The sequence below is a fragment of the Triturus cristatus genome, chromosome 8, assembly GCF_964204655.1.
Source record: "Triturus cristatus chromosome 8, aTriCri1.1, whole genome shotgun sequence".
In the NCBI taxonomy this organism is placed as follows: domain Eukaryota; kingdom Metazoa; phylum Chordata; class Amphibia; order Caudata; family Salamandridae; genus Triturus; species Triturus cristatus.
In genome coordinates, this window is record NC_140591.1 from 368,854,519 (window position 1) to 368,926,607 (window position 72,089).

Consider the following 72,089-nt stretch of genomic DNA (forward strand, 5'->3'; position numbering starts at 1 on the left):
TACAATGGTGGTACGGCCCGTACCCACGTTCTGTAGGCCTGGGTATGGGCCGTACGTCCAATGTTGGGGTGACGTAGGGGTAGGCGTGGTACGACCCGTACCCACGCTCTGAAGGCCTGGGTAAGGGCCGTACCCCTACGTCACCCCAACAATGGTGGTACGGCCCGTACCCAGGCCAGAAGAGCGTGGGTACGGGCCGTACCACCATTGTTGGGGTGACGTAGGGGTAGGCGTGGTAAGACCCGTACTCACGCTCTGAAGGCCTGGGTACGGGCCATAACCCTACGGCACCCAACATTTGGGGTACGGCCCGTACCCAGGCCTGAAGAGCATGTGGGCAGGTGGGTGGGTGTCGTGCTACGATCCACATTAGTGAACAGAGACATAGGGGTGGGTGCCTATCACTTCCAGCAGTGCCCAGACATATGAGGGGTGGGTGCCTATCACTCCCAGCAGTGCCCATACATATGAGGGGTGGGTGCCTATCACTCCCAGCAGTGCCCAGACATATGAGGGGTGGGTGCCTATCACTCCCAGCAGTGCCCAGACATATAAGGGGTGGGTGCAGAGGACTCCCAGCAGTGCCCACACATATGAGGGGTGGGTGCCTATCACTCCCAGCAGTGCCCAGCCATATGAGGGATGGGTGCAGAGGACCCCCAGCAGTGCCCAGACATATGAGGGGTGGGTGCCTATCACTCCCAGCAGTGCCCAGACATATGAGGGGTGGGTGACTATCACTCCCAGCAGTGCCCAGACATATGAGGGGTTGGTTCAGAGGACTCCCAGCAGTGCCCACACATATGAGGGGTGGGGGCCTATCACTCCCAGCAGTGCCCAGACATGTGAGGGGTGGGTGCAGAGGACCCCCAGCAGTGCCCAGACATATGAGGGGTGGGTGCCTATCACTCCCAGCAGTGCCCAGACATATGAGGGGTGGGTGCAGAGGACCCCCAGCAGTGCCCAGACATATGAGGGGTGGGTGCAGAGGACTCCCAGCAGTGCCCAGACATATGAGGGGTGTGTGCCTATAACTCTCAGCAGTGCCCAGACATATGAGGGGTGGGTGCCTATCACTCCCAGCAGTGCCCAGACATATGAGGGGTGAGTGCAGAGGACTCCCAGCAGTGCCCAGACATATGAGGGGTGGGTGCCTATCACTCCCAGCAGTGCCCAGACATATGAGGGGTATGTGCCTATCACTCCCAGCAGTGCCCAGACATATGAGGGGTGTGTGCCTATCACTCCCAGCAGTGCCCAGACATATGAGGGGTGGGTGCCTATCACTCCCAGCAGTGCCCAGACATATGAGGGGTGGGTGCAGAGGACTCCCAGCAGTGCCCAGACAAATGGGGGTGGGTACAGAGGCCTCCCAGCAGTGGGCAGAGACATGGGGGTGTGTACATCATCCTCCCATTAGCAAAACTCCATGGGTGCATGAAGGCATCCACAATGTGCGACTATGTTGATAGTGCCATGACAACACATCACTGACATCAGTGTCCCACTCCCATGAGGATGGATGTCCTTCCCTCACTGCATGACACACCACATGTGGGTGTGAGGACAAATTACACATGCATACCCACCCCTGGCGGTGGCAGCACAATACACACACTGAGATCATGCAACAAGACTGTATCCTCATGTTAAACCCCACACAACTAAGAGAGCCTAAGGGAACACACACGGTCACCCACATTCCAGGACTGATAGGAAGGTACAGGTGCTGGGGCTGCCAACAAGTTGTTGCCTCCCATGGAGGGAAAAGGGTGGAGTACCCACAGATACAATGCCCACAATTGTCAGTCAGGTGCCCAAATACCCTGCAGAACAAGTAACACATGTCTGCTAGGCTGGAAGTACACACATGCATAGTGCGGAAAAGGGACCATGTCCACATTAAGCCATGGCACATACTCCATACAAAAGTACAGTGACTACCAAGGATGGCACAGACGATGCAGGCGGAGACATTGCTGAACAGGCATGGGCAAAGTTGAAGGGATCCCTCACACAGCAAGGAAATGTAGACACAGGTCAGCACAACAATTGGGAAACACCCTGCAGGGAAGAAGTCAGGTGCCACAGAGGAAGGAACACTCCTTGGGACAATGTCACCATACAGTAAGAGTTTACATGACCAAAGATTATTTGCAGAGACCTTGTGATGGCACGCAGATACCAGGGTCCTCCCCATGAGCAGCACACTACAACATTTCCCAGACACCTAACACATTATCACCACCACAACTCAGGGAGCAGCAGCACCAACAGCAATACCAGAAAAGCATTCGTGTGCAAATGAAAAACAAAATGCTTTATTCAGCATAAAAAAAGATTGGATTTTAAATGTACACTATAGACAAGGCCCATCGGCCAGTCCATATGCGAATTCCGGGGGGGGGACACATTGGGACGCGTCTCCCCTAGCTTGCCTGCACAGTTCAGAGTTCCTTTCCATCCACAGGGGGGGGGCATCATGTGGGGGGGAAGGACCAGGCACTGCAGGGACAGGAGGGCCAAGGGTAGGTGTTGTGGGTGCAGGGACGGACGACTCCACCACAGGGGGTGGGGCAGCGCCAAAGGTGGTGGTTAGGATGGCGCTGCATGCGGTTGCAAGGTCTCCCGGCGACTCCCCTGCACCCGAAGGAACCACAGGCCCCAAGGAGGGGGGGGGTCGGAGGGATGGGTTGCAGCACTACTGGGGGAGAGTGTGGACAGGCGGGGGGACTCAACTCCCCTGCCTGGGGACTGCCTCGACCGCTTGCGGGGTGGTGTCACACTGGGGCTGAGGGACAGACTGGCCATGAAGGACTCTTTGTCCGACTGTTGGGCAGGGGAGCTAAGGGGAGTGGTTTTGGAGGAAGTGGGTCGTGAGGACTGCGGACTCCCACTGTGGCTGCGTGGCTGCCGTTTGCCTGTGTCTGGTGGGGTGCATGCATGGGGATGCCTGGGTGTGCTTGGGACATGCATGGGAGTGGGAAGAGTGGATGGTGCAGGGGTGGGGGGGACGGAGCGCTGCAGGAGACCCACTGCTGCCATCAGTGACGAGTCCATGGACCTCAGCAACATCCGTTGGTCAGACATCGCTGCTGACATGCCCTCCATGTACGACACCATCTGTGTCAGCAGTCTGGCGTGGCCATGGAGGACATTAAGCAGCGATGTCTGACCAACCTGCAACTGCCGCAGGATGTCCACAGACTCAGCATTGACGGCAGCAGGGGAGACAGGGGCTGGGGGTGCGGTGCCTGGCACGAAGGAGACATGTGGTTGCCTAGCACGGACAGAAGGGACCTGAGCAAGTGGGAGGGCGGTGATGGGAATGGAGGGGGCGGCGAGAGATGTACTGCTGCTTTCAGCTGTGGGAGCAGCCTCCACCCCCTCTGGGAGCTCAGCCTCGGACCCGTCAGCGTCATAGTCGGTGTTGGGACTGGACAGGTCCTCCGCCTGACTCCCCTCGCCCTCCGTGTCACTTGTTGCGCCAGACTCCCCAGCACTGGTGGCACCGGTGCTGGATCCCTCCTCCACGTCTGTGCCGGTGTCTCCCTCGGTGTCCCCCGACGATGCTGTGGGCAAGGTGAAGAGAGAAGGGAAATAATCAGACACCTGTATACATATGACACATGAGTCCAAACTACATAGGTCACAGTGCATAGCATGAAAAGCATCATGAGTAACATCTACAATACTACGCACATATGTAGGCCTTGCACTACACAGTTGGTTGACCCACATGCCACTTTGAAACAATGGAGAGCATGACACAACAGCAAAAAAGTTGATATCGAATTATACAGAGAAGCTAGTGTCTGTGGACAGTCGAGCACAGCATCTGGACCACACACCGTTGCCAAAAATGGATGAGCAGGAACCATGTCTTTTAACTTTTGACACATGCTGCAAAGCACAAACATTAAACCATGCACAACATGACTGGGTCAATACTTGTTGAGTGTCTGTTCCGACTATCATCACACACAGGCCAGACCTGGCAAGGAGACATAAGCTTTGGACATGTAGGCCTTGCCCACACAAACCCCCCCCTACCTGAGACAATGTGATTGAGACAGAGGAAGGACTTACACCTCTTAATCAGAGATCACAAAAATGGGCTCCATTAAATCCTAATTGCACTCTAACTACCCCTCGTGGGGCTGACCACACATATTATTGACAAACAACCATCATCAGATAGTTGTACACAGACACACAGGCACTGGCCAGTGTGAGGATGCACAAGCCACATTGGGTCACCCTGTACAGTGTACACATGTAGCACACTTTACGTAAATACAAATGAGGCCAGGGTACAATGCCACAGAGGCCAGCCTATGCTTAAGACACTGAGAATGTCCACAGTGTTGAATGACACACATGATTCCTAGGAAAAGGTGTCTCAGGGGACTGTAGTGGCCGCACTGCTCCATGGTCCTGGATAGATCTGACTGCAACAGGAGCAACCGTCCCCGCACTCTGCATATCTCCCCCTCATGCACATCATGTCTGAGGCCACAACATCGGTCATGCATGCTGCAAGGCAGTTCATTTTAAGCCTCACACTCCTATGTTGAGACTCTGCATCAGTGCCAACAATCATGGACCCCCAAATGACTGAACTGGACAGGGCACAGGCAAGGTCCCAACACATGTCACAGACCACCCCCACACATGATGCTGCAAGCATTGGGCACTTGGATTAACTGCCAGCCTAGATGACCTTGTGCAAGAGTGACTACACACAGACCAGGGAACACATGTCAAGGAAGGGAAGGGAGGAAGAACAGGACTGGTTGACTTTGGGGAACAGGATATGCACTGCACATATAAACCCTGGCAGTGTATCCAGGCGACTGAGCACTTCCAAAAGCTGGTGACACACAACAAACACACATGTACCTACCCCCTTCCTGCTGCTGCTTCTCCTGTAACTGCCTATCCATGTCAGGGAAGACCACCGCCAGGACACGCTTCATTTGGTGGGTCAGGCGCCGGCGCCCGCGGTTCTTGCCTTCTGGTGAGTCCCCCAGCAGGACCCGGGCGATCCTCCTGGTCCAGCACCGGATATCCTGCCAGCGTTTCCTCACCTGGACCAGGCGCCAACTGCGACCCTCCAACGACCTCACGGCCCTGACGGCCCGCTTCCAAATCTCCCCCTTGGCGTAGGCGGCTACCTGTGAGGATGACAAAGTGAGACAACATCAATACACCTGCTCCATGTCACAGAGACACACATTAGAACAATTGGGCTTGTTTGAACAGGGCATAGTATGCAGCCAACTCATTGCACCTTTGTCATAGGGACATTATCCTCTGGAGAAGGCCAAATGCACTACGTGGCATTTAAAGTACACAGGTGGCATGAGGGGTGCGACAGAATCAATGATCATGGCTCACACTGTGCATCACAAGCAACACCAGGATTATGAACAGCACCTCAAAGCAGTCACATGCCCCAGGCCACTGACGCAACCTCAGCGGAGTACACAGACACACACAGGCACAGGACAATCACCTGCAATTGGCAACTGCGGGTACAAACATCACTCTGCACATGTGCCACTTGACTGGGGGGAGTCACAGGTGTGGGGCTAGCTCAGCACATCAGACACACAGCACGGCTCCCTGCTCACATCAGATGGGTAGGGCATATGCATCCTCCATGCAGCTGGGGTGCAACACTCCACATAGACACTCACCCACATGACAGGGGACTTACACACACAACAATGTCCAGGGGCCGTACACATCATTTGGACACTATCACCACAGGTACACTCAACTCACACACATCTGTGGCTCCAGTCACCTGTCACACTGGGGGGACCACAGAATCACATCAGGACTATAGAAACAACATTCCCAAGAGGATTAGCCAGGCTGAATGTGGCATGCACCATGCAGTGATTGTCACAGTAAGCACAATGCAAGTGAGGAGTGCAGATATGAACCACATTAGGCTCTGCATGGGAGACATAAGGCATTCCCCCCCCCGGGGCCCACCATGAACAACAGTGCATGTCTGTCACACCTGGACAAAATGCCAGAAGTGACAGACACAAATAAGGGGCACAGTCACAGCTTGTGAAGTCAGCACTCACCTGCTCCCCTGGTCTCCCATACAGGCAGGGGTACTGTGGGAGGATGACGTCCAGCAACGCCTCATTCTCCTCTTGGGTGAAAGGCTGGGCCCTCTCCACAGACCTGGACATGGTGCCAGAGGAATCACAAGCAGCAGCAGTGGTGTGGAATGAAAGGTTGTGCAGGCAAGTGCTCTCTCATGGGTCCTGGCTGCCTTATATCCCCCTTGCTGGGCTGTTTCATTTACAGGAGTACAGAGTGATTGGTCAATGTCATTTGCATCCTACGTTTCCTCCAATCCCTTTAAACCTACCCCAGTGAGGGCCTTTGCATGGTTCAAAATTTGAGCATGATGTCAAGTCAACAACCACTTTGCAACATAGTATATTGTCCCCAACCGACTTTTACTGGCCACCTGATGAAAAATTTTGAACTGGAAACTCGGTCTCCATGACAACCAGCATGCATTTAGGCCCTTATACTTGTCCCTCATGTGTCCCCTATGTAATTTCACTATCCACACACAGGTACGGTGCGTTCCACACGTACCCCTAGGGCACCACTACTCCAGTGATACTGTCCATACACGCGTGTGTAGGGCCCGTATCACTTTGGTAGTGTTGCCGTAGGCGTACGCCATTGTGATATGGGCCGTACACGCGTGTGTAGGGCCCATATCTCTATGGCGTACGCCTACGCCAACACTACCCTAGTGCTACGGGCCGTACACGCGCGGGTACGGCCCGTAGCACTATGGTAGTGTTGCTGTAGGCGTACGCCATAGAGATACGGGCCGTACATACGCGGGTACAAGCCGTATCTCTATGGCGTACGCCTACGCCAACACTACCCTAGTGCTACGGGCCCTACTCACGCGGGTACGGCCCGTAGCACTAGGGTAGTGTTGCCGTAGGCATACACCATAGAGATACGGGCCGTACATACGTGGGTACGAGCCGTATCTCTATGGTGTACGCCTACGCCAACACTACCATGGGGATAGGACCATTGTGTACACGTACGTGTGTACGGTCCTTGCACACACGCGTACTCCTACCCAAACCCCATATTGTGATACGACTGTACGCACGCCCTCAGACTGTGTGTACGGTGCGTTTCACAGCTTACACTGGTGATAGGAGGCGCACAGGAAAGGAATGGAGGTGTATGACTCGCACAAGGATGGACATCAAGTCATTGTCAGTGCAGTGCATCATGTGTAGGGCCTAGGTGTGTCAGGCAGTGAGCTGGCACATGTCTCCTCATGTTTTAACCCAATAGTTGTGTGATGACCTGTGTACACATGTCATGTGTGATGGGGCACCATGTGGCGCACTTCCCCTTCACACCTTTTACATGTGTTCATGTATTTCAAACTTGTCAAGCACTGTATCACTGGCATGGCACAGTACCCAACACCCGCAAATGTCCCCTGATGCCAGGTACACGGATGATGACACCTGTCATCTCACTACCAGCGTGCCACTATGTGACTATGTCATGTGTGTCATGTGTTCCCATGATCTTGCTGTTGGTGTTCCATCAACGGCATCTGCTGTAGCTGCATCCAACATGTGTCTGTGTGTAGATGCCCATGTCACACTATTACGCACACCAGGACACATGTGGAATAACACGTGACGTGTGTCTGTATGCATCTAACAGGGACTTGCGAGCTTAGAACATATCTGCGTAGTCTCAATGTCAGTGTGATCATATTTGACATGTACCCCTTCATGGCCAGGTGTGTGGTCTGTCCTTTTTCCATGACATGTGACCTGTGCATCTAGCTTGCCGGCAGCTGTCTGTATGAGATGACATCCTTCAAATGCACATATGTGGATGCATGTCACTCCTGTAATGTGTCTGGCTGTTCACTCACACTGGCCCACAGCTACTTTCATGGCATGTCATGTAGACCTTGACAATCCATGTTTGTAGCTGGCTCTTGGTAGGAGTATCACCTGGCTGGCATACGTGTGCATGATGTATTGCACAGACCAGACTCTGTATGTGGCATATGTGTATTAGCTGTTGAACATGTGCTCAGTTCATTGACATTGGTGTAGTCTTCATTATTCCTTCCAATTGTCTGCAGGGCACTGCCTCTCCCCCGACCAATGCCAGACTTGGCTGCCATGAGGGAACGTGACTGCATACGCCGCTACAGATTCCCCCAACGGTTAATTGTGGACCTGACAAACAGGCTGGCACCTCCAACCGCGACACAGTTATCCGACTGCGCTGACCCCCAAGATGAAGGTGATGTCAGCCCTACATTTCTTTGCCACCGGTACGTTTCAATTGACCACAGCTGATGTGAGTGGCATGTCTCAGACCGTGTTCTGCCGTGTCCTGCATGATGTTTTAGAAGCCATTTTGGAGCACCTGGATGAATTCATCCATTTTCCAACTCGTGAGCAGTTGACAGGTATCAAGGGTGAGTTCTATGCCCTGGGAGGGATGCCCCATGTAATTGGGTCCATTGATGGGACACATGTGGCTTTGGTACCACCACAGGCACAGGAGGTAGCCTTCCGTAACCGTAAACATTACCACTCCATTAATGCCCTTGTGGTATGTCTTGCTAACATGGTGATTTCCCATATCTGTGCACGTTTTCCAGGGTCAGCACACGATGCCTACATCATGAGGTGTAGCAGGGTGCCAGAAATGATGCTGCAGCTGCACAACGAACGAGCATGTCTTGTTGGTGAGTAGACTCTGTTTGTCCATTATTCAGCGGTATCTTAGTATGTGACGGCATCTCCTGACCCACTTCTTTACATGATGTTTCCATGTAGGGGACTCTGGCTATCCCAACATGCCATGGCTGGTGACGCCTCTCCGCAACCCGAGAACAGCTACAGATCACCGTTACAACAACGCCCATGGCCAGACCAGGCGAGTGATTGAAAGGACGTTTGGCCTCCTGAAGAGCCGATTCCGGTGCCTCCACAAGACCGGCGGGTCCCTCCCATATGCACTGGTGAAGGTCTGCAAAATCTTTCTCGTGTGCTGCATGCTGCACAACATGGCAGTGGAGAAAGCTGTTCCACTCATCCTGGATCCCGATGAGCAGGAACATCCACCCGTGGAGGATGACGGCCTTGGTCACAAGGCAAGTGAGGAGGAGGAGGAGGAGGAGGAGGAGGACATCCGGAGTCAGCTCATACGCAACTTCTTCCCACAATGGTGAGTCCCTTGGTCTGAGTGTGCATGCTTTGAGCCTTGTGTGGCATGTGTTGCAATGTGTGTGTCCAGCTGACTGTATGCTAAGTGACTTTGAGGTGTGTGCTGATGTGTCACTCGAGTGCTGATGTCATTCCACACATTTTAGCTGACACACTCAATTGACAACTAGCATGGTGTCAACCTTATTCATGTAGAGTACATGACCATGCATGCGGATGACTATGTTTTTCCTGACTTCTTGTGTGTCTCTCATCCCCAGGTAGTTGCGCATGCTGTCTGCTCGTGGCATCGTTGTGCTTCTGCTATTCCTCATGAGTAATGCAACGTGTGCTGAATCAGCGTTACATGCACGGACATAGTGAAAATTCTCCTTTGGGTAAGGATTGCAGCAAGGCTTTTTGGGTGTGGTAGTTGTTTGTAATGTGTGGGCACTGCTCCTGTGCAGGTTATGTTACTATGCATACATGTCGACTCACCATGGGGCACATGACATGTGGCATGACTCACATGAATTGATAATCACACTTCGTGACAGTCATCTGTTATGGGATTGTGGTTTGTGATGAAGGCATCAATGTGTGTACAACTTCCCTCTGAAACATACGGGAGGCTATGGATGGACATATTGCGGGACATCCCCATATGATGCTCAATGGGGAATTGCAGCCTGTCCGTGTGCAGCAGGGGATGTTTGGCTCAACCCCTTCACTTGTGTGCCAGTACAATGGATTTACAGCATCTGTGGTGCAAATGAAGTGCCCGGTGTAGGTCCCACATGTTAATCCAATAGACCTGTGAGTCTGTTAATGTTGATGCTTTTGCATAGGTGTGAGCCTGAGTATTAAAGGTGTTCCTCAGCCTCCAAGGTGCCTCATCTCTGTCAATGCAGGTCTCTTGCCACTGTGCATGCGGCATCTCTGGCATGGTTGTCAAGGATTGTGCATATGAGTCTATGTGTAGATTAGCAGCCTGCATGCTGTTCTTCGTGTATTTGATTCTCTATTGTGCATGATGTCTGAGGAAATATGAATTTTGTGATCAGTTATGTCCCCTATCGTAGACCCCAACGGCTCCATGTGCATGCTATAAGTACATGTATGTTCCCTCCAGTTCCAGTTTTGAAGACGCAAATACATGTGCGTCCACCGTCAACATGTCCTCTTTCAGATCCGCCATGAATGGGTCAGATATTCCATTCCTAAGTATGAAAGGCCACCGACTTTATGTGGTTCACTTTCCACATTTTACAGATTCAGGCGAGTAGGCCCTGAATTCTGCCATCAAGCCTTTTCCTGCCTTCTGCCTCTGAAAGCTCCAGTCCGAGCCTGCATCTGTATCCATGAACTTTGTCCTACTCCCTGCGCGGCTAACGGTGCCTGATCCAGCCTGTTGCCTGCCAAAAACTGTATTTCACCTTCAAGATTATCTGCTCCGCTCCTCATCCGATGCATTCCTGTCTAGTAGTTTAGGTAAACATTCTTCCAGCTACCGTGCTAAGGGCCAGGCTTCGCTGTCCTCGTGCAAGTAATTCATAGCCCCTGTTACCATGGAAGATTCCTGCCCCCTCGCATCTCATGTAGACACTTAGACGCTTGTACACGCACTAACAGTCAGTATAGAATAGAGAGAGCTTTCCTTTTGGATAATACAGTTCTTTAAACACAAGATATTAGATATGATTTGGGATTAGGTTGACATGACCCCCCAGACTTCTGTCTCCACATGTAGAGCTAAATGTCAAGTCCCCTTCACCCTCTAGTTGCACGTCAATCACACGTCATGCGGCTGCGCGCGCATCTCTGCCAAATATTTCTGCTGACATTGTAGGATTCTCTTATGGATCCACCCACTTGTGACATCATGTATAATGACGTTTTATAAGTTACGCCTATATGTCCGCCTTTTTTAGTTACGTAGGCCTATTTTATCTGTATTATCAGCTATTACGCCTCTTGCATCTGTCTTAATGTAATGCTTTTCATATAAATACCATTACCTGTCAATAATGTATGCCCTTCCTTCCTGAACTTTCGTGGTGATGGAATTTGAAGCCTGCAATTCGAATTGTATTTCCTTTGTAAAGGAATAAAGCCTTTTAGAACCTCTAATACCACGGATTCTGTCTCTTATATTTACTGAGTTATTCTTACTAGATTTTACCGCATAAAAAATAGTACCGGTAATGAAATATTTACCACAGGAAGTGGCGCCCGAACAGGGACACTTACTCATCTCACGCGCCGGAGGTGCGTTGCAGGCCCGGTCTCCTGCCACAGCTGAACGGACAAAAACGCGTACCTGCAGGATTTCCTGTATCTCCCTCCGGCCAAGCGGGGGTGACTGAGGCTGCGATCAACACCCAGACGAGGCGGTGAGAAGTGCGAAGTATCCCGACCAAAGCCTAGCTGAGAGAGCAAGATCCGAGGTATACAGAGGCCCACCAGGTTCCGAAGTTCCGAGTCCAGTCGAGTCGAGTCCAGTCCGGTCCAGTTTCAGTTCAGTTCCGAGGCCTTCCGTTCCGCGCTACCCGGTGAGTACCATTGTCGGGGAGGCATTTAACGTGCACATAGTCTGTGCCGGTCAAGACGGGTTTGGGTACACAGATCCGGTCTGCACTGTTTCAGCAGTGTATCTGTACTGTTTAGCAGTATATCTAGTATGTCTTGCATATAATTAAATATTATTTAGTGTCAGTATTATGTCAGTAACTAGTTTCCTATTAGTTATCATTATTCGTTAAATGTTAAATGTTAAATGTTTTAAAAACGTTCTACATATTGTGGTGTGAATGACTGTTCATTATTGTGTTTACTGTATTAAGTGTGTTTAAGATTAAGTAACCAGATCTAAAAATGCCGCTCTTTTCGAAATTAAGACAGATCAAAACTAGAAAAGGAGTACTCGAAGAAGCTGTTCCCATTCCACCTAGGGACACTCCAGGATACTTTATGTATCATAAGCATGGCCTAGATGCCGTATTATTTCTTGATTTATGGGTGGACTACACCAAGGATTTGCCAGAAAGTCAGAGATGGCCCGCAGCGGGGACCTGGGATGCAGATTGCATCATGAGAGTAGAAGAAGAATTATGGAAAAAGAAAGCCAGACAGTCACAGAAAGATGCCATTGAATTATGGCGTAAAGAATCATATAGACGTACAGAAAAAGCGCTCAGACAGGAAGAGAAAGGTAGGGAGAATTCAAATAAAACCCGAGAAAACCTATTAATTGAGGAAGGTACCCGAGTAAAATCAGAACAAGTAGATAGACAAAGAAACACTCTTATGAATGGTATGTATCCTCTTCTGGCCGAAGGGTTACCTAAGGCTACCCCGGAAATACCAAAAGACTTGACTCCTCCATTACTCCCGATAAAAGTACATCCCAAAATACATCCCAAAACAGCAAAGGACGTTTTCCTTTCCTCCTATTTAGATGACGTAGCTCCCGAGTATGCTAATACCATACCACACACACCGCTTGCCGATGGTGTTCAACACCAAGAGCATCCGTCTGTATCCCCGCAACAACAAACTCCTACACAAGTTCCCACAGGTCCGTCCGTTTCTACTGTTTTTCCGGCATCTACAATTTCTATCTTACGTCCAACGAATCCTTTCTTGCCCAGCACCTCAGATGGTGCTACAGGAGGTACGACAGACATGTTTGCCACCCCACCGCGAAATAAACAGACCCTTAGAGATTTAGCACTCCAACGTACACCCCAACTAGTGACATCCGACATGTTTAAAGAACATCTTGTGGATTGTAGATACGATCCAGTGCCAGGTAAACAGGACAGATTGCTAATATCATCACTACGTATACGACTATGCTACATTATATCTAATGACAATACCAGGAATGGTTGAACACCTAGACAATATATATCACTTTGTCCAAACAGGGCGAGGTCCAGAGAGTATTAACGAAGCTATGGAATACCAGAAAGTGGATGTACAAAGACAACTACTACGTTTTTTCATAAATTGTGTGATTAGGAACCAAGACAGACCTGGGGCAGATCATGATACCATGCAAAAACTTGCCAAATGGGGTCAGAACATATCAGAAGAAAAACATGATAAACAGGCGTGTATAATCGCCATGTATCGAAAGATCCGCAAGGAAGTAGAACGAATACATAAAGAAAGACGAGAAGCAGACAGAATTGAATCAGAGGAAGAGGAGGAGCAAGAATCAGAACAAATAGAAACGATAGCTTACGTAGGTAGAGGAAGACCCCATAATAATACTAGAGGCTTTAATGATCTGATATGTCCGATACGTCCAGAATGTAATAGACATTTTCCAACCCCTATATTGAATACAAGGTCCCCTGAACACCTATTCCAAGCCGCTGATAAATTACTCCGAGATCGAAGGGGGTACCATATGCTCGATTCTATGGATGAACAAGAATTAGCCAGGTCAGCAGTACAATGGGCTGACAGTCCCAGCAAATACAGTGATGATGCACTAGCGCACACGTTTCTGAATCTTGCCCCATACGAACAACGTTTAGCTAGTATATACATGATTCAACACCTCCTTATATTATATAAAGGCCAACACTCCGATCCAGGACCCCTACCTGACATATTGACAGAACTACTCACGAATAACTGGAGAGGTTCAAGTACTGATTTAATTAAAGAAATTCTAGAATTTCGAAACCAGTATATAACTTTCGTGTGCCCAGAACACGTTCCGGTTCCCATTATGGGAAGAAAAATGTATCACATAGATAGACAGAACCCGTTACGCGAAGTACACCCAATCAGGGGTGAAGGTAATAATTTTACACGCGTGTTTGTGTACACGCCTATAACTAAAATTGAATTATTAGAAATGAAGAAAGTAGTACCCAGCCATGACAAGGATCCAGCAGGTTTCCACCGTGAGATAAAAGACATGTTACTCATGGGAGAGTATACCTACCCCGACATTATGAAAATATTGAAAGTATTAATGCCTGCCGGTGTTTACGAGAAACTCAAAGAAAAGGAATGGGAGGTGGGAGACCAAAAGATAGACTGGACAGCATTAGAAAACGAAGAAAAGGCCCGAGCTGCAGGAGCAGGGCTTGGGGAAAAGACTACAGCACTACCAGGATTACTAGTGCAGGTACTGCCACGTTTATTAACTACGAAAAAGGAGGACTGGGGTGCAATCTCGGCCTGTAAACAAAAGCAAGATGAAGACACTAGTGATTTCTATTCCCGATTTGAAAAATGTTTTGGTATAAATAGTGGCATAAAAGCAAGTAGCGAGTCATATCCACATCTGTTTGTGACAAAATTAGTTGAAAATTCCCTACCGCAAGTTAAGAATAGAGTATTGAAATTTGAGAGTACCTGGCAAGGTAATACCCCGTCACAGATGTTACAGATGTTACAATATCACCACAATAGAATTAGAGAAGAACAAGAACATGAACAAAGACGTATGAAAGATACAAAAATGAAAATGCTTGTTGCTCAGTCAGTTCCCGCTGATGGTCATCAAAAGGGTGATTCAACAGGTCCGGTTAAAGGGACATGTAACTATTGTAAACAACAAGGTCATTATATACACGACTGTCCAGTCCTGAAACATAATATTGCCACAGGTAGAACACAGGAAAGACCACGTCCGCCTAGACAGGATCAGAATCAACAACAAATTCCTCAGCATGTACAACCTAGGTCAGCTCCGCAACAACTAGCTCCGCAACAGGCAGCTCCACAACAGACCGTAGCACCACCACAAGCGCAGCCTATTGCTGCCACACAAGCAACAACGCAACAGATGTATCAGTATGCACAAGCAGATTATCCCGATTATCAGCGATACACATGAAATAGCCTAGAGAGGGAAGTTGGCTTACCCCTTATTGAGGTTCCTGTAGATCAAGAGGGACCTTATGTACATAGTGAACTATTAGGGGAAGACAGAAAGTTTTTACTTGATACAGGGGCAAGCAGAACAACTATACGACGCAGTGAAGTTCCAGGGGCACCCCTCTCAGGCTCACAGAATATTTCCCTTGGATTCTCAGGAAAACCTATAATTAATGACGTAACACAACCTCTTCCACTCACGGTTGGTCCATTGACACGTACTACAGATTTATTGCTTACTAAATCATGTCCAGAAAACTTGTTAGGTATAAAAACATTGAAAGCTCTAGGAGCTATAATATGTTGTTCTCCGGAAGGAGTACGATTATTTTTACGTGATTTTAAAGGTCACTACGTGTCCAGAGACATGGATCACCGGTTGCAGAATTTACCTACACATTTATGGGCACAAGGCCCCACTGATGTTGGTTGCATGAACATTACACCATATCGAGTCACACTGAAAACAGGAGTAGTACTACCACGAATGCGACAATACAAGTTACCACCAGATGCTGTTGTGGCTTTGCTGCAAATCATTGACGAGCTCATTGCACAAGGAGTGGTTGTAGAAACCGACTCCAATGTATGCAATTCCCCAATAATTCCGATTCTTAAAAGAACGGATCCAAAAGCACCACCAGTATATCGATTGGTTATTGATCTGCGCGAACTAAATAAATGTATTGTACCACAATACCCCGTGGTCCCAGATATCTCTTCATTACTAACAGCTATTGACTCAGAAGCAACGTTCTTCACTGTAATTGATCTCAAGAATGCTTTCTTTAGCGTCCCAATAGATCCAGAAAGTCAATATCTGTTCGGATTCAGTTTAAATGGACGAAGTTTTAAATTCACACGCGCACCTCAAGGATTTACAGAAAGCCCCAGCATCTATAGCCAAGCACTGAAACGAGAACTTGACAGTATCCACATGCCAGTTAACACTGCCTTGCTTCAATATGTCGATGATCTGCTGATCACCGCCCGAAGCGAACCTGAATGTGAAACAGCGTCACTGACGGTTTTAAAATTTCTGGCCGACAAGGGGCACAAGGTGTCCCCTTCTAAGCTGCAATTCTGTGTCCAGCGAGTTGTTTACCTTGGGCACTCGCTGTCCAAGGAGGGAAGACAGCTTACACCCGACCGCATCCAGTTAATCGCTAACATGTCACCACCCAAGACACAAAAGGAGGTGCGGGCTTTTATAGGTCTCACTTCATACTGTAGGCAGTGGATCCCTCAATATGCATTTCTAGCAAAACCACTCATCCAGTTGACAACACAGGAGGCAGCCATATCGAATGTCCTCCCTTGGACTCAAGAACATACATATGCCTTTGAAAGCTTAAAGAAAGCTTTATGTCAAGCACCTGTTTTAGCAACACCATGTTACAGTAAACAGTTTACACTCTTTGTTACAGAACGCGACGGTACTGCCTTATCAGTACTCACTCAGGAACAAGCAGGATCACACAAACCATGTGCTTATTTCTCTAGTACATTAGACCCAGTAGCTCAGGCTCTTCCTGCGTGCCTGAAATCAGTGGCAGCAACAGCTTTAGCAATCAGACAAAGCGATGCCATAGTATTAGGACATCAATTGACAGTACAAGTACCACACGCAGTAGAGGTTCTTTTGAACCGCACACAAACACAACACTTGACTATAGCGAGACTCACTGGTTACGAATTGACATTGTTTCAACCACACATAGAAATCAGACGTTGTAATACGTTAAATCCTGCCACACTGTTACCAGTAGGCGGAACAGATCCATTGGCACATGATTGTGTTGAAGTCATTACTATCACGACGAAACCCAGACAAGACTTGACAGATATCCCTTTATCAGATCCAGACCTGACATTGTATGTAGATGGTTCATGTATGAGAACAAGTACAGGAGAGTTAGTGGCCGCTTACGCAGTCACAACAGACACTGAAGTCATTGAAACAAATTGTATTAACACTTTGTCAGCTCAAGCAGCAGAGCTCATCGCTCTGACACAAGCCTGTACTCAAGCAAAAGATAAGAAAGTCAACATATACACAGATTCATGTTATGCATTCGGAGTCGTCCATGACTTCGGCGTGCTGTGGCGAGAGAGAGGTTATCTAACTTCTCATGGTGCCCACATCCAACACGGACCCCTCATTCAAGCCCTATTAGATGCGATTCATTTACCTACTGCCATATCGATTATGAAATGCAAAGCCCATACAAAAGTTACCGATATCATTTCTCAGGGTAACGACCTAGCTGACAGAACAGCTAAACAGACTGCTCAGAACCAGACTCATACAACTGACGCGACAAAGACAATAGTTCCGACACCAACACATTGCATGACAGTTAAGGATCCCGCCCTTGATATAATTGACATACAGACACATGCTACACCAGAAGAAATAAAGAAATGGACTGAATTAGGAGGGATCCAAACGGATCAAGGATGGATGACGAAGGAAAAATCTATATGGTTTCTTCCCGATTCCATGGTTCAAGTCATCATTAACACAATACATAGTCCAGCGCACCTAGGAGAAAAAGCTATGCTAGACAGCATTCAACACATTTGGTTCAACAAACATTTACGAGCCGCAGCTAAACAAAAAGTTCGTACCTGTATGATATGTTGTCAGTTTAATCCAGGTAAAAGCATCCCCGTAGAGCAGGGTGGATTTCAACCTCCCGATCATGCTTTTGAAGTCCTCCAGATGGATTATATCCAGATGGAACGATGTCGAGGATTCAAATATGTTCTCGTAGTTGTCTGTGCTCTTTCCCGTTGGACAGAAGCCTACCCGGTTTCAGATTACACTGCCCCGACTACTGCCAAACAGTTAGTTCGAGAATTCTTCCCACGGTACGGTTTACCACGTGTTGTCTACTCAGATAACGGCCAGCCATTCTCATCCGAACTAATGAAACATGTTTCCCTTTTGTTAGGCTACCAATGGAAATTCCACTGTGTCCGACATACCGAGGCAGCAGGTCTCGTGGAACGCCATAATCAAACTCTGAAAATTAGATTGTCCAAAATATGTAGAGAAAAAGGTGTCGATTGGATAGTAGCCTTACCAGTTGCACTCTTTTATATGAGAATGGTAGCACATTCTCGAACAGGGCTATCCCCGTACGAGGTGATCTTCGGTAGACCACCAAATATGTGGGGGACGCCTATACCTCGCAAAATCACTGATGTTGACTGTAATATGCTGACAGATTACCTGGCTTCCTTGATGTCTGCACTACAATCTTGTCGTTCACAGGTAGCTGCAGCTTTTCCCGATAACACTGAGGTGAAGCCCCATGACGTGGTTCCAGGTGATATGGTCCTAGTGCGGAATTTCGACCGGAAGACCCAACTGGAGCCTAGGTGGAAATCGCCAAAACTTGTTCTACTAGCAACAAGGACAGCCGTGAAGATCGAGGGACGTAAAGGGTGGTTGCACTCGAGTCATATCAAGAAATTTTATGGACTACCGTCCAGTGTGAATACTCAGCCCTGTATTCCCTCACAGACAGACTCAAAGCTCCCCTTGGTTGAACAGTCAAAAACGGAACTTTATAAACTGAAATTAAGGTCTAGCAAGTCAGACAATTTGATTGTTTAAGTCCTCTCCAAGGTGAATCGGTTGAATTTGTCTCTGACATGTATCCTCTAGACCGGAATAGAGAAAGAAATCAACAGATGCAGCTTAAAAAGCATGCGTATTGTAAATCACTTCGTAGTCACTGCACAGTAACATTATTAATTTTGTTTTTTCTAAGTTTTCTGATCATTATAACTAGTATATTACTCCGTATGTATTACCCTATTTCTAAACGTGCTTACAATGTTACTGCTGAACATTCTTTTAGCGAATTACCTCCGCATGAATTGTCCTATAGATTTGCGCTGCGCAACAACACTTTTATTAGTATGTTACATCATTCCCACCAGACCAGCAATGCTACCAATTGTTGGATATGTGGCCGACTCCCTCCCTATCAGAACTATAAGGGAGTTTTACCCCTCTTTCCATATCCGTTCACACACAATGGCTCCTGTGGAGCATGGTTTAGTTTGATCAATTTCCTAGATTCAAATTCCGTAGTTTATCAAGACAACTGGGTATGGGGAAACCTGAACCTAGCTCTGCTTAAAGTCTGCTACCCTAACAAGGAGGGACTTCCCAAAAGAACAGGAACTGATCTAGAAAATGAAGTATATGGATTGGGTAATTTTACACTTAACCTCATGATCCTGAACGTTGAATCTGAAGCTACACCAATCTTGCCCGCCATGTCAGTATTCCCAGTGAAAGGGGAATTATGTGTAAGAAAGAATGGTTCCATACACATGGGCCATAGTAAATGCACCACTGTAATAAAATTCAGTGATCAAGGCAAGTCTACATTTAGAGCTTCCCGTCATTTCCACTTCATATGTGGCCAGACCGCATATATACGTCTACCTCTAGATTGGGATGGTACCTGTTACATAGCATTCCTTCTGCCACCTGTTTTCCTAGCTCCTCCTGATTATCATAGAAATACCCATTTAGTACACAATAGACAGCAGAGAGATCTCCCAATTGTCGATTACACTGAAACGGCATGGGAGCAATACACAGATTTCAATAAAGGTTTCTTTCCCTATATAGGTACAGTCACTAATAGTAAGCTGATACGTAGATTAACTAGAACCCTTGAAGCAGTAGTGAACGAGACTACTTCCGCCTTAGGCAATTTAACAGAAGAGCAGTCTGCTATACGGATTGTTGTGCTTCAAAATCGTCTTGTCCTTGAAGTCATCCTGGCCGATAGGGGCGGAGCTTGTAAGGTCATCGGATCAAGTTGCTGCATTTTCATACCAGAAAATTCGCCGTCAGTATATAAAGCCATAACCCGCCTTCATAAGATTATAAGCCAGATACACCAGAGTCCAGGCACCTGGACTTGGTCCGGTTGGTTCTGGGGCGTGTTGTCAGCCTGGGGATGGAGGATCCTATCCTTCCTAGGTATTGGCTTTCTCATACTATTCAGTTGCTGCTTATGTCTACAATGTGGGCCAGCGATTTGTGGTCTGTGTGCCACATCATGTATTCCGCTTCCAAGTTTTCGTTCAAGATCCCGGAAGAAGAAAGAAGAACAAATGATGCTATATGAACAGATCGATGGATTGATGAAGATCGATATCTCCTGAGGGTCCGTAGGGGACAAGGAGGGAATGAGGAAATATGAATTTTGTGATCAGTTATGTCCCCTATCGTAGACCCCAACGGCTCCATGTGCATGCTATAAGTACATGTATGTTCCCTCCAGTTCCAGTTTTGAAGACGCAAATACATGTGCGTCCACCGTCAACATGTCCTCTTTCAGATCCGCCATGAATGGGTCAGATATTCCATTCCTAAGTATGAAAGGCCACCGACTTTATGTGGTTCACTTTCCACATTTTACAGATTCAGGCGAGTAGGCCCTGAATTCTGCCATCAAGCCTTTTCCTGCCTTCTGCATCAGAAAGCACAAGTCCGAGCCTGCATCTGTATCCATGAACTTTGTCCTACTCCCTGCGCGGCTAACGGTGCCTGATCCAGCCTGTTGCCTGCCAAAAACTGTATTTCACCTTCAAGATTATCTGCTCCGCTCCTCATCCGATGCATTCCTGTCTAGTAGTTTAGGTAAACATTCTTCCAGCTACCGTGCTAAGGGCCAGGCTTCGCTGTCCTCGTGCAAGTAATTCATAGCCCCTGTTACCATGGAAGATTCCTGCCCCCTCGCATCTCATGTAGACACTTAGACGCTTGTACACGCACTAACAGTCAGTATAGAATAGAGAGAGCTTTCCTTTTGGATAATACAGTTCTTTAAACACAAGATATTAGATATGATTTGGGATTAGGTTGACATGACCCCCCAGACTTCTGTCTCCACATGTAGAGCTAAATGTCAAGTCCCCTTCACCCTCTAGTTGCACGTCAATCACACGTCATGCGGCTGCGCGCGCATCTCTGCCAAATATTTCTGCTGACATTGTAGGATTCTCTTATGGATCCACCCACTTGTGACATCATGTATAATGACGTTTTATAAGTTACGCCTATATGTCCGCCTTTTTTAGTTACGTAGGCCTATTTTATCTGTATTATCAGCTATTACGCCTCTTGCATCTGTCTTAATGTAATGCTTTTCATATAAATACCATTACCTGTCAATAATGTATGCCCTTCCTTCCTGAACTTTCGTGGTGATGGAATTTGAAGCCTGCAATTCGAATTGTATTTCCTTTGTAAAGGAATAAAGCCTTTTAGAACCTCTAATACCACGGATTCTGTCTCTTATATTTACTGAGTTATTCTTACTAGATTTTACCGCATAAAAAATAGTACCGGTAATGAAATATTTACCACATGTCCATGGCTGTGTATGTGTTTTGGCATGTTAGTCCCCCCACGGGCCGTCAACACCTTCTGGGGTGTGTTTCCTGTGCGCAGCTCGGCCTTCAGTTTCATGATCCGGTGTCAGTCATCTTTGGTGATTGTGCATCCTTTGTCTCTGGGTGTGCCATTGCAAACCAGTAACTTCTTCCTTGACATACACCTGTTGCAGTAGTCCTTTCTGACACCCTAGTCTTTGTGTGGATATTGTGGCATAATTCCCAGGACATGCCGCCTGCTGTTGCAGCCACTGCAGCAAGGGCACACGTAGTTTCCAGATATGGCAACACACACACATCAAAGGTGCTCCTCCCTTCCTCCCTCAACACATTCATTTGGCTGTCTTCGGCATGTCTGTGCCACAGTTGCGGCCACGCGGTACCAAAGGCTGGACCGTCTGCACATGCACCGTGCACATTGCACAACCCTCAGGTCCTTGCATGACCCACATCACACTACAGTGTGATGTTGCAGCCACCCTCCAAGCAAGGTCCATCCACACATTTCCCGCCTGCTCTCAGGCATGCACTGAGCGCACACACAACACCTTTGCATGATGAGTGTGCAACTCCGACTGCTTACACAGCGCTGCCACGCCTTCCAGGACCTGTCACACCCACCAGGTCATGTCCCTCCTACTCCCCACCGGATCTGTAGCCCTGCAAGGCCATGGGAGTGGGACTCAAGTCTTCGGCATGTAGTATGCTTTCGTCTTGAGGCACATGGCACAGGTATAATCTTTCAGCGTGTCAATCTACAATGTGTCCAGGACCCCCCTATCCACCATCACATGCGCACACGACCTCATCATCAACTCGTATGCCATTGACAGCCAGGCGCTCCTCACCAAGGACGCAGACATTTCCAGTTCCATTATTCAAGATTGCATGGGATCCATAGATGAATGGCAGAACAGCAGCCACCTGAGGCTGGACTTGTACAGGACTGAGGTCAACATCTGAGGATTGTCCCATTACAGCTGGCTCAACTGCTTGTGTCCCACCCACAGAAGCCCCGCACAGGCACCCAGTGTCCACGCACACAAGATATTGTGCATCATGGATTGCTTGATCTAATTTGCCATGGTAATCACCAGCATCTGTACCTCGCACTGCAACACCCTCAGCATTATGCACATGATCCCCAGATAGATCCACTCCAAGGTAAGACGGACCATCCCCCAGGTCCACGACAACATCCATGTCAAATACTGCCCTGCCCTCTATGGAGCAGCCACATCCAAAATCCAGGGACACTTGTCCACATCCAGGCTGCATCTGCACACCTCAGCGTCAACATCCCGTGCCCCAGACACATCACCGTCCAGCAGAGATAGCTGCAATGGATCACTGTGTGCTGCAGGATGACCTTCAGACTCCTCACCCACACTCAGGAGGCAGGCCACAACCCTGACCCAAAACCAACCTTGTACCACTGTCATCCGAGACCCCGTAGTGCCATCTCCGTGCATCCAACCTTGACCTGGCCACCATTCTTCTGATCCACCGTACTCCTGCATGCAGGACATAGTTCTCCCACCTGGGAACACATACCTGGGACTCCCTCCCTGGGAACCTCCAAATGAGGCATGACCTCTACGCCTTAATGTTACTCTTCCAAATAGGTGTGTCCTCACAGTTTCCCTAGCACCCCCTCAGCAGCTTGAGGCCATCACAGGTGAGTATTGTGCTCCATGTCTGCATTGAATGATACATTGTGACCCATGTGTGTCCTGTACCAGACTACGATCCCAGGGTATGGATGTGTGGAGTTAGTTCAACACTCAGGCATGGTTTGACATTTACACACACATATGTTGGTGAATAATGCCAAATGACAGCAACATCTCATGACAAAATAAAGTATTTATTTTTGGTGGGGTAAGTCTTTTGGTGGATGAAGTAAGGTGCTCTACCGGGTGAATTGAATCCAAAGTTCACAGGGGGAGATGGCATCCTTGTCAGTTGGAGTCATCAGAGTCCAGACCACAGTGTTGGTCATCATTGGTCAGACTGTGACCAGCAAGTCCATGTGGCAGAGAATGCCATTGGGTGAGGTGGTGCTGTTGCACCAGAGGGCCAGGTGCCAGGTGCCAGGCCAGGTGACCTTGGAGATGTGGATGGTCCGCTGACTCTCACGGTCTTTTCCATGGACGACCCACCTTCCTCGAGGGACCCTCAGATGCAGGCCTTGACGATGCTTGTGATGCTCCGTCGGACGAATCCTCCTCCTCCTCCCTCCCTGTGGCTGGTGGTGGTCTTCGCCTGGTGGCACAGGGAGGGTTGCTCATGTTGTCGGCGATCCGACGGAGTGAACGGCTCATGTCCGTTTGCACCGCCAGGTGCTCAGCCAGTCTTGCCTCCATCCGTCCTTGGTGTTGTTGTTGACTGGCATGTTGCTCAGCCTGCAGGTTCTTCATCTCGTCGAGGGTCCCCTTGATGTCTGTGAGGCTCGACACAACCTGGCTGATGCCCCTGGTGTCACGCCGGTATGTGTCCAGGATGTGGCGCATGTGTGCCATACCGGTTCCCTCAGCTGGCTGGTCAGGTTCTCGCCTCCGCCTGCCTCCACTCCCACCGCCCCTGCCCACACGAGCCTGGCCTGCCATTGTGGGCACATCAGGTCTACGGGACCCCTGAGGGATGGCATTAGCGTGGTGGTCTGCCTCCTCCTGGGTGCCCGGAGAGCCTTGTCCCTCCTGGTCAGACTGGCTGTGTTGTTCAGTGCGAGCAGGGTTCCTGGGTGTCTCCTGGGATGTGGCAGGAATGGGGGTGGGGGTTGGCACAGATGTACCTTACGCAGGTGCTGCAGGGGCTTGGGCACCAGAGGGGCAAGGTTGGTCGGGGTCATCCACGGAGTGGTGAGAGTCGTCGCTGCCGGTGGGATCATCTTCACGCTGAGCCTGGGACTGTGATTGTTCCCCCCCCATAGTTGGGGGGGAGGTCGATGACGTTGCCCTGTGTGTGAGAGAGAGACAATGTTAATGCTGTTTCATGCCACATCCATGTTTCATACTTATTCAAGTAGTCACAGTTCCTCCAGGTGGTTGGATGTGCCTAGCATTCCTCTCAATGTACACTTGGGGATGGGTATGTCCCCCCCACGGGCCGTCAACACCTTCTGGGGTGTGTTTCCTGTGCGCAGCTCGGCCTTCAGTTTCATGATCCGGTGTCAGTCATCTTTGGTGATTGTGCATCCTTTGTCTCTGGGTGTGCCATTGCAAACCGGTAACTCCTTCCTTGACATACACCTGTTGCAGTAGTCCTTTCTGACATCCTAGTCTTTGTGTGGATATTGTGGCATAATTCCCAGGAAATGCCGCCTGCTGTTGCAGCCACTGCAGCAAGGGCACACATAGTTTTCAGATTTGGCAACACACACACATCAAAGGTGCTCCTCCCTTCCTCCCTCAACACATTCATTTGGCTGTCTTCGGCTTGTCTGTGCCACAGTTGCGGCCACGCGGTACCAAAGGCTGGACCGTCTGCACATGCAACGTGCACATTGCACGACCCTCAGGTCCTTGCATGACCCACATCACACTACAGTGTGATGTTGCAGCCACCCTCCAAGCAAGGTCCATCCACACATCTCCCGCCTGCTCTCAGGCATGCACTGAGCACACACACAACACCTTTGCATGATGAGTGTGCAACTCCGACTGCCTACACAGTGCTGCCACGCCTTCCAGGACCTGTCACACCCACCAGGTCATGTCCCTCCTACTCCACCTGATCTGTACCCCTGCAAGGCCATGGGAGTGGGACTCAAGGCTTCGGCATGTAGTATGCTTTCGTCGTGAGGCACATGGCACAGGTATAATTTTTCAGTGTGTCAATCTACAATGTGTCCAGGACCCCCCTATCCACCATCACATGCGCACACGACCTCATCATCAACTCGTATGCCATTGACAGCCAGGCGCTCCTCACCCTCACCAAGGACGCAGACATTTCCAGTTCCAATATTCAAGATTGCATTGGATCCATAGATGAACGGCAGAACAGCAGCCACCTGCCTCCACTCCCACCACCCCTGCCCACACGAGCCTGGCCTGCCGTTGTGGGCACATCAGGTCCACGGGACCCCTGAGGGATGGCATTAGCGTGGTCGTCTGCCTCCTCCTGGGTGCCCGGAGAGTCTTGTCCCTCCTGGTCAGACTGGCTGTGTTGTTCAGTGCGAGCAGGGCTCCTGGGTGTCTCCTGGGATGTGGCAGGAATGGGGGTGGGGGTTGGCACAGATGTACCTGAGGGGCCAGGTTGGTCGGGGTCATCCACGGAGTGGTGAGAGTCGTCGCTGCCGGTGGGATCATCTTCATGCTGAGCCTGGGACTGTGATTGTTCCCCCCCCCATTGTTGGGGGGAGGTCGATGACGTTGCCCTGTGTGTGAGAGAGAGACAATGTTAATGCTGTTTCATGCCACATCCATGTTTCATACTTATTCAAGTAGTCACAGTTCCTCCATGTGGTTGGATGTCCCTAGCATTCCTCTCAATGTTCACTTGGGGATGGGTATGTTGCGGGGGACAGATTGGTATGTGCTCCTGAGTGTTTGCCAGTAGATATTTGGCTGGGATGCTTATTTGGCTATGGATTGGTCTTGTTGTGTCACATGTCCATTGTGAGAGTGGGTAAATCCGTTGCCTGCCCCGGGGGGGTGTGCTTGTGTGAGGGGGGTTTGTGACCAGGCCTGCTGTTGTGTGTAGTGTGATTTGTCATTGGGTCTCCCAGGTGATGTGTCTGTCCCCTCATGGTGCATGCTGGCATGACAGTGTGTGTGAGTTCCTGTGCTGGGTATATGAGCTAGTAGAGTTGTTGTTTGAGTGTACAGTGGTCACAGGAGGGCCTTGTGCTGCATACAGCAGGGCCAAGTGTCAGCTACCTTGTCATTACTTTGCCAGTCCCTGTGCATTGGGCATGGTGCATGGGTATGTACCTAGGCCATATGGGCTGTGGGCATTGGTGTCTGGTTCGGAGTTGCACAATGTGTTGTGTGAGCCCCACCCTCCCAGCATCCCGGACATCCAGTCTTGGGTTTGTGGTTGGTGTGGCCTGGGACATGGCATTGCCTTTATTTGTGAATGGGGCATGGAGACGTTAGTGGAAAGAGCGTGGTTTTTAGGGTGTGGTTTTGTGCGGTGAGGGCTTGGGGGTAGGTGAGTGCATTTGTTGTAGTTGGGGTGTGGATGCCATTCCCCCCATGTTACGTGAGTTGTTTGTGTACTCACCAGGCTCTGCGACTCCTTCGACTCCGTGTACTCCCACCGGCGGAAGCGTGGCCATCACCTTCTCCTCCCAGGGATGGTAATGTACGGGTCTGTGGGGCAGCCTGCCCCCAGTGATGTTACTCTGGGCGTATTCCTCGTTGATTTTCCTCTTGACTGCCCTGCGCAGATCGTACCACCTGGCTTGGCATTCATGCCTGGTCCTTCGGATGGGCGCAACAGCATTCACCTTATCGACGATCCTCTGCCACAGGCTGGTTTTTTGGGCTATGCTGGTCTGTCTGACCAATGTTCCAAACAGCTGTGGCTCGACTTCGTTGACAAGGAGCTCCAGCTCCGCCGTTGTGAACTTTGGATTCTTGTCAGTGGGCATGGTGTGGGGTGTGGGTGTGGATGGTTGTGGGTGTGTGGGTGTGAATGTGACGGTGTGTGTGTGAAGGTGAAGAGGGGGTGTTTGTGAAGGAGGTTGTGTGAAGGTGTGTAAGTGAAGGTGTAGTTAAGGTGTGAGTAAGGTGCAGTTGTTTGTCTGTGGTGTCTGTGAGCAGTGGGTCTGTTGCAATGGCTCATGGGTTGTGTGTGTGGGCCCTTTTTATTGGTCCATTTGTGGGTGTGGCTGTGTTTTCGATTTGTGGTGGGTGTGTTATAAGAGGTGGTTGTGATTTGGTCCTCTGTTTGCCTGTTTGGATGTGGCAGGTCAGTCATAGAGATGTATTTTGTCATGTTGACGTGTTTTGTGGTGTCGAATTGACCCTCCTTGTGCTGTTTTACAGTGTCCTGGTTCTGTATGAGTCTTTTTCGCGTAGGTACGGTCCGTACATACGCGATGCTGGGTGAGGGTGCTGGGGTACGGTGTTGGGGTACGGTGCGTACAGGTGCGGGGCTGTGCTACGGTGTTGGGATGCGGCGCCTACAGGTGCGGGCTGTGCTACGGTGTTGGGGTATGGTGTGTACAGGTACGGGGCTGTGCTACGGTGTTGGGGTGCGGCGCATACAGGTGCGGGCTGTGCTACGGTGTTGGGGTGCGGCGCCTACAGGTGCGGGCTGTGCTACGGTGTTGGGGTATGGTGCGTACAGGTGCGGGGGTGTGCTACGGTGTTGGGGTGCGGCGCGTACAGGTGCGGGCTGTGCAACGGTGTTGGGGTATGGTGCGTACAGGTGCGGGGGGGTGCTACGTTGTTGGGGTGCAGCGCGTACAGGTGCGGGCTGTGCAACGGTGTTGGGGTGCGGCGCATACAGGTGCGGGCTGTGCTACGGTGTTGGGGTACGGTGCGTACAGGTACGGGGCTGTGCTACGGTGTTGGGGTGTGGCGCGTACAGGTGCGGGCTGTGCTATGGTGTTGGGGTGCGGCGCGTACAGGTGCGGGCTGTGCTACGGTGTTGGGGTATGGTGCATACAGGTACAGGGCTGTGCTACGGTGTTGGGGTGCGGCGATTACAGGTGCGGGGGGGTGCTACGGTGTTGGGGTGCGGCGCGTACAGGTGCGGGCTGTGCAACGGTGTTGGGGTGCGGCGCATACAGGTGCGGGCTGTGCTACGGTGTTGGGGTACGGTGTGTACAGGTACGGGGCTGGGCTACGGTGTTGGGGTACGGTGCGTACAGGTGTGGGGCTGTGCTACGGTGTTGGGGTGCGGCGCGTACAGGTGCGGGCTGTGCTACGGTGTTGGGGTGCGGCGCGTACAGGTGCGGGCTGTGCTACGGTGTTGGGGTATGGTGCGTACAGGTATGGGGCTGGGCTACGGTGTTGGGGTACGGTGCGTACAGGTGCGGGACTGTGCTACGGTGTTGGGGTACGGTGCGTACAGGTACGGGGCTGGGCTACGGTGTTGGGGTACGGTGCGTACAGGTAAGGGGCTGGGCTACAGTGTTGGGGTACGGTGCGTATGGGTATGGGGCTGGGAGACGGGCCTGGGGTGCGGCGCGTACAGGTGGGGGGCTGGGGTACGGTCCTGGGGTACGGGGCGTACAGGTGCGGGGCTGGGAGACGTGCCTGGGGTGCGGTGCATATGGGTGGGGGGCTGGGGTACGGTCCTGGGGTATGGGGCGTACAGGTGCGGGGCTGGGAGACGGGCCTGGGATGCGGCCCGTACAGGAGCAGGGCTGTGCTACGGTGTTGGGGTACGGTGCGGAGGGGGGTACGGTGCTGACATATGGGGGTACGGTGCTGACATGTGCGATGTGAGGGGGGTTGTATGACTCGTATTTGGGCACCAGTTTACCCGTGTACATGTAGGCTACAGCGTTCGCTCCGTACGGGGCCTTTTACATGCGGTTGTGTATTCGGACGGGCGGTACGGATCGTACTTGCGCGCTCGGACTTCTGTTTTACGATTTGCACTTAAAAATGTCCGGCTCCCTGTCGGACACTTTTCCCAACGCTATTCGGACGTAAAAATTTACGGCTCCCTCTCGGACCATTTTCCCGACGCAATTCGTATGTATTTTTCACGTACGAATCGTACTTCGCAGTTTGTACGGTACTTTTGTTAACGGATTGGAATCGGCACCTTACTGTAAGGGGTCTAAACTCCAAGAGGAATTAACAGTTCATTTAGGAGGTTGATTGTCTTCAATTTATTCATCTTCATGATTTTGGATTTCATGATTTAGATAAATGCTTCTTCCTCGAGCAGCTTTTTGAGTGTGCAGTTTTTAATCCTTGGTTTTAACAATATTTATTTTGTTTTCATTCAGGTAATCCAAGTTTACCATAATGTGATGCATGAAAGTCAAATAGAGTGAATTACCATACTCTAGAGTCTAATGAGGTTTAAAAGACCAAGCAACACTCTGCATGTAATTGGCATTGATAAAGGCACCTCTCGCCGAAACACGTCTGCCTTTAAATAAAGTGATTTCTTTATAGCCCAGAGTGCTCCTCTTTACTCCAGCTGGAATGGTTTTAATTTAATATAATAAAAAAAAAAAGAAGCTCGAGCTCCCGTGCTTCACTTTTTAAAACCCCCGGGTGGGCCAGGTCCCAGGGGCAATCCTGATTTTTGTAGCGGGGGCCCACAGATGCCCCCTCAGCCCCCGGGACGACTACATCCCTGGGGCTTTATAATTTATGTGTGGGGGGCACGTGGCCCCCAGCAGCCCCAGGGACCACCACCTCCCCGGGGCTTTATTATTTATGTGTGGGGGCACGCGGACCCCTCACAGCCCCCGGGACCGTCTCCTCCCCGAGTTTATTATTTATGTGTGGGGGGCACACGGCCCCCTCGTGGCCCCGGGGACCACCACCTGCCCAGGGCATTATTATTTATGTGCGGGGGGCACGCAGTTCCCCCAGCCCCGGGAACTGCCACCTCCCTGTGGCTTAAATAACAACAAAAAGTGTGAGGGGGCTCCTGCCCCATCCCACACTCCTCCGGGGACCACCACCTCCCCAGGGCAAACTTTATTTAAATATGGGGGTCTGTTGTGGACCCCCGGCCCAGGGGACCACCACCTCCATGGGGCTATGCAAATGATGGGAGGGGGGCCACGCGGCCCCCCTCCTGTAGCCTTTGATGGCCCTGGGGACCACCACCCCCCAGGGCAGGATCCTCCAATGTCCCGGGATGCCCACCCCCGGAAAAATTGCTGTTTGCTATGACAGGGTAGGAGCCGTGCAGCTCCCACACTCATAGCAAACTCTGCTTTACTTCATGGAAGCGAGAGGAGGAAAACTGCTCTTGCTTCCATGAAGCAAAGCAGAAGTGCTTTTGGGCAAGGGGAGCTGCATGTCAGCAGCTCCCTTTGCTCAAAAACAATGCCGGCTCCCGCAGGAGGCGGGGTGCCGGCTGGGACTGTGGGGGCATTGGGGCTCCCCCCACGGTCCCCAACGTATAGGCCATGCCCTGGAGGATGGGGTCCCCGGGCCAGAAGTGGCCCGGGAGGGGGGCCACCCGGCCCCCTCCCTTTATTAAAAAAATAAAAATAGCCGGGCCCCAGGAGATGGGGTCCTCGGGACCAAAATCGGCCTGGGGAGGGGGGCCACATGGCCCCCCTCCTTAAAAACAATTATATAAAGGCCAAGCCCCAAGGAATGGGGTCCCAGGGGCCAAAAGTGGCCCAGGAAAGGGGGGCCACGCTGCCCCCATACAATTTTTTTTTTTAAAGCTGCCCAGGGGATGGTGCCCCCGGGACCACAATTGGCCTCAGGAGGGGGGCCACACAGCCCCCTCCCAAAATAAAATGACTAGGCTGGCCAGGCCCGGGGGATGGGGTCCTCGGGGCCTTAATTGGCCCCCTCCCAATTTTTCTTTTTTTTTTAAACACAAGGCTGTCCAGGCACCGGCGGATGGGGTCCCCGGGGGCAAAAGTGGCCCAGGGAAGAGGGGCCACATGGCTCTCCTCCCATAAAATAAAAAAAACTTGCCGAAGTCCCCGCTCCCTCCCTGCATGACTCTGCAAACACGCCTCCTGGGGTGCTCTGTATTGGTGGATTAATTACCCATTGCTAGTGAGGGTTCCTGGGGGCCACCTAGGCCACCAGGAAGCTCCAGTAAGCCCCACACAGTGGGAGTGCTGAGAGGTGATACGAGGCCAAGCCCCTTTTTTACACCACTCTGCAAACGCGCCTCGTGGCATACTGGGGTGATGAAGTCCCCTTGTATCCTGAAGACCTCAGGACTGAAGTGGACTTCATCCCTCAAGCAGCAGTGCGCCAGAAGGCTTATTTGCAGAGTGGTGTAAAAAGGGGGTGTGGCCTCATACCACTCTCAGTAATCCAGCTGTGTGGGGCTTACTGGAGGCACCTGGTGGACTAGTTGGCCCCCAGGGACCCTCAGTGTTCAAGGGGACTTAATTTCCCAAGTTAGAATGCGCCAAGAGGCACGTCTGCATAATGGTGGAGAAACGGGGCATGGCCTGTAAAAAACTTTAGAAATTCACTGAAAAAACCATAGGTTTCAGGGACGTTATAGTTAGAAATTTGCATTTAAAAAACCTTAGAAATTCACTGAAAAAACTCAGGTTTCAGGGACGTTATAATTAGTTGGACATTTCACTCGTACAAAACCAGAGAAATTCAGGCATTATAGTTAGTGGAGCTAACTATAACTAGCGCCACTGCAATGCACTGCTGATTACATCACATATTATATCATTCATGACATGGTCAGTGACATCACTGATGACATCTCAAATGACATTACTGATGACATCATCTACATGATAATCTGATGCACCTTCTCACACCCATATATAACCTTTGATACACCCAGTCTAAAATACAGACTACCATTTTCGAACCATAACCACACCAATACCAGTTACTACATACCCACTCACTGACTCCTAGGTCTACACACATTGCACCCATACAGAAGAACCAAGTCACAAGAAAACAGTAGAAAAACATTAAAAAAACAGAAAAGAGGGCAGGGTAGAAACACCCTGATGCCCTAGGAAATCGCAATGGGGTCTAGTTGGCACCCAGGGACCCTCAGGATTCACGGGGACTAAATCCCCCAACTTAAAACATACCACGGGGCGCGTTTACACAGTGGTGAAGGCAGGGGACGGGCCTGATGTGACAAGTGTGCATACATGCCCCATTTAAGTTGGGTGATTAAGTTCCCTTGAATCCTGAGGGTGCCTGGGAGCCAACTAGCCCACAAGGTACGTCCAGTAAGTGCCACAGAGCTGCGTTGCAGTGAGGAGGTCCGAGGCCATGCCCCTTTTTACACCACCCTGCAAACGCGTCTTCTGGTGCACTGCTGGTGGGGCGATGAGGTCCTCTTGTGTCCTGAGGACCTCAAGACACAAGTGGACTTCAGCATCTGACTCTCTTCGGTGTCTCGCAACAGGTGAAGCTCAGCAACTGACACAGACGAAATTAAGGAGGAGTGGAAATAGACTGAAAGCTCTTGTGTATCTCAACCACTTCCTTAATCGATTGCACTCATCAGTTCTGCAAAACACAGATAGTCAAACCAGCATCAACATGATTAAGGATTGTTTGCCTATTATGACAAACGTGTACTAAGTACCTTGAACGTTCAATTCTAGTTTGCGGGACAACCTTAATCAATTTAGGGCAGATTGTTTGCCTAATCTGGCAAACGTGTACTAAGTACCTTGTACGTTTAATTCTAGGTTTTGCGACGACCCTAATCATTCCTGGGCAGTGGCCTGGATATTGCCGTTTATACGGACATCCTGTCAACACAGGAAAGAATTCGAATAAAGCCACTCACCTCTGAAGAACAAATAAAAGTCGATAAGCAACATCAAGGCAGCAACCGAAAGATTTGCCATAAAACAGAAGACCTGGGATGTGCATTTCTTTACATGCCCTTCAGTAACAACTGTGATGGAGTCCTGACGAAGGCCTAAGCCAAAACGCGCGTAGTATGTCAACAAGCTGCCAGTCTCCTCATACTATTATAATGATGGATGGTTTTAAAATATTGATTACATGATCATTTGTTCAACAAACTGCCAATCTTCTTATATTATTAATTTGATGGACCGTTTTAAATATTGCTTATATGATCACAGATATTATGTAAATGTTTTTGAGAGTAACAAAGAATAGAGAAATATGACAACTGTGAGTTTTTGGATATTGACTTCCAGTATGTAAAGAAAATGTGCATATCAATCTAAACAAAAAGATAAATACATTCTGTGTGTTTTTCAAAACTATTTGTTAACATTGGAAACATTTTTTTTGTAATTTAAAAAAAAGAGTATACACTCTTATTAAAAAAAAGTGAAAAAATAAATGGAGTATATATAATACCAGGTTGTGTGTGGTTTGCAAAGTAATGTTATCTTGATGAATGTTTGGAATTGATGTGCCTGCTTTTTGCCTAATCCACCGTGCCCTGGTGTTTGTTTCCCCATAGTTGTAATTCCCTGTCAGGGCAATTTCATCCCAGATTCAGGGGCATGGCTCTTTCCAAAGTTTCTTGGACATGTACCACTGAGACATCCATTCACTCACCAACACACCCATACACACACTCACCCACCATATATATATATTTTTTTTACTGAAAAAACCATAGGTTTCAGGGATGTTGTGGTTAGTTGGACATTTCACTCATACAAAACCATAGAAATTCCGCTGTTATAGTTAGTTGAGCTAACTATAACTCGTGCCCCCACAATGCACTGCTGATGACGTCACATATTACATCATTCATGACATGGTCAGTGACATCAGTGATGACATCACTGATGACATCTCACATGACATCACTGATGACATCACTGGTGATATCATCCAGTGAATGTGTTTTTCTTTAAAATGTAAATATGTATTATATAAATACAAAGCTGTATTGAAGAATGAGTGGCTGTATAAGTGTTTGGATGGAGGATTTAGTAGGTGTGTGACTCACTGTTTAAGAAATGTGTCTTACTGAATACATAGGTTAGTGACTAAACTGTGTGAATGTCTATATCAGTCTGTCTGTTGTTGTATAACCTGCTGCATTAGTTGGTCAATAGCTCCACAGGTGTCTAAATGGTTATTGATTAGTTGCCTGAGTAATTGTATGGGAGACTTAGTTTGTGTGGTTGGATGGTGGATGTGTGACTCCACTGTGCATAGATGTGTGAGTGGTTAATTGACTGGGTGTATGACTTTAAGAGTGCATGTGTAAACAGTTGTATGGGTAAGTAAGTGTGTGTATGGATGTGTTTGTAAGTGACTGGATGTCTCAGTGGTAGATGTCCAAGTAAACACAAAAGTAAAAGGCTGTGTATGTGAGAGATGGAGTGTATAAATGTCTACATGTGAGAGTGAGTGATTGTGAGAGTGGATGTATGGATGAGTGTATACTTTTATTAGTGATTATATAAGAGAGTAAGTATGCATTAGTATCTGTATGAATAAATGAGGTGGTGTGTGTATAACTGTGTAAGTGAGTAAATGGAACTGTGATTGATTCTTTGCATGACTGGCTAGGATGAATGCATGACTGACTAGGATAAGTGGTGGTGTGTGAGTGTCTGTATAGGTGTATGAGTAAATATGATAGTGTTGTATTGATCAGTGACTACATGTATGAATGGTTGTATGGGTGAATGAGTGAATATGTGTGTAGACCTAGGAATCAGTGAGTGCATTTGTAGTAACTGGTATTGGTGTGTCGATGGTTTTGAAAATGGTAGTCTGTATTTAACAGGGGGTGTATCAAAGGTTATATTAGGGTGTGAGGAGGTGCATCAGATTGTCACGTGGATGATGTCATCAGTGATGTCATTTGAGTTGTCATCAGTGATGTCACTGACCATGCCATGAATGATGCAATATGTGACATCATCAGCAGTGCATTGCGGGGGCGCGAGTTATAGTTTGCTCAACTAACTATAACAGTGGAATGTCGATGGTTTTGTATGAGTAAAATGTCCAACTACCTATAACGTACCTGAAACCTATGGTTTTTTCAGTGAATTTCAAAGGTTTTTTAAATGCTAATTTGTAACTATAACGTCCCTGAAACCTATGGTTTTTTCAGTGAATTTCAAAGGTTTTTTAATGCTAATTTGTAACTATAAGGTCCCTGAAACCTATTTTTTTTCAATTAATTTCAAAGGTTGTTTAAATGCTAATTTTTAATTATTTTCTTCTTTAAACCTATAGTTTTTCAGTGATTTATAATTATCACTTCATTGTCAACCTAGTGAAAACAGCCAATATCCCCAGTTTTCCAGCAATCGCTTCCACAAAAAAAACAAAATTGTCATAAATGAGAACAACAACTAACGGTAATAATATACAGAGTAGACGTCTCCGTGCAAAAATTAACACAAAAGCACCAGTTCAAGATATTTTCAACAAGCAGCCAAATCTGGGGTGCGATCCAAAAACAGGGAATAAGCCACGTTTGCAGTAGGTATTTAACATCTGCATTTTACTGGTGTAAACCGGGACGACTACCTACAATGTGAAAGGGATCGCAGCCCAGAATCACATCTGAAGCACAACACATGTCATAGAGTTACTGATCACGCAGCTCAAACACCCATGAAGGCCACAACACCCACTGCCACCAGCCTCAGGACGTCCCCCACCGACCACCCCCCTTCCTTCTACCACCAAGGCAGCGCAGAACAAGGGGATATACCACAAACTATTAAAGCTACCATCTCGTCACATTTCTTGGGATTATGACATCATATTACCCGAAGATGACTGGCATCCAGCCTATAATAGGAAAGTACCCCAGGGAAGGAAGTATTTAAAACAGCTTTTTCTCCCATAGTAACTGAAAACATCAGTGAAATCTACACCAGTTAATGGGTTGTAAGACAGTCTCCAGCCTCATATAGGTACAAAGTGGGGTGGGATAAACATTCTATTCTACATATCATTTCCCTATGCAGTCACCCTCAATTGCAGGCTCAATACCCTTTAAAGCCAGAAGCAAAGTGTGGTATGAAAGCAATATTAGATCAATTATAAGATCAGGGTATTATAGCGCCTTGTCTTTCACCAATGAACACGCCCCTTTTCTCATCTCCAAACGTGAGGGATTGTATAGGGTAGTTTTAGACTATTTGAATTTTAACTCACATACGCAAACATATCCGGTGCAAAATGCACATATCACAGACCTTAATGATGAAGCTGGTGCAGAAAAAATACAAAAGATCCATAGATATATCTAATGTGTTTTTCAGTCAAAACATAACACCAGAAAGCAAGTATTTACCGCCTTTAGATTGGATGGGGTGCAGTTCACGTTGCAGATCTTACAACCAGATTCTGAGGTATTATCATACATTGATGATATCTATCTTACAGAGGTTGATCAGGATATAGGCCTAACTAGGGTGGACAATGGTGTAACACTATTAACATCACATGATAATAGGATTAACTTTGAAACATCAAGGACTGCCTACCTTCCAGTGAACTTCCTTGGATACAAATTATCCAATGAGGGCAAGGGTCTGACTTCTGATTTTCTCCAGAAGCGTGCTACCTTGCAGTCTTCCAACACACTGAAAAACTTGTAATCCTGGCTGGGATTCTTTAACCTTAGACAAATCTACTTGCTGCACTATGCTGAACAAGTGAAACCCTTGTATGACTGAATTTCTCTAATGTTTTCAGCAAAACAGTGGATAAATAAACACACTGATATGTTAGAGACTATATATTTACAAACTAGGGACTGTGACACCAACCTAGTTCTCGGAGTCATACCAAGCTACTCTGGTTATATCTATGTAACCTACAATGAGCGACAGACCATTTCTATAGCATACAAATCCCACTTGTGTTCCCCAGCTGAAGCACATTTTGCTTCCAATGAAAAAATCCTTGCAGCTATGTAAACAGCTAATGTGAAGGAGCTCCTGTCACGTGGCCGATGGGGACATTGGCATCTTCACTAAGTTAGCATGTGCTCTGCAGCCATTACGCAGCTTTGCTCACGTTACTACATGGCTTTATTTTTGCAAAGATTTTGTTCGTACCTTTCACATGAGAACTGTCTGATGTGTGCATTCTCGGCTAGTTCCTGGAATTTAGTCTGAACATTGTGAGAAAGGTCGATAAACAATGCCCCTTGTTATTTTGTTCTGGTCAGGCCCTAGTACGTAGACAAAACATATCAATGCAGCTGTTGTTTGGAACTTGTACTTTGGTATTTTGGAGATACATGCATAGGGAACACACACTTAGAGTGGGACCTTTCCAGGTAGAAGAGCGAGATAGCACCTATGATGTAGAGCTACCATCTACAGTCTAAGGTATGGGGTCAGCTGACATAGCCCAGAGATCTTCTAACATATAATAATATTGCTTCTTAGCAAGGGTAGGGAGGTAAGGCTATATTATCTTTTCATTATGAAATCCCCCTTCATGATATATGGACTAGCTGCTATGCTGACTGTATTTGTACTATGCATTTTCCTGCTTGTTGTAACACTTATACTGCATGTTTGGGCACGTTAGTTAAAATAAATATTTTAAATTATTTTGTGTCTCTGTCAGATCTTATTGTGGACTAGTACAAGAGTATGAGCAAAAGTGTGTGTCTTGTTACCACGATTCCTGAGAGATCTGGGAGTGTTGTGTTCTAGGGTGTCTAATCATTTGTTTCTCTGTAAGTGAATAGGAGAGCAATTGAGACACTATAGCTGGTCGGTCCTGTGCTCATGGGTACTAAGGTGGTAGGATGACTAATTCCCTATACACCAACGTCTGATAATCCTGTGCATAGTTCTGTTTTTGGGTAGAATCCCTGCAACACTCCCTTTGAATCTGGGAAAACTCATGATTGTGGTATCTCCCGTACCAGCACTAGATGTAGCCACAAAGGCAAGAATTCATAATGCTCATGCCCTGCACCTGAGATGGATGCAATGGGCCTCTACTTTAAATGCAGTGGATGTAAAGTTTCAGTATGATACCCCTCTTGGGACACAGGCTTTTCTTCAATACGAATAAAATTTCACTCTAAACATCTTACTCATTGAGTCGTATCAGAGCCTATCCTATACCAAAACAAGGCAGAAAGCCTCCAGCAGGCTTTCCTCCTAAATATCCCAACACCCTTAATTCAGACCCTACCCCTTCAGTCACTCTACCAGAAGTGTTAGACAGGAAACTAAGCTGTCCAGATTAGATTTAATCAGGGAAGCTCATGAGAGATTCATATCTGCTCATTCTGGGATCAATGCAATAGGTGATTTTGTTTATATAAGTGGACTAGAGACTATATCAGAAAATGTGACATGTGCCAGCAGATCAAACCATCTCCTGTTAAGAGACCCTTGGCAAATCCCCTCACATGCTCCAATATCCTTTTCAGGGTAATATATTTGGATCATATCGGCTCAATAAATTCTGTAAACTAACAAAAATATATATTGGTAGCCATTTATTTGTAGTTTTGATTCCAATGGGTGTGGCTACCAAACAATTAAAGTGCAAGTGCTTCAGCGATCACAAAGGAGTTGTAGTTTCTGGTAGTAAGAAGACCAGTTCATTAATTTCATTCAGATAATGGTCCTACGTTTGCCTTTAAGGCCTACAGGGGTTCTATGTCTGCTCTTAGAATTTGTCTGCAAATAAGCAACCTGTTTAAAGCTGAATCCAATCGATTAGTTAAGCATGCAAATGGCATGATTAAACTTCCTTGACCAATAGGGTACTAAGTCCAGGTCTCAGTTGGTACCATAATTTGTATGGAGTCAAGAGAGCATCAAATAACTTGCCTAGATGAGTATTGGGAGTCCACACTCCATACGAAGTTCTCTTTGGTGTTCCAACTTCCATGCCTAGATAAGGATGAGAAAGTAGTAGATGTACAAATGTTTTACCTGGGAAAATATTTGAATGTCTTATAGAGTATCCAAGACATGCTGTCTAATGTGAACCACTCTGAAGCTGCCACCAGAAAAGAGAAGGTTGTACCCATTGCTGATGGGTGGATCCCTAAAATAGGGTATCTAGTTTGTGGAAAAGCCATGACAAGTAAGCATTTAAGCCATTTTACAGAACACCCGTTACAATCACACTATGCCATAAACTGCTCTCCTAAATTCACATTCAAAGAGAGTTATTCATTGAGGAACAGTCTCAAAAACAAAAAAAAACAGCTGTAAAATTTCCGAATTCTTGATTCCCAACACATCAAGGAATTTCAAAAAAAGGAAATTCCTAACATGTAACACTGATAACTGTAATTACTGTATAATTTGTCTTTGTGTCAAATTATATTTAGGGAGAAAAATAAAAAAGGCACAAAAACATGTCTTGGAACACATAAGAGCCATACTTCACAGAGATCATCAATATTCAGTGGCACTGCATTTTTCAGAAGCACACTATCGAAATTCTGATTTGCTTCATTTCCATGTACTGGATTCAATTGATACTGATATCAGAGGCCGCAAAATAAAAAATATGTGTGGAAACTGGAATCAAGATATATTATTGATTTCGATATATTTAGGTGCCGATTCCGATCCTGTAAAACCCGGGTACGAACCGTCGTACTGAGCGCTTTCTCCGTCCGACTCGTACCCGGGAAAACCACCTTACAAACCCGCAAGTACGATTCGTACAGAAATACCATTTCCGTACGATTCGTACAAAACACCGACCGGCTAAAATATACCCACAATTCCGATCCGGGACACCGCGTACGTGACGTCCGGACGGAGTTAGGCAGCGTTTTACGAACCAGCAAGTACGATTCGTGCCTACGTCACTCCGCACGTAGCATTTTTTACGGGAGCCAAAAACTGCCGGGAAATTTAGGAGGACGCGAGGAAGGAGCACCTGTACGCGACAGACAGCCATGGACCCCATCCAACGTGTCATCCCGGCCCTCATAGCCTACGACCTGGTGCACAGGAACCACCGCAGACGCCGCAGATGGTCAGAACAACACCCAGGGGCAAAGGTGGGGGGCAGGGGCAGGAAACATAACCCCCACCCAAGGCAAAATGTATACATGCCCTGTACATACCGTACCTCCAGGGACTGGTCAATCCGGGGGGGGCGTGTCCACCAAGGCCTGCGTCCCGCCACAACGGAAGTGGACGTGGACGCGTCCCGTCACCACAACAATTGTGGTACGCACCGTACCCACGCCTTAAGAGCGTGGGTACGGGTCGTACCACGGCTACCCCTATGTCACCCCAACATTGGGGGTACGGCCCGTACCCAGGCCTTCAGAGCGTGGTTGCGGGTCGTACCACGCCTACCCCTACGTCACCCCTACAATGGTGGTACGGCCCGTACCCACGTTCTGTAGGCCTGGGTATGGGCCGTACGTCCAATGTTGGGGTGACGTAGGGGTAGGCGTGGTACGACCCGTACCCACGCTCTGAAGGCCTGGGTAAGGGCCGTACCCCTACGTCACCCCAACAATGGTGGTACGGCCCGTACCCAGGCCAGAAGAGCGTGGGTACGGGCCGTACCACCATTGTTGGGGTGACGTAGGGGTAGGCGTGGTACTCACGCTCTGAAGGCCTGGGTACGGGCCATAACCCTACGGCACCCAACATTTGGGGTACGGCCCGTACCCAGGCCTGAAGAGCATGTGGGCAGGTGGGTGGGTGTCGTGCTACGATCCACATCAGTGAACAGAGACATAGGGGTGGGTGCCTATCACTTCCAGCAGTGCCCAGACATATGAGGGGTGGGTGCCTATCACTCCCAGCAGTGCCCATACATATGAGGGGTGGGTGCCTATCACTCCCAGCAGTGCCCAGACATATGAGGGGTGGGTGCCTATCACTCCCAGCAGTGCCCAGACATATAAGGGGTGGGTGCAGAGGACTCCCAGCAGTGCCCACACATATGAGGGGTGGGTGCCTATCACTCCCAGCAGTGCCCAGACATATGAGGGATGGGTGCAGAGGACCCCCAGCAGTGCCCAGACATATGAGGGGTGGGTGCCTATCACTCCCAGCAGTGCCCAGACATATGAGGGGTGGGTGACTATCACTCCCAGCAGTGCCCAGACATATGAGGGGTTGGTTCAGAGGACTCCCAGCAGTGCCCACACATATGAGGGGTGGGGGCCTATCACTCCCAGCAGTGCCCAGACATGTGAGGGGTGGGTGCAGAGGACCCCCAGCAGTGCCCAGACATATGAGGGGTGGGTGCCTATCACTCCCAGCAGTGCCCAGACATATGAGGGGTGGGTGCAGAGGACCCCCAGCAGTGCCCAGACATATGAGGGGTGGGTGCAGAGGACTCCCAGCAGTGCCCAGACATATGAGGGGTGTGTGCCTATAACTCTCAGCAGTGCCCAGACATATGAGGGGTGGGTGCCTATCACTCCCAGCAGTGCCCAGACATATGAGGGGTGAGTGCAGAGGACTCCCAGCAGTGCCCAGACATATGAGGGGTGGGTGCCTATCACTCCCAGCAGTGCCCAGACATATGAGGGGTATGTGCCTATCACTCCCAGCAGTGCCCAGACATATGAGGGGTGTGTGCCTATCACTCCCAGCAGTGCCCAGACATATGAGGGGTGGGTGCCTATCACTCCCAGCAGTGCCCAGACATATGAGGGGTGGGTGCAGAGGACTCCCAGCAGTGCCCAGACAAATGGGGGTGGGTACAGAGGCCTCCCAGCAGTGGGCAGAGACATGGGGGTGTGTACATCATCCTCCCATTAGCAAAACTCCATGGGTGCATGAAGGCATCCACAATGTGCGACTATGTTGATAGTGCCATGACAACACATCACTGACATCAGTGTCCCACTCCCATGAGGATGGATGTCCTTCCCTCACTGCATGACACACCACATGTGGGTGTGAGGACAAATTACACATGCATACCCACCCCTGGCGGTGGCAGCACAATACACACACTGAGATCATGCAACAAGACTGTATCCTCATGTTAAACCCCACACAACTAAGAGAGCCTAAGGGAACACACACGGTCACCCACATTCCAGGACTGATAGGAAGGTACAGGTGCTGGGGCTGCCAACAAGTTGTTGCCTCCCATGGAGGGAAAAGGGTGGAGTACCCACAGATACAATGCCCACAATTGTCAGTCAGGTGCCCAAATACCCTGCAGAACAAGTAACACATGTCTGCTAGGCTGGAAGTACACACATGCATAGTGCGGAAAAGGGACCATGTCCACATTAAGCCATGGCACATACTCCATACAAAAGTACAGTGACTACCAAGGATGGCACAGACGATGCAGGCGGAGACATTGCTGAACAGGCATGGGCAAAGTTGAAGGGATCCCTCACACAGCAAGGAAATGTAGACACAGGTCAGCACAACAATTGGGAAACACCCTGCAGGGAAGAAGTCAGGTGCCACAGAGGAAGGAACACTCCTTGGGACAATGTCACCATACAGTAAGAGTTTACATGACCAAAGATTATTTGCAGAGACCTTGTGATGGCACGCAGATACCAGGGTCCTCCCCATGAGCAGCACACTACAACATTTCCCAGACACCTAACACATTATCACCACCACAACTCAGGGAGCAGCAGCACCAACAGCAATACCAGAAAAGCATTCGTGTGCAAATGAAAAACAAAATGCTTTATTCAGCATAAAAAAAGATTGGATTTTAAATGTACACTATAGACAAGGCCCATCGGCCAGTCCATATGCGAATTCCGGGGGGGGGACACATTGGGACGCGTCTCCCCTAGCTTGCCTGCACAGTTCAGAGTTCCTTTCCATCCACAGGGGGGGGGCATCATGTGGGGGGGAAGGACCAGGCACTGCAGGGACAGGAGGGCCAAGGGTAGGTGTTGTGGGTGCAGGGACGGACGACTCCACCACAGGGGGTGGGGCAGCGCCAAAGGTGGTGGTTAGGATGGCGCTGCATGCGGTTGCAAGGTCTCCCGGCGACTCCCCTGCACCCGAAGGAACCACAGGCCCCAAGGAGGGGGGGGGTCGGAGGGATGGGTTGCAGCACTACTGGGGGAGGGTGTGGACAGGCGGGGGGACTCAACTCCCCTGCCTGGGGACTGCCTCGACCGCTTGCGGGGTGGTGTCACACTGGGGCTGAGGGACAGACTGGCCATGAAGGACTCTTTGTCCGACTGTTGGGCAGGGGAGCTAAGGGGAGTGGTTTTGGAGGAAGTGGGTCGTGAGGACTGCGGACTCCCACTGTGGCTGCGTGGCTGCCGTTTGCCTGTGTCTGGTGGGGTGCATGCATGGGGATGCCTGGGTGTGCTTGGGACATGCATGGGAGTGGGAAGTGTGGATGGTGCAGGGGTGGGGGGGACGGAGCGCTGCAGGAGACCCACTGCTGCCATCAGTGACGAGTCCATGGACCTCAGCAACATCCGTTGGTCAGACATCGCTGCTGACATGCCCTCCATGTACGACACCATCTGTGTCAGCAGTCTGGCGTGGCCATGGAGGACATTAAGCAGCGATGTCTGACCAACCTGCAACTGCCGCAGGATGTCCACAGACTCAGCATTGACGGCAGCAGGGGAGACAGGGGCTGGGGGTGCGGTGCCTGGCACGAAGGAGACATGTGGTTGCCTAGCACGGACAGAAGGGACCTGAGCAAGTGGGAGGGCGGTGATGGGAATGGAGGGGGCGGCGAGAGATGTACTGCTGCTTTCAGCTGTGGGAGCAGCCTCCACCCCCTCTGGGAGCTCAGCCTCGGACCCGTCAGCGTCATAGTCGGTGTTGGGACTGGACAGGTCCTCCGCCTGACTCCCCTCGCCCTCCGTGTCACTTGTTGCGCCAGACTCCCCAGCACTGGTGGCACCGGTGCTGGATCCCTCCTCCACGTCTGTGCCGGTGTCTCCCTCGGTGTCCCCCGACGATGCTGTGGGCAAGGTGAAGAGAGAAGGGAAATAATCAGACACCTGTATACATATGACACATGAGTCCAAACTACATAGGTCACAGTGCATAGCATGAAAAGCATCATGAGTAACATCTACAATACTACGCACATATGTAGGCCTTGCACTACACAGTTGGTTGACCCACATGCCACTTTGAAACAATGGAGAGCATGACACAACAGCAAAAAAGTTGATATCGAATTATACAGAGAAGCTAGTGTCTGTGGACAGTCGAGCACAGCATCTGGACCACACACCGTTGCCAAAAATGGATGAGCAGGAACCATGTCTTTTAACTTTTGACACATGCTGCAAAGCACAAACATTAAACCATGCACAACATGACTGGGTCAATACTTGTTGAGTGTCTGTTCCGACTATCATCACACACAGGCCAGACCTGGCAAGGAGACATAAGCTTTGGACATGTAGGCCTTGCCCACACAAACCCCCCCCTACCTGAGACAATGTGATTGAGACAGAGGAAGGACTTACACCTCTTAATCAGAGATCACAAAAATGGGCTCCATTAAATCCTAATTGCACTCTAACTACCCCTCGTGGGGCTGACCACACATATTATTGACAAACAACCATCATCAGATAGTTGTACACAGACACACAGGCACTGGCCAGTGTGAGGATGCACAAGCCACATTGGGTCACCCTGTACAGTGTACACATGTAGCACACTTTACGTAAATACAAATGAGGCCAGGGTACAATGCCACAGAGGCCAGCCTATGCTTAAGACACTGAGAATGTCCACAGTGTTGAATGACACACATGATTCCTAGGAAAAGGTGTCTCAGGGGACTGTAGTGGCCACACTGCTCCATGGTCCTGGATAGATCTGACTGCAACAGGAGCAACCGTCCCCGCACTCTGCATATCTCCCCCTCATGCACATCATGTCTGAGGCCACAACATCGGTCATGCATGCTGCAAGGCAGTTCATTTTAAGCCTCACACTCCTATGTTGAGACTCTGCATCAGTGCCAACAATCATGGACCCCCAAATGACTGAACTGGACAGGGCACAGGCAAGGTCCCAACACATGTCACAGACCACCCCCACACATGATGCTGCAAGCATTGGGCACTTGGATTAACTGCCAGCCTAGATGACCTTGTGCAAGAGTGACTACACACAGACCAGGGAACACATGTCAAGGAAGGGAAGGGAGGAAGAACAGGACTGGTTGACTTTGGGGAACAGGATATGCACTGCACATATAAACCCTGGCAGTGTATCCAGGCGACTGAGCACTTCCAAAAGCTGGTGACACACAACAAACACACATGTACCTACCCCCTTCCTGCTGCTGCTTCTCCTGTAACTGCCTATCCATGTCAGGGAAGACCACCGCCAGGACACGCTTCATTTGGTGGGTCAGGCGCCGGCGCCGGCGGTTCTTGCCTTCTGGTGAGTCCCCCAGCAGGACCCGGGCGATCCTCCTGGTCCAGCACCGGATATCCTGCCAGCGTTTCCTCACCTGGACCAGGCGCCAACTGCGACCCTCCAACGACCTCACGGCCCTGACGGCCCGCTTCCAAATCTCCCCCTTGGCGTAGGCGGCTACCTGTGAGGATGACAAAGTGAGACAACATCAATACACCTGCTCCATGTCACAGAGACACACATTAGAACAATTGGGCTTGTTTGAACAGGGCATAGTATGCAGCCAACTCATTGCACCTTTGTCATAGGGACATTATCCTCTGGAGAAGGGCAAATGCACTACGTGGCATTTAAAGTACACAGGTGGCATGAGGGGTGCGACAGAATCAATGATCATGGCTCACACTGTGCATCACAAGCAACACCAGGATTATGAACAGCACCTCAAAGCAGTCACATGCCCCAGGCCACTGACGCAACCTCAGCGGAGTACACAGACACACACAGGCACAGGACAATCACCTGCCATTGGCAACTGCGGGTACAAACATCACTCTGCACATGTGCCACTTGACTGGGGGGAGTCACAGGTGTGGGGCTAGCTCAGCACATCAGACACACAGCACGGCTCCCTGCTCACATCAGATGGGTAGGGCATATGCATCCTCCATGCAGCTGGGGTGCAACACTCCACATAGACACTCACCCACATGACAGGGGACTTACACACACAACAATGTCCAGGGGCCGTACACATCATTTGGACACTATCACCACAGGTACACTCAACTCACACACATCTGTGGCTCCAGTCACCTGTCACACTGGGGGGACCACAGAATCACATCAGGACTATAGAAACAACATTCCCAAGAGGATTAGCCAGGCTGAATGTGGCATGCACCATGCAGTGATTGTCACAGTAAGCACAATGCAAGTGAGGAGTGCAGATATGAACCACATTAGGCTCTGCATGGGAGACATAAGGCATTCCCCCCCCCGGGGCCCACCATGAACAACAGTGCATGTCTGTCACACCTGGACAAAATGCCAGAAGTGACAGACACAAATAAGGGGCACAGTCACAGCTTGTGAAGTCAGCACTCACCTGCTCCCCTGGTCTCCCATACAGGCAGGGGTACTGTGGGAGGATGACGTCCAGCAACGCCTCATTCTCCTCTTGGGTGAAAGGCTGGGCCCTCTCCACAGACCTGGACATGGTGCCAGAGGAATCACAAGCAGCAGCAGTGGTGTGGAATGAAAGGTTGTGCAGGCAAGTGCTCTCTCATGGGTCCTGGCTGCCTTATATCCCCCTTGCTGGGCTGTTTCATTTACAGGAGTACAGAGTGATTGGTCAATGTCATTTGCATCCTACGTTTCCTCCAATCCCTTTAAACCTACCCCAGTGAGGGCCTTTGCATGGTTCAAAATTTGAGCATGATGTCAAGTCAACAACCACTTTGCAACATAGTATATTGTCCCCAACCGACTTTTACTGGCCACCTGATGAAAAATTTTGAACTGGAAACTCGGTCTCCATGACAACCAGCATGCATTTAGGCCCTTATACTTGTCCCTCATGTGTCCCCTATGTAATTTCACTATCCACACACAGGTACGGTGCGTTCCACACGTACCCCTAGGGCACCACTACTCCAGTGATACTGTCCATACACGCGTGTGTAGGGCCCGTATCACTTTGGTAGTGTTGCCGTAGGCGTACGCCATTGTGATATGGGCCGTACACGCGTGTGTAGGGCCCATATCTCTATGGCGTACGCCTACGCCAACACTACCCTAGTGCTACGGGCCGTACACGCGCGGGTACGGCCCGTAGCACTATGGTAGTGTTGCTGTAGGCGTACGCCATAGAGATACGGGCCGTACATACGCGGGTACAAGCCGTATCTCTATGGCGTACGCCTACGCCAACACTACCCTAGTGCTACGGGCCCTACTCACGCGGGTACGGCCCGTAGCACTAGGGTAGTGTTGCCGTAGGCATACACCATAGAGATACGGGCCGTACATACGTGGGTACGAGCCGTATCTCTATGGTGTACGCCTACGCCAACACTACCATGGGGATAGGACCATTGTGTACACGTACGTGTGTACGGTCCTTGCACACACGCGTACTCCTACCCAAACCCCATATTGTGATACGACTGTACGCACGCCCTCAGACTGTGTGTACGGTGCGTTTCACAGCTTACACTGGTGATAGGAGGCGCACAGGAAAGGAATGGAGGTGTATGACTCGCACAAGGATGGACATCAAGTCATTGTCAGTGCAGTGCATCATGTGTAGGGCCTAGGTGTGTCAGGCAGTGAGCTGGCACATGTCTCCTCATGTTTTAACCCAATAGTTGTGTGATGACCTGTGTACACATGTCATGTGTGATGGGGCACCATGTGGCGCACTTCCCCTTCACACCTTTTACATGTGTTCATGTATTTCAAACTTGTCAAGCACTGTATCACTGGCATGGCACAGTACCCAACACCCGCAAATGTCCCCTGATGCCAGGTACACGGATGATGACACCTGTCATCTCACTACCAGCGTGCCACTATGTGACTATGTCATGTGTGTCATGTGTTCCCATGATCTTGCTGTTGGTGTTCCATCAACGGCATCTGCTGTAGCTGCATCCAACATGTGTCTGTGTGTAGATGCCCATGTCACACTATTACGCACACCAGGACACATGTGGAATAACACGTGACGTGTGTCTGTATGCATCTAACAGGGACTTGCGAGCTTAGAACATATCTGCGTAGTCTCAATGTCAGTGTGATCATATTTGACATGTACCCCTTCATGGCCAGGTGTGTGGTCTGTCCTTTTTCCATGACATGTGACCTGTGCATCTAGCTTGCCGGCAGCTGTCTGTATGAGATGACATCCTTCAAATGCACATATGTGGATGCATGTCACTCCTGTAATGTGTCTGGCTGTTCACTCACACTGGCCCACAGCTACTTTCATGGCATGTCATGTAGACCTTGACAATCCATGTTTGTAGCTGGCTCTTGGTAGGAGTATCACCTGGCTGGCATACGTGTGCATGATGTATTGCACAGACCAGACTCTGTATGTGGCATATGTGTATTAGCTGTTGAACATGTGCTCAGTTCATTGACATTGGTGTAGTAATGTACTCAATCTTCGTTATTCCTTCCAATTGTCTGCAGGGCACTGCCTCTCCCCCGACCAATGCCAGACTTGGCTGCCATGAGAGAACGTGACTGCATACGCCGCTACAGATTCCCCCAACGGTTAATTGTGGACCTGACACACAGGCTGGCACCTCCAACCGCGACACAGTTATCCGACTGCGCTGACCCCCAAGATGAAGGTGATGTCAGCCCTACATTTCTTTGCCACCGGTACGTTTCAATTGACCACAGCTGATGTGAGTGGCATGTCTCAGACCGTGTTCTGCCGTGTCCTGCATGATGTTTTAGAAGCCATTTTGGAGCACCTGGATGAATTCATCCATTTTCCAACTCGTGAGCAGTTGACAGGTATCAAGGGTGAGTTCTATGCCCTGGGAGGGATGCCCCATGTAATTGGGTCCATTGATGGGACACATGTGGCTTTGGTACCACCACAGGCACAGGAGGTAGCCTTCCGTAACCGTAAACATTACCACTCCATTAATGCCCTTGTGGTATGTCTTGCTAATATGGTGATTTCCCATGTCTGTGCACGTTTTCCAGGGTCAGCACACGATGCCTACATCATGAGGTGTAGCAGGGTGCCAGAAATGATGCTGCAGCTGCACAACGAACGAGCATGTCTTGTTGGTGAGTAGACTCTGTTTGTCCATTATTCAGCGGTATCTTAGTATGTGACGGCATCTCCTGACCCACTTCTTTACATGATGTTTCCATGTAGGGGACTCTGGCTATCCCAACATGCCATGGCTGGTGACGCCTCTCCGCAACCCGAGAACAGCTGCAGATCACCGTTACAACAACGCCCATGGCCAGACCAGGCGAGTGATTGAAAGGACGTTTGGCCTCCTGAAGAGCCGATTCCGGTGCCTCCACAAGACCGGCGGGTCCCTCCCATATGCACTGGTGAAGGTCTGCAAAATCTTTCTCGTGTGCTGCATGCTGCACAACATGGCAGTGGAGAAAGCTGTTCCACTCATCCTGGATCCCGATGAGCAGGAACATCCACCCGTGGAGGATGACGGCCTTGGTCACGAGGCAAGTGAGGAGGAGGAGGAGGAGGAGGAGGAGGAGGACATCCGGAGTCAGCTCATACGCAACTTCTTCCCACAATGGTGAGTCCCTGGGTCTGAGTGTGCACGCTTTGAGCCTTGTGTGGCATGTGTTGCAATGTGTGTGTCCAGCTGACTGTATGCTAAGTGACTTTGAGGTGTGTGCTGATGTGTCACTCGAGTGCTGATGTCATTCCACACATTTTAGCTGACACACTCAATTGAAAACTAGCATGGTGTCAACCTTATTCATGTAGAGTACATGACCATGCATGCGGATGACTATGTTTTTCCTGACTTCTTGTGTGTCTCTCATCCCCAGGTAGTTGCGCATGCTGTCTGCTCGTGGCATCGTTGTGCTTCTGCTATTCCTCATGAGTAATGCAACGTGTGCTGAATCAGCGTTACATGCACGGACATAGTGAAAATTCTCCTTTGGGTAAGGATTGCAGCAAGGCTTTTTGGGTGTGGTAGTTGTTTGTAATGTGTGGGCACTGCTCCTGTGCAGGTTATGTTACTATGCATACATGTCGACTCACCATGGGGCACATGACATGTGGCATGACTCACATGAATTGATAATCACACTTCGTGACAGTCATCTGTTATGGGATTGTGGTTTGTGATGAAGGCATCAATGTGTGTACAACTTCCCTCTGAAACATACGGGAGGCTATGGATGGACATATTGCGGGACATCCCCATATGATGCTCAATGGGGAATTGCAGCCTGTCCGTGTGCAGCAGGGGATGTTTGGCTCAACCCCTTCACTTGTGTGCCAGTACAATGGATTTACAGCATCTGTGGTGCAAATGAGGTGCCCGGTGTAGGTCCCACATGTTAATCCAATAGACCTGTGAGTCTGTTAATGTTGATGCTTTTGCATAGGTGTGAGCCTGAGTATTAAAGGTGTTCCTCAGCCTCCAAGGTGCCTCATCTCTGTCAATGCAGGTCTCTTGCCACTGTGCATGCGGCATCTCTGGCATGGTTGTCAAGGATTGTGCATATGAGTCTATGTGTAGATTAGCAACCTGCATGCTGTTCTTCGTGTATTTGATTCTCTATTGTGCATGATGTCCATGGCTGTGTATGTGTTTTGGCATGTTAGTCCCCCCACGGGCCGTCAACACCTTCTGGGGTGTGTTTCCTGTGCGCAGCTCGGCCTTCAGTTTCATGATCCGGTGTCAGTCATCTTTGGTGATTGTGCATCCTTTGTCTCTGGGTGTGCCATTGCAAACCGGTAACTCCTTCCTTGACATACACCTGTTGCAGTAGTCCTTTCTGACATCCTAGTCTTTGTGTGGATATTGTGGCATAATTCCCAGGACATGCCGCCTGCTGTTGCAGCCACTGCAGCAAGGGCACACGTAGTTTCCAGATATGGCAACACACACACATCAAAGGTGCTCCTCCCTTCCTCCCTCAACACATTCATTTGGCTGTCTTCGGCATGTCTGTGCCACAGTTGCGGCCACGCGGTACCAAAGGCTGGACCGTCTGCACATGCACCGTGCACATTGCACAACCCTCAGGTCCTTGCATGACCCACATCACACTACAGTCTGATGTTGCAGCCACCCTCCAAGCAAGGTCCATCCACACATTTCCCGCCTGCTCTCAGGCATGCACTGAGCGCACACACAACACCTTTGCATGATGAGTGTGCAACTCCGACTGCTTACACAGCGCTGCCACGCCTTCCAGGACCTGTCACACCCACCAGGTCATGTCCCTCCTACTCCCCACCGGATCTGTAGCCCTGCAAGGCCATGGGAGTGGGACTCAAGTCTTCGGCATGTAGTATGCTTTCGTCTTGAGGCACATGGCACAGGTATAATCTTTCAGCGTGTCAATCTACAATGTGTCCAGGACCCCCCTATCCACCATCACATGCGCACACGACCTCATCATCAACTCGTATGCCATTGACAGCCAGGCGCTCCTCACCCTCACCAAGGACGCAGACATTTCCAGTTCCATTATTCAAGATTGCATGGGATCCATAGATGAATGGCAGAACAGCAGCCACCTGAGGCTGGACTTGTACAGGACTGAGGTCAACATCTGAGGATTGTCCCATTACAGCTGGCTCAACTGCTTGTGTCCCACCCACAGAAGCCCCGCACAGGCACCCAGTGTCCACGCACACAAGATATTGTGCATCATGGATTGCTTGATCTAATTTGCCATGGTAATCACCAGCATCTGTACCTCACACTGCAACACCCTCAGCATTATGCTCATGATCCCCAGATAGATCCACTCCAAGGTAAGACGGACCATCCCCCAGGTCCACGACAACATCCATGTCAAATACTGCCCTGCCCTCTATGGAGCAGCCACATCCAAAATCCAGGGACACTTGTCCACATCCAGGCTGCATCTGCACACCTCAGCGTCAACATCCCGTGCCCCAGACACATCACCGTCCAGCAGAGATAGCTGCAATGGATCACTGTGTGCTGCAGGATGACCTTCAGACTCCTCACCCACACTCAGGAGGCAGGCCACAACCCTGACCCAAAACCAACCTTGTACCACTGTCATCCGAGACCCCGTAGTGCCATCTCCGTGCATCCAACCTTGACCTGGCCACCATTCTTCTGATCCACCGTACTCCTGCATGCAGGACATAGTTCTCCCACCTGGGAACACATACCTGGGACTCCCTCCCTGGGAACCTCCAAATGAGGCATGACCTCTACGCCTTAATGTTACTCTTCCAAATAGGTGTGTCCTCACAGTTTCCCTAGCACCCCCTCAGCAGCTTGAGGCCATCACAGGTGAGTACTGTGCTCCATGTCTGCATTGAATGATACATTGTGACCCATGTGTGTCCTGTACCAGACTACGATCCCAGGGTATGGATGTGTGGAGTTAGTTCAACACTCAGGCATGGTTTGACATTTACACACACATATGTTGGTGAATAATGCCAAATGACAGCAACATCTCATGACAAAATAAAGTATTTATTTTTGGTGGGGTAAGTCTTTTGGTGGATGAAGTAAGGTGCTCTACCGGGTGCATTGAATCCAAAGTTCACAGGGGGAGATGGCATCCTTGTCAGTTGGAGTCATCAGAGTCCAGACCACAGTGTTGGTCATCATTGGTCAGACTGTGACCAGCAAGTCCATGTGGCAGAGAATGTCATTGGGTGAGGTGGTGCTGTTGCACCAGAGGGCCAGGTGCCAGGCCAGGTGACCTGGGAGATGTGGATGGTCCGCTGACTCTCACGGTCTTTTCCATGGACGACCCACCTTCCTCGAGGAACCCTCAGATGCAGGCCTTGACGATGCTTGTGATGCTCCGTCGGACGAATCCTCCTCCTCCTCCCTCCCTGTGGCTGGTGGTGGTCTTCGCCTGGTGGCACAGGGAGGGTTGCCCATGTTGTCGGCGATCCGACGGAGTGAACGGCTCATGTCCGTTTGCACCGCCAGGTGCTCAGCCAGTCTTGCCTCCATCCGTCCTTGGTGTTGTTGTTGACTGGCATGTTGCTCAGCCTGCAGGTTCTTCATCTCGTCGAGGGTCCCCTTGATGTCTGTGAGGCTCGACACAACCTGGCTGATGCCCCTGGTGTCACGCCGGTATGTGTCCAGGATGTGGCGCATGTGTGCCATACCGGTTCCCTCAGCTGGCTGGTCAGGTTCTCGCCTCCGCCTGCCTCCACTCCCACCACCCCTGCCCACACGAGCCTGGCCTGCCATTGTGGGCACATCAGGTCTACGGGACCCCTGAGGGATGGCATTAGCGTGGTGGTCTGCCTCCTCCTGGGTGCCCGGAGAGCCTTGTCCCTCCTGGTCAGACTGGCTGTGTTGTTCAGTGCGAGCAGGGTTCCTGGGTGTCTCCTGGGATGTGGCAGGAATGGGGGTGGGGGTTGGCACAGATGTACCTTACGCAGGTGCTGCAGGGGCTTGGGCACCAGAGGGGCAAGGTTGGTCGGGGTCATCCACGGAGTGGTGAGAGTCGTCGCTGCCGGTGGGATCATCTTCACACTGAGCCTGGGACTGTGATTGTTCCCCCCCCATAGTTGGGGGGGAGGTCGATGACGTTGCCCTGTGTGTGAGAGAGAGACAATGTTAATGCTGTTTCATGCCACATCCATGTTTCATACTTATTCAAGTAGTCACAGTTCCTCCAGGTGGTTGGATGTGCCTAGCATTCCTCTCAATGTACACTTGGGGATGGGTATGTCCCCCCCACGGGCCGTCAACACCTTCTGGGGTGTGTTTCCTGTGCGCAGCTCGGCCTTCAGTTTCATGATCCGGTGTCAGTCATCTTTGGTGATTGTGCATCCTTTGTCTCTGGGTGTGCCATTGCAAACCGGTAACTCCTTCCTTGACATACACCTGTTGCAGTAGTCCTTTCTGACATCCTAGTCTTTGTGTGGATATTGTGGCATAATTCCCAGGACATGCCGCCTGCTGTTGCAGCCACTGCAGCAAGGGCACACATAGTTTTCAGATTTGGCAACACACACACATCAAAGGTGCTCCTCCCTTCCTCCCTCAACACATTCATTTGGCTGTCTTCGGCTTGTCTGTGCCACAGTTGCGGCCACGCGGTACCAAAGGCTGGACCGTCTGCACATGCAACGTGCACATTGCACGACCCTCAGGTCCTTGCATGACCCACATCACACTACAGTGTGATGTTGCAGCCACCCTCCAAGCATGGTCCATCCACACATCTCCCGCCTGCTCTCAGGCATGCACTGAGCACACACACAACACCTTTGCATGATGAGTGTGCAACTCCGACTGCCTACACAGTGCTGCCACGCCTTCCAGGACCTGTCACACCCACCAGGTCATGTCCCTCCTACTCCACCTGATCTGTACCCCTGCAAGGCCATGGGAGTGGGACTCAAGGCTTCGGCATGTAGTATGCTTTCGTCGTGAGGCACATGGCACAGGTATAATTTTTCAGTGTGTCAATCTACAATGTGTCCAGGACCCCCCTATCCACCATCACATGCGCACACGACCTCATCATCAACTCGTATGCCATTGACAGCCAGGCGCTCCTCACCCTCACCAAGGACGCAGACATTTCCAGTTCCAATATTCAAGATTGCATGGGATCCATAGATGAACGGCAGAACAGCAGCCACCTGCCTCCACTCCCACCACCCCTGCCCACACGAGCCTGGCCTGCCGTTGTGGGCACATCAGGTCCACGGGACGCCTGAGGGATGGCATTAGCGTGGTCGTCTGCCTCCTCCTGGGTGCCTGGAGAGTCTTGTCCCTCCTGGTCAGACTGGCTGTGTTGTTCAGTGCGAGCAGGGCTCCTGGGTGTCTCCTGGGATGTGGCAGGAATGGGGGTGGGGGTTGGCACAGATGTACCTGAGGGGCCAGGTTGGTCGGGGTCATCCACGGAGTGGTGAGAGTCGTCGCTGCCGGTGGGATCATCTTCATGCTGAGCCTGGGACTGCGATTGTTCCCCCCCCATTGTTGGGGGGAGGTCGATGACGTTGCCCTGTGTGTGAGAGAGAGACAATGTTAATGCTGTTTCATGCCACATCCATGTTTCATACTTATTCAAGTAGTCACAGTTCCTCCATGGGGTTGGATGTCCCTAGCATTCCTCTCAATGTACACTTGGGGATGGGTATGTTGCGGGGGACAGATTGGTATGTGCTCCTGAGTGTTTGCCAGTAGATATTTGGCTGGGATGCTTATTTGGCTATGGATTGGTCTTGTTGTGTCACATGTCCATTGTGAGAGTGGGTAAATCCGTTGCCTGCCCCGGGGGTGTGTGCTTGTGTGAGGGGGGTTTGTGACCAGGCCTGCTGTTGTGTGTAGTGTGATTTGTCATTGGGTCTCCCAGGTGATGTGTCTGTCCCCTCATGGTGCATGCTGGCATGACAGTGTGTGTGAGTTCCTGTGCTGGGTATGTGAGCTAGTGGAGTTGTTGTTTGAGTGTACAGTGGTCACAGGAGGGCCTTGTGCTGCATACAGCAGGGCCAAGTGTCAGCTACCTTGTCATTACTTTGCCAGTCCCTGTGCATTGGGCATGGTGCATGGGTATGTACCTAGGCCATATGGGCTGTGGGCATTGGTGTCTGGTTCGGAGTGCACAATGTGTTGTGTGAGCCCCACCCTCCCAGCATCCCGGACATCCAGTCTTGGGTTTGTGGTTGGTGTGGCCTGGGACTTGGCATTGCCTTTATTTGTGAATGGGGCATGGAGACGTTAGTGGAAAGAGCGTGGTTTTTAGGGTGTGGTTGTGTGCGGTGAGGGCTTGGGGGTAGGTGAGTGCATTTGTTGTAGTTGGGGTGTGGATGCCATTCCCCCCATGTTACGTGAGTTGTTTGTGTACTCACCAGGCTCTGCGACTCCTTCGACTCCGTGTACTCCCACCGGCGGAAGCGTGGCCATCACCTTCTCCTCCCTGGGATGGTAATGTACGGGTCTGTGGGGCAGCCTGCCCCCAGTGATGTTACTCTGGGCGTATTCCTCGTTGATTTTCCTCTTGACTGCCCTGCGCAGATCGTACCACCTGGCTTGGCATTCATGCCTGGTCCTTCGGATGGGCGCAACAGCATTCACCTTATCGACGATCCTCTGCCACAGGCTGGTTTTTTGGGCTATGCTGGTCTGTCTGACCAATGTTCCAAACAGCTGTGGCTCGACTTCGTTGACAAGGAGCTCCAGCTCCGCCGTTGTGAACTTTGGATTCTTGTCAGTGGGCATGGTGTGGGGTGTGGGTGTGGATGGTTGTGGGTGTGTGGGTGTGAATGTGACGGTGTGTGTGTGAAGGTGAAGAGGGGGTGTTTGTGAAGGAGGTTGTGTGAAGGTGTGTAAGTGAAGGTGTAGTTAAGGTGTGAGTAAGGTGCAGTTGTTTGTCTGTGGTGTCTGTGAGCAGTGGGTCTGTTGCAATGGCTCATGGGTTGTGTGTGTGGGCCCTTTTTATTGGTCCATTTGTGGGTGTGGCTGTGTTTTCGATTTGTGGTGGGTGTGTTATAAGAGGTGGTTGTGATTTGGTCCTCTGTTTGCCTGTTTGGATGTGGCAGGTCAGTCATAGAGATGTATTTTGTCATGTTGACGTGTTTTGTGGTGTTGTGCGAGTCGAATTGACCCTCCTTGTGCTGTTTTACAGTGTCCTGGTTCTGTATGAGTCTTTTTCGCGTAGGTACGGTCCGTACATACGCGATGCTGGGTGAGGGTGCTGGGGTACGGTGTTGGGGTACGGTGCGTACAGGTGCGGGGCTGTGCTACGGTGTTGGGATGCGGCGCCTACAGGTGCGGGCTGTGCTACGGTGTTGGGGTATGGTGTGTACAGGTACGGGGCTGTGCTACGGTGTTGGGGTGCGGCGCATACAGGTGCGGGCTGTGCTACGGTGTTGAGGTGCGGCGCCTACAGGTGCGGGCTGTGCTACGGTGTTGGGGTATGGTGCGTACAGGTGCGGGGGTGTGCTACGGTGTTGGGGTGCGGCGCGTACAGGTGCGGGCTGTGCAACGGTGTTGGGGTATGGTGCGTACAGGTGCGGGGGTGTGCTACGGTGTTGGGGTGCGGCGCGTACAGGTGCGGGCTGTGCAACGGTGTTGGGGTGCGGCGCATACAGGTGCGGGCTGTGCTACGGTGTTGGGGTACGGTGCGTACAGGTACGGGGCTGTGCTACGGTGTTGGGGTGTGGCGCGTACAGGTGCGGGCTGTGCTATGGTGTTGGGGTGCGGCGCGTACAGGTGCGGGCTGTGCTACGGTGTTGGGGTACGGTGCATACAGGTACAGGGCTGTGCTACGGTGTTGGGGTGCGGCGCGTACAGGTGCGGGCTGTGCTACGGTGTTGGGGTGCAGCGCGTACAGGTGCGGGCTGTGCTACAGTGTTGGGGTACGGTGTGTACAGGTACGGGGCTGGGCTACGGTGTTGGGGTACGGTGCGTACAGGTGTGGGGCTGTGCTACGGTGTTGGGGTGCGGCGCGTACAGGTGCGGGCTGTGCTACGGTGTTGGGGTGCGGCGCGTACAGGTGCGGGCTGTGCTACGGTGTTGGGGTATGGTGCGTACAGGTACGGGGCTGGGCTACGGTGTTGGGGTACGGTGCGTACAGGTGCGGGACTGTGCTACGGTGTTGGGGTACGGTGCGTACAGGTACGGGGCTGGGCTACGGTGTTGGGGTACAGTGCGTACAGGTAAGGGGCTGGGCTACAGTGTTGGGGTACGGTGCGTACGGGTATGGGGCTGGGAGACGGGCCTGGGGTGCGGCGCGTACAGGTGGGGGGCTGGGGTACGGTCCTGGGGTACGGGGCGTACAGGTGCGGGGCTGGGAGACGTGCCTGGGGTGCGGTGCATATGGGTGGGGGGCTGGGGTACGGTCCTGGGGTATGGGGCGTACAGGTGCGGGGCTGGGAGACGGGCCTGGGATGCGGCCCGTACAGGAGCAGGGCTGTGCTACGGTGTTGGGGTACGGTGCGGAGGGGGGTACGGTGCTGACATATGGGGGTACGGTGCTGACATGTGCGATGTGAGGGGGGTTGTATGACTCGTATTCGGGCACCAGTTTACCCGTGTACATGTAGGCTACAGCGTTCGCTCCGTACGGGGCCTTTTACATGCGGTTGTGTATTCGGACGGGCGGTACGGATCGTACTTGCGCACTCGGACTTCTGTTTTACAATTTGCACTTAAAAATGTCCGGCTCCCTGTCGGACACTTTTCCCAACGCTATTCGGACGTAAAAATTTACGGCTCCCTCTCGGACCATTTTCCCGACGCAATTCGTATGTATTTTTCACGTACGAATCGTACTTCGCAGTTTGTACGGTACTTTTTTTTAACGGATCGGAATCGGCACCTTACTGTAAGGGGTCTAAACTCCAAGAGGAATTAACAGTTCATTTAGGAGATTGATTGTCTTCAATTTATTCATCTTCATGATTTTGGATTTCATGATTTAGATAAATGCTTCTTCCTCGAGCAGCTTTTTGAGTGTGCAGTTTTTAATCCTTGGTTTTAACAATATTTATTTTGTTTTCATTCAGGTAATCCAAGTTTACCATAATGTGATGCATGACAGTCAAATAGAGTGAATCACCATACTCTAGAGTCTAATGAGGTTTAAAAGACCAAGCAACACTCTGCATGTAATTGGCATTGATAAAGGCACCTCTCGCCGAAACACGTCTGCCTTTAAATAAAGTGATTTCTTTATAGCCCAGAGTGCTCCTCTTTACTCCAGCTGGAATGGTTTTAATTTAATATAATAAAAAAAAAAAGAAGCTCGAGCTCCCGTGCTTCACTTTTTAAAAACCCCGGGTGGGCCAGGTCCCAGGGGCAATCCTGATTTTTGTAGCGGGGGCCCACAGATGCCCCCTCAGCCCCCGGGACGACTACATCCCTGGGGCTTTATAATTTATGTGTGGGGGGCACGTGGCCCCCAGCAGCCCCAGGGACCACCACCTCCCCGGGGCTTTATTATTTATGTGTGGGGGCACGCGGCCCCCTCGCAGCCCCCGGGACCGTCTCCTCCCCGAGTTTATTATTTATGTGTGGGGGGCACACGGCCCCCTCGTGGCCCCGGGGACCACCACCTGCCCAGGGCATTATTATTTATGTGCGGGGGGCACGCAGTTCCCCCAGCCCCGGGAACTGCCACCTCCCTGTGGCTTAAATAACAACAAAAAGTGTGAGGGGGCTCCTGCCCCATCCCACACTCCTCCGGGGACCACCACCTCCCCAGGGCAATCTTTATTTAAATATGGGGGTCTGTAGTGGACCCCCGGCCCAGGGGACCACCACCTCCATGGGGCTATGCAAATGATGGGAGGGGGGCCACGCGGCCACCCTCCTGTAGCCTTTGATGGCCCTGGGGACCACCACCCCCCAGGGCAGGATCCTCCAATGTCCCGGGATGCCCACCCCCGGAAAAATTGCTGTTTGCTATGACAGGGTAGGAGCCGTGCAGCTCCCACACTCATAGCAAACTCTGCTTTACTTTATGGAAGCGAGAGGAGGAAAACTGCTCTTGCTTCCATGAAGCAAAGCAGAAGTGCTTTTGGGCAAGGGGAGCTGCATGTCAGCAGCTCCCTTTGCTCAAAAACAATGCCGGCTCCCGCAGGAGGCGGGGTGCCGGCTGGGACTGTGGGGGCATTGGGGCTCCCCCCACGGTCCCCAACGTATAGGCCATGCCCTGGAGGATGGGAGGGGGGCCACCCGGCCCCCTCCCTTTATTAAAAAAATAAAAATAGCCGGGCCCCAGGAGATGGGGTCCTCGGGACCAAAATCGGCCTGGGGAGGGGGGCCACATGGCCCCCCTCCTTAAAAACAATTATATAAAGGCCAAGCCCCAAGGAATGGGGTCCCAGGGGCCAAAAGTGGCCCAGGAAAGGGGGGCCACGCTGCCCCCATACAATTTTTTTTTTAAAGCTGCCCAGGGGATGGTGCCCCCGGGACCACAATTGGCCTCAGGAGGGGGGCCACACAGCCCCCTCCCAAAATAAAATGACTAGGCTGGCCAGGCCCGGGGGGTGGGATCCTCGGGGCCTTAATTGGCCCCCTCCCAATTTTTCTTTTTTTTTTAAACACAAGGCTGTCCAGGCACCGGCGGATGGGGGCAAAAGTGGCCCAGGGAAGAGGGACCACATGGCTCTCCTCCCATAAAATAAAAAAAACTTGCCGAAGTCCCCGCTCCCTCCCTGCATGACTCTGCAAACACGCCTCCTGGGGTGCTCTGTATTGGTGGATTAATTACCCATTGCTAGTGAGGGTTCCTGGGGGCCACCTAGGCCACCAGGAAGCTCCAGTAAGCCCCACACAGTGGGAGTGCTGAGAGGTGATACGAGGCCAAGCCCCTTTTTTACACCACTCTGCAAACGCGCCTCGTGGCATACTGGGGTGATGAAGTCCCCTTGTGTCCTGAAGACCTCAGGACTGAAGTGGACTTCATCCCTCAAGCAGCAGTGCGCCAGAAGGCTTATTTGCAGAGTGGTGTAAAAAGGGGGTGTGGCCTCATACCACTCTCAGTAATCCAGCTGTGTGGGGCTTACTGGAGGCACCTGGTGGACTAGTTGGCCCCCAGGGACCCTCAGTGTTCAAGGGGACTTAATTTCCCAAGTTAGAATGCGCCAAGAGGCACGTCTGCATAATGGTGGAGAAACGGGGCATGGCCTGTAAAAAACTTTAGAAATTCACTGAAAAAACCATAGGTTTCAGGGACGTTATAGTTAGAAATTTGCATTTAAAAAACCTTAGAAATTCACTGAAAAAACTCAGGTTTCAGGGACGTTATAATTAGTTGGACATTTCACTCGTACAAAACCAGAGAAATTCAGGCATTATAGTTAGTGGAGCTAACTAGAACTAGCGCCACTGCAATGCACTGCTGATTACATCACATATTATATCATTCATGACATGGTCAGTGACATCACTGATGATACCTCAAATGACATTACTGATGACATCATCTACATGATAATCTGATGCACCTTCTCACACCCATATATAACCTTTGATACACCCAGTCTAAAATACAGACTACCATTTTCGAACCATAACCACACCAAAACCAGTTACTACATACCCACTCACTGACTCCTAGGTCTACACACATTGCACCCATACAGAAGAACCAAGTCACAAGAAAACAGTAGAAAAACATTAAAAAAACAGAAAAGAGGGCAGGGTAGAAACACCCTGATGCCCTAGGAAATCGCAATGGGGTCTAGTTGGCACCCAGGGACCCTCAGGATTCACGGGGACTTAATCCCCCAACTTAAAACATACCACGGGGCGCGTTTACACAGTGGTGAAGGCAGGGGACGGGGCCTGATGTGACAAGTGTGCATACATGCCCCATTTAAGTTGGGTGATTAAGTTCCCTTGAATCCTGAGGGTGCCTGGGAGCCAACTAGCCCACAAGGTAAGTCCAGTAAGTGCCACAGAGCTGCGTTGCAGTGAGGAGGTCCGAGGCCATGCCCCTTTTTACACCACCCTGCAAACGCGTCTTCTGGTGCACTGCTGGTGGGGCGATGAGGTCCTCTTGTGTCCTGAGGACCTCAAGACACAAGTGGACTTCAGCATCTGACTCTCTTCGGTGTCTCGCAACAGGTGAAGCTCAGCAACTGACACAGACGAAATTAAGGAGGAGTGGAAATAGACTGAAAGCTCTTGTGTATCTCAACCACTTCCTTAATCGATTGCACTCATCAGTTCTGCAAAACACAGATAGTCAAACCAGCATCAACATGATTAAGGATTGTTTGCCTATTATGACAAACGTGTACTAAGTACCTTGAACGTTCAATTCTAGTTTGCGGGACAACCTTAATCAATTTAGGGCAGATTGTTTGCCTAATCTGGCAAACGTGTACTAAGTACCTTGTACGTTTAATTCTAGGTTTTGAGACGACCCTAATCATTCCTGGGCAGTGGCCTGGATATTGCCGTTTATACGGACATCCTGTCAACACAGGAAAGAATTCGAATAAAGCCACTCACCTCTGAAGAACAAATAAAAGTCGATAAGCAACATCAAGGCAGCAACCAAAAGATTTGCCATAAAACAGAAGACCTGGGATGTGCATTTCTTTACATGCCCTTCAGTAACAACTGTGATGGAGTCCTGACGAAGGCCTAAGCCAAAACGCGCGTAGTATGTCAACAAGCTGCCAGTCTCCTCATACTATTATAATGATGGATGGTTTTAAAATATTGATTACATGATCATTTGTTCAACAAACTGCCAATCTTCTTATATTATTAATTTGATGGACCGTTTTAAATATTGCTTATATGATCACAGATATTATGTAAATGTTTTTGAGAGTAACAAAGAATAGAGAAATATGACAACTGTGAGTTTTTGGATATTGACTTCCAGTATGTAAAGAAAATGTGCATATCAATCTAAACAAAAAGATAAATACATTCTGTGTGTTTTTCAAAACTATTTGTTAACATTGGAAACATTTTTTTTGTAATTTAAAAAAAAGAGTATACACTCTTATTAAAAAAAAGTGAAAAAATAAATGGAGTATATATAATACCAGGTTGTGTGTGGTTTGCAAAGTAATGTTATCTTGATGAATGTTTGGAATTGATGTGCCTGCTTTTTGCCTAATCCACCGTGCCCTGGTGTTTGTTTCCCCATAGTTGTAATTCCCTGTCAGGGCAATTTCATCCCAGATTCAGGGGCATGGCTCTTTCCAAAGTTTCTTGGACATGTACCACTGAGACATCCATTCACTCACCAACACACCCATACACACACTCACCCACCATATATATATTTTCTTTTTACTGAAAAAACCATAGGTTTCAGGGATGTTGTGGTTAGTTGGACATTTCACTCATACAAAACCATAGAAATTCCGCTGTTATAGTTAGTTGAGCTAACTATAACTCGTGCCCCCACAATGCACTGCTGATGACGTCACATATTACATCATTCATGACATGGTCAGTGACATCATTGATGACATCACTGATGACATCTCACATGACATCACTGATGACATCACTGGTGATATCATCCAGTGAATGTGTTTTTCTTTAAAATGTAAATATGTATTATATAAATACAAAGCTGTATTGAAGAATGAGTGGATGTATAAGTGTTTGGATGGAGGATTTAGTAGGTGTGTGACTCACTGTTTAAGAAATGTGTCTTACTGAATACATAGGTTAGTGACTAAACTGTGTGAATGTCTATATCAGTCTGTCTGTTGTTGTATAACCTGCTGCATTAGTTGGTCAATAGCTCCACAGGTGTCTAAATGGTTATTGATTAGTTGCCTGAGTAATTGTATGGGAGACTTAGTTTGTGTGGTTGGATGGTGGATGTGTGACTCTGTGCATAGATGTGTGAGTGGTTAATTGACTGGGTGTATGACTTTAAGAGTGCATGTGTAAACAGTTGTATGGGTAAGTAAGTGTGTGTATGGATGTGTTTGTAAGTGACTGGATGTCTCAGTGGTAGATGTCCAACTAAACACAAAAGTAAAAGGCTGTGTATGTGAGAGATGGAGTGTATAAATGTCTACATGTGAGAGTGAGTGATTGTGAGAGTGGCTGTATGGATGAGTGTATACTTGTATTAGTAATTATATAAGAGAGTAAGTATGCATTAGTATCTGTATGAATAAATGAGGTGGTGTGTGTATAACTGTGTAAGTGAGTAAATGGAACTGTGATTGATTCTTTGCATGACTGGCTAGGATGAATGCATGACTGACTAGGATAAGTGGTGGTGTGTGAGTGTCTGTATAGGTGTATGAGTAAATATGATAGTGTTGTATTGATCAGTGACTACATGTATGAATGGTTGTATGGGTGAATGAGTGAATATGTCTGTAGACCTAGGAATCAGTGAGTGCATTTGTAGTAACTGGTATTGGTGTGTCGATGGTTTTGAAAATGGTAGTCTGTATTTAACAGGGGGTGTATCAAAGGTTATATTAGGGTGTGAGGAGGTGCATCAGATTGTCACGTGGATGATGTCATCAGTGATGTCATCAGTGATGTCATTTGAGTTGTCATCAGTGATGTCACTGACCATGCCATGAATGATGCAATATGTGACATCATCAGCAGTGCATTGCGGGGGCGCGAGTTATAGTTTGCTCAACTAACTATAACAGTGGAATGTCGATGGTTTTGTATGAGTAAAATGTCCAACTACCTATAACGTACCTGAAACCTATGGTATTTTCAGTGAATTTCAAAGGTTTTTTAAATGCTAATTTGTAACTATGACGTCCCTGAAACCTATGGTTTTTTCAGTGAATTTCAAAGGTTTTTTAATGCTAATTTGTAACTATAAGGTCCCTGAAACCTATTTTTTTTCAATTAATTTCAAAGGTTGTTTAAATGCTAATTTTTAATTATTTTCTTCTTTAAACCTATAGTTTTTCAGTGATTTACAATTATCACTTCATTGTCAACCTAGTGAAAACAGCCAATATCCCCAGTTTTCCAGCAATCGCTTCCACAAAAAAAACAAAATTGTCATAAATGAGAACAACAACTAACGGTAATAATATACAGAGTAGACGTCTCCGTGCAAAAATTAACACAAAAGCACCAGTTCAAGATATTTTCAACAAGCAGCCAAATCTGGGGTGCGATCCAAAAACAGGGAATAAGCCACGTTTGCAGTAGGTATTTAACATCTGCATTTTACTGGTGTAAACCGGGACGACTACCTACAATGTGAAAGGGATCGCAGCCCAGAATCACATCTGAAGCACAACACATGTCATAGAGTTACTGATCACGCAGCTCAAACACCCATGAAGGCCACAACACCCACTGCCACCAGCCTCAGGACGTCCCCCACCGACCACCCCCCTTCCTTCTACCACCAAGGCAGCGCAGAACAGGACAGCGGACCTTCCAAAAACGGCATGGTCCCTCAGCCACACAATTCTTGAATGTTGGCAGATATGGCAAGCAAATATGTGTGAAGGACGCAACTCATCCATCAATAATAATAATGCCCACAATACCAAGTGTAGCGGTGATGTGCTAGACAGACCTCACTATACAGATCATAAACCTCTTCATCAGTATATATACTGCTGGTGCTTGTAGTGTTGTGGACAGTGGATGCAACCATGCTACCTCAGACAGTGGGGAAGATCTCGGTCAAGTACCCTTGTCGTCGTCCCCTGTAAGTGGAAGCGCAGTGGGCTGGTCCAACGTACGCCACTCCAGCGTAGGAGTATGACCAACGAGTGTGCCAGAGCGGCAGGCCTCACCCTGATACGGTGCTGCCGCCATGACCACGGGTCTCCTCAACACAGGTCCCCTGCGAACTCAGCGGCACAGCACCACAGACTTATGTCTGTACAGACTACTGCCTTCGATCTATACTGCGGACAGCAAGCATCACAATTCAGATGGAGTAGTACGCAAGTCTGTGCCTTTCTTCCTCTTTCTGCACCTCTCTTGCTTCTTTCTGCACTTGTCTTGCTTCTTTCTGTACCTCCCTTGCTTCTTTCTGCACTTCTCTTGCTGCTTTCTGCACCATTCTTCCTCTTTATGCACATGTCTTACCTCTGTAGGGGTAGTTAGAAATTAGCATTTAAGGAACATTGGAAATTCACTGAAAAAAACACAGGTTTCAGGGACGCTATAGTTAGAAATTAGAGTTTAAAAATCCTTCGAAATTCAGTGAAGAAAAACACAGGTTTCAGGGACGCTGTAGTTAGAAATGAGCTTAAAAAACGTATACATTCTTTGAAAAAAAAACCACAGGTTTTAGGGACGTTATAGTTAGGCTGACGTAGCTGAGCTAACTATAGCTCACGCACCCGCAATGCACTGCTGATGACGTCACATATTACATCGCTCATGACATGACCAGTGAGATCACTGATGACATCACTCATGACATCTCAAATGACATCACTGATGACATCATCCATTTAGTCTCTGATGCACCTACTCACACCATAATGAAACCTTTCATACTCCCACTATAAAATACAGACTACCATTCGTGAAACCATAGGCACACCAATACCAGTTAGTATATACCGGCTCACTGATTCATAGGTTTACACACACATCCACTCACTCACCCATTCAGTCACTCATACATTCAGTCACTCCTTAATATAGCCACTGATATATTCACCCATGCACCCATACAGAAACTCACACACCGCCACTCACCCATAGAGTTAATCACACACCTAGTCAGTAACCCAAAGAGTCAATCATACGGCCATCCACTCACCTATACAGTTAAAAACATACCCCAACTCACTTATTTATACGGTTACTAACACATACTTACTCTCTTACATAATCACAGACACAAGCACACACTCATCCATACAGCTACTCTCACAATCACTCACTTATATACTCCAACACTCACATATACAGGCTTTCACACATGTAAATACACTGAGACATCCATTCACTCACAAACACAGCCATACGCACACTTACTCAACCATACAGCCCCTCGCAGGCACACTCATGAACCCATACACCCAGTAAATCACCCACGCACACATCCAAGCAGGGAGTCACACCCCCCCACACCCACCCACACAGACACTCAGGCACCCATACAGGTACTCAGACAACCAATCTTTACAGCATATAGACACTCATGTAGCTACTTACCAACCCATGCAGCCACCTACACACCAACTGACAGACTGATACAGGCATTCACACAGATTTGTCACTCACCCATAGATTTACTTAGACACATTTAAACACTCACTTATACAGTCAGTCACACACCCACTAAATCCTCCATACATGTACTTATTCACCCACTCATTCTTTAATAAACCTTGGCATACACACACACATATATACATATATATATTCACTGAAAAAAACAAAGTTTCAGGGGTGTTATAGTTAGCTAGACATTTCCCTCGTACAAAACTCTAGAAATTCCCCCGTTATAGTTAGTTCAGCTAACTATAACTCGCGCGCCCCCGCAATGCACTGCTGATGACGTCACATATTACATCACTCATGACATGGTCAGTGACATCACTAATGACATCACTGATAACATCTCAGATGACATCACTGATGACGTCATCCATTGAGTCTGTGTTTCTGTAGAGTTTTAATATGTTTAATATATATAGGGAAAGACCTATGGAAGAATGAGTGGGTGTATAAGTGTGTGAATGGATGATTTTCTAGGTGTGTGACTGACTCTATAAGTGAGTCATTAAATGTATCTTACTGCAGACTAGTGGCTAAACTGTGTGAATGTCTGTATCTGTCTGTCTGTTGGTGTATAAGTGGCTGCATGGTTTTGTGAATAGCTATATGAGTGTCTATATGGGTTATTGATTGGTTGTCTGAGTATCTGTATGGGTGCCTGAGTGTTTGTGTGGGTAGGGTGTGTGTGACTCTGTGCATAGATGTGTGAGTGGGTGATTCTATGGGTGCATGGTTTTAAGAGTGCATCTGTGATGGGTGTGTTAGTGATTGAATGTATATCTCAGTGGTACATGCGTGAGTTACTACATATGTGAAAGGCAGGGTATATATGTGTAAGAGTGTATAACTGGGTATATGTGAGAGTGTGTGATTGTGAGAGTGGCTGTATGGATGATTGTGTGCTTGTATCAGTAATTGTATAAGAGCGTAAGAATGTGGTAGTATTTTTATGAGTATGTGAACTTGTGTGTGTATAACTGTATAGGAGAGTAAATTGGAGTGTGATTAATTATTTGCATGATTGACTAGGTGTGTGAGTATGTCTATGGATGATTGGCGGTGTCTGAGTGTCTATATAGGTGTATACATGCATATGATAGTCCTGTACTGAGTGACTGTCAGTATGAGTGACTCTACAGGTGAGTGAGTGGAGGTGTGTGTAGACCTAAGAGTCAATGAGTGTATATGTAGTTATTGGTATTGGAGTATCTATGGTTTTGAGAATGGCCGTCTGAAATTTTGAGTCGGTGAATCAAAGGTTATATTAGGGTGTGAGAAGATGCACTAATTTATTACATGGATGATGTCATGAGTGATGTCATCAGTGATGTCATTTGAGATGTCATCAGTGATGTCATCAGTGATGTCACTGACCATGTCATGAGTGATGTAATATGTGACGTCATCAGCAGTGCATTGCGGGGGCACGCGAGTTATAGTTAGCTGAACTAACTATAATGGGTGAATTTCTAGGGTTTTGTACGAGGGAAATGTCTAGCTAACTATAACACCCCAGAAACCTAGGGTTTTTTCAGTGAATTTCTAAGGTTTTTTAAATGCCAATTCCTAACTATAACGTGCCTGAAACCTATGGTTTTATTCAGTGAATTTCAAAGGTTTTTTAAATGCTAATTCCTATCTATAATTTATCTCTAAAGCTATGATGTTTAATGATTTTCATTGAATTTCTAAATTTGTCAATTTCAGTGTGTCAATTCCTTTAATTATATTTTTTTAAAATACTTTTTTATCACCTTTCTTTAACTTATGTTTTCAATAAATTCTTTTAAATTTTTTCAAATTATTTGTTTTTATTTGTTGTTTTTTTAAAATTGGTAATGTTTTAAAATATAGGTTTATATTTTTTAAAATATTTTTTAAACTATATTTTTAAAACTTTATTTTTCATTTATTTGTTTCCATACTTTTGGGATCCACGCACCCAACGCGATATGAACCGCGCACCCTGCACGCATTTAGCCGTTTATAAAAAAATTGTTAATGTTTTAAGATATAGTTTTATATTTTTTAAAATATTTTTTAAACTATATTTTCAAAACGTTATTTTTTAATTTTTTTCCATTTTTTTGGGATCTGCACACCCAACGCGCTAGGCACCGCGCACCCTGCACGCATTTCACCGTTTAAAAACAAAAAACAAAAAGGGGGCCCCGGGGGGTCCTTCTGGGACCCCCTAAGCAACACTAGAGGGTCAGAGTATTTCTACCCTGCCCCCTTTATATGTTTTAAACACTTATTCCCCTTACTTCTTCAGCCTCACTTCTACCGAGGCACAAAATGGCTGCCAACAGTTCCTGGCTTCGAATGTAGACAGACACTTGACAGCCAATTAGCATTCAGCGCGTGATCGGGAGGGTGCGCGCTCGGTTCGGGGAGGGTGCGCTTAGGGTGGGCAGATCCTCCGAGGCCATAGATATATCTATCTTTTTTACTCTAATTTTTTCAGGAACTACTGAATGGATTTACACCATTTATGCAAAAGGCACGAGTCTGAACTGAGGACTACCTCTTTGCCAAATGTGGTGTAATCCCGTTCAGCAATTCGGGCTGTAGCTGCGTCAACAGGTCCTATGGGAAATTGCATGGGGAAAACGCGTTTTGGGACCCCCCTTTTTTCTCAGCCGCCGCTTGACAAATCACCACGAGACGTTCAGGATAGGTGCGGACCGGAGCTGGCGAAAAAGTTTGGAAAATTTCACAAAGATTCGTCAACCGGCGCCAGAATTATTGGGAATAGAATGTTGCGGATTTCCTATGGAAAATAGGTCCTAACTATAACTACCTACTGGCAACTGCCAGTAGGTAATATAAATATATATATATATATATATTACCTACTGGCGGTCGCCAGTAGGTAGTTATAGTTAGGACCGTGTTTCCATAGGAAATCTCAAAATTCTATTTTTAATAACTTTGGCGCCGGTTGACGAATCCTCGCGAAATTTTCGAAACTAATGGGGCGCTCCGCTCCGCTCCTACCCTGAAAGTTTCGGGGTGATTCATCAAGCGGGGACCGAGAAAAAGGGGGGTCCCAAAACGCGTTTTCCCCATGCATTTTTCCATAGGACCTTTAGTCTGAGCTACAGCCCGAACGGCTGAACAGAATTACTTGTAATTTGGCAGAGAGGTAGTCCGTAGGTCAAGGATGTGCCTTTTGTAGGTCTGGTGTAAATCTGTTCAGTAGTTCCTGAGAAAATAGCATTTAAAGCAATAGATATATCTGTAAGCGCGCTCCGTGCGCTTACGGTAAGCTTACCGTACGCGTATGGTGCCGTGCGCGAGCTCAAATCTGATTGGTTGTCACATGACTGTAAACATTCGAATCGGACGAAATCAGGAAGTGTCGGCCGCCATTTCGTGTGTTTCACACAGAAAAAAAAAGGTGGATAACATGAAAAGGGGGCAAGGAAGAGAGTTACAGACCCCCTAACATTTGAAAGGGGGTCAAAGAAGGACACAAAAGTACGAAAAATACATTTATTAATTTTTAAAAAAAATCGCGGAGTGCGCGTACGGTAAGCTTACCGTACGCGTACGGCAGAAAAAAAAAAGAAAAAAAGAAATAAAATTCAGATTTAAGTGTTTAGATATTAGGGGGCTCTAAAAAGAGCCGTTGTGATTATGAAGTGATTTTTTAGTGGTACCTACAAGTAAGTACCGATGCAGAGTCTAAGGTTCAAGAGGAAGACTCTGTTCCCTTCATCAGTGAAGTGCACACCATCTCCTCTATAAATGTCTTGCATGTTGTAACGCAAGTTGTTGTGGTAAATGGAACCCATACCATAGTCTCGGAGGAAAGCAGAAACAAATTTGTTGACGTGCTTTCTTGCTTTGTCAATCTGTGGACAAAATTGATTGGACCAGTTCCATTTTTGCCTTTGGCATATGTTAGAATACGCAAAGGCAGTTTTAGGGAAAAGTGAAAACAGTTGTGCAAAGGTCTCCTTCATAAGCATTTCCAGACCTACCCCAGTCAAAGTGCCTAGGTCATTGCCACCACAGTGCACTATTATGAGGTCAGGGTGTTGGATTTGCATGAAGGATTTCACCAATGGCATCAATTGGTGCCACTTTAACCCTCTCTGACCAATCCATTTAATGTCTACATTTGGCAAAGCAAGGTCTCTCACCATACCTGTTTTCTCTGCATACTTTTCACTCCAGAAGACATAGCTGTGCCCTACAATCCACACTGTGAACATCTTCCAAGGAGATCTGGATGCACTCAGGAGGTGTATTTCAGTAGAATGGGAAAAAAAAATGAAAGACAGTTTGGAAATGGAGGCATACATATTTTTGTAAAATAAAAAGAACTCATTGGCTGTTTCACACCATTCTACACTAAAAACTAGGCTGTATGTGTAAATTTATAAAACCATGTTTTGTATTGGTACAGAAAAATGTGTTACCAAAGAACATTACTATGGATTTGCTGTTAGGTTTGAAAAGTCAAGCACTCTTGCTCTTTGGAAATGAAACATTGTGTGGTGAACTTCTGACCTGACTCCACACAGCAGTGTTCCATGAGCTGTTGCTATGGTAGCAGGCAGAAGTCAAGTTGGGGGAAGGGTACTTTTGGAAAAGGGTTGGTTTTCAACCAATAGAAATGTGTGATTTCATTTGAAAAAAAGGGGGAAGCACTGAGATTTGTAATTAACATGTATATGTGTGGAAAAAGAGAGGGAAACATTGCCATTATCTGGTTCTGCTGAGAGGAGAGAGGTGTACAGAACAGAGATCCTGGCTCTGATAATCTGCTGTTTGAGTGCCACATTTCTTTCACAACTAACTAATTTTAAAGGTGAGTTAAGAGTTTGAGAGGGGATGTATGTGGTAAATTTAGAAATGAATAATAGAATTGGAATTCCTTTTGTTGAAGTTGTGTTTTTCAATTTGTGTTTTGGGAGAAATTTAAATGTAAGGAACATGTAAAATATTATGGACTATGTTTTCACCATAAATTAAGGTGTACTGGTATGAATGAGGAATACTGTTTTCTGCATAGAATCAGAAGATGAATCTGTGTGCAAAGAGGAATTGTTGACAGAGATTTATTGCGTATTACTCTGGTAATTTTAGATTGGCATTACTAGGAAAGGGGCAGCTATTTTTCTGCAGAAGCAGACTCTTAGCACACACCCAGCTGCTTATCCTGTAGAATCATGCATAGTATTCACAACCGAGTGGTGTTTGAGGTTG